This window comes from Cyrtonyx montezumae, unplaced genomic scaffold, assembly GCF_038088225.1.
Source record: "Cyrtonyx montezumae isolate F1298 unplaced genomic scaffold, pur_monq_1.0 scaffold_25, whole genome shotgun sequence".
NCBI classification, from domain to species: domain Eukaryota; kingdom Metazoa; phylum Chordata; class Aves; order Galliformes; family Odontophoridae; genus Cyrtonyx; species Cyrtonyx montezumae.
The window spans coordinates 9,925,365-9,997,453 of NW_027071992.1; the positions used below are offsets into that span (position 1 = coordinate 9,925,365).

Consider the following 72,089-nt stretch of genomic DNA (forward strand, 5'->3'; position numbering starts at 1 on the left):
TCCAAATGCCACATGTAATTGCATAGGCGGTTTTCCATTGCATCCCACTGATCTGCATTATTAAGCTGCCTCTATTTCACAAAAGTTCTGGTTTAATGTATCAAGCAACTCACTGTGTTTCCCCAGCAGTTCACTTCTCCACCGCCCTGTGCCCTTAGTTCCACCTACTTGCATTCCAAAACCGTTATTTTACAGTACTAAATATTGAACCAACACTCAACGTCTAGCAATGCTTGCCCATATCCTGTCAGACCTCTATCCCGCACTATGGTGTTAAAAGATAGTACATCATATGGATGATGCCTGTTAATTACTTGGAAGGCTGACAGATTGGTGAAATAGAAATATGAATCTGTCATAACATCCAGTATGTGAAATGACAAATCCATTAGGAGGGACAGAATCAAAGGAGAAAAACAACAACATATGCCTCTCCAGGAAAATAATATCTTGAAAAATTGCTTTAAAATAGCCTTGGAAGTGGAATATTCGTTTCTTTCTGGCAAAGGAAACTGCTTTAATAATAATATTAAAAAGAGAGAGCAAAACATTCAGACAGATTTTATGGGGGAAACCTTTGCCATCCCAATAAAGCCCCTTTTGCTTTGAAGTCATACGCGTGATTCAGTAAATGACTCATGTTAGTAATTAGAAAATGGCCATTTAGGGCCCCAATTTCTTTTGAGACAAGGAGGGTGAGGGTGGGGAAAGAGACACAATAAATCTTGAGAGGCTTAAAAGGAAGAGCAGGCTAAAGTGTGAACTTTTTATTTCAGCAACGGAAGTGAGAAATCAGTGATTCATTAAAGGAGGGAGAAAGACCTCCATGGAAGCTGGCAAAGAAGAAGGAAAAGGAGCTAATTATGTCTCTTCCCCTTTCTACTCTCTCCGACCAGCATATAATCTGCTCTCGCAGGGTCTGCCTGCAGCATGTACTTCTTCCCAACCTTTCCACCCAACCCCTCCTCCAGCAGGGGGGAGGGGGAGGTCTACCAGGCAACAAGCTCCAGGTGGCTTTCTGAACTGCTCCGCTGCCAAAGAAATAAAATAAAATCCCCCGCTAGAAAACAAGTTTCTTTTTTTTTTCTTTCTTTTTTTTTTTTTTTTTTTTTTTTTTTTTTTTTGCTGGCTGGTGCGGGGGGAGCCTCCCTGGAGGGGATTGGTTCAGCCTGCAAGACAGGGAAATTAGTAAGGCTTGAGTCTCCAAGCCATGCTGGTGGCCAGCACTCCGAGGAGCGGAGCGCTTTAGGAGCAATTAGCAGCGAGCCGAAAGCGGCGGCGGCTGCTGCCGCTGCAGCCTGGGAGGAAGCGAGGGCAGCTCCTGGGGCTCCCTCCGCAGCAGGCACTGCTCGCTCCAACTGCAAAAGGGTTTCAGATGTCCCACTGCTGCTTGACCTCCTGCAAATAAGGGTTGACCACCAGAGGCACATCCCACCTCTGATTTGTAATCGCTGACATTTAGGCTACAGCTTCCAACCTGTTTACAACCAAAGGGGAGGGAAAGGACGGGAAGGGAAAGGAAGAGAAGAGGGGGGTTGGGGGAAAGACAAGTGGGGATTTTCTTCCCCCTCTCTCTCTCTTTCTCTCTCTCTGGATTTTTTTTTTATTTTTATTTCTTTACTTTTTTAAATACTGTTCTGGAGAATTCAAAGCAAAACAAAGAAACTGCCTCCTCTGGGGTTGTCAGTGAGAAAGGACGAGTTGTGCAACTGGTTTGGGATTTGCAAGAGGGCGAGGGGGTGGGGATCAGAAGAAGGTGCAAAGCCACAAAGTGTGAGTGCGAGTGTGTGTGTAAAGGGGCGCCTGTGAAAAATCCCTTCGAGCACCCCTTTCTGCTGGTTGTTATTAATTGTTGTTGTTGTTCATTCTGCTGTCATCTATTTTTCAGACCTTTCTGCATCTAAGATGGTGAAGAAAGGAGTGAGGAAGAGAGCAAAATAACTACTGGGAAGTCTCAAACCAGGTTGGGGAGTGTGTGTGTATGTGGGGGGGGTGCGGGGGGGTGGGGAGGGGAAGAGAAAAAGGAAAGAGGATTAACCACAGCAACCCCCCCAAAACACCAACAGCTCTTTTTTCTGAGGGAGGACTCGAAGGATTAAAAGGCAGCAACTTCTGAGGCGATCTGTCCCCTGAGTTATGGATGTTGGTGCACTTACTTCAGGCCAGATCAGAGCTCAGAGGGATCTAACCAGAAGCAGCAACCACCGGCTCTCCACTTGCCTTTTACCAGGTTTTACCCATCCAGTATGTTTCTTTTGATAAGACATTTTCCAGCGCCCAGAGTTTCAGTACAATGTGCAAATGGATACTGACAAATGGTGCCTCAGCCTTTTCCCACCTGCCTTGTTGCTGCTTGCTGCTGCTCTTCTTGGTGTCTTCTGTGCCTGTCACCTGCCATGACCTCGGCCAGGACATGCTGTCCCCGGAGGCCACCAACTCTTCTTCTTCATCATCCTCCTCCTTCCCCTCGTCCTTCTCCTCTCCTTCCAGTGCGGGGAGACACGTGCGGAGCTACAATCACCTCCAAGGAGACGTGCGCAAGAGGAAGCTCTACTCTTACAACAAATACTTTCTCAAGATCGAGAAGAACGGCAAGGTCAGCGGCACCAAGAAGGAGAACTGCCCCTTCAGTAAGTACGGCTCCGCCGCGCTGCGGCTCCAGCGCCGTGCCCCCACCGCGGCAGCCCCGGCCCCAGCGGAGCGGGAGGGAACGGGGCAGGGGGCACGGGTGGGTGTCCGGGGTGGGCTCCTCGGGGAGCTCCCGCCGGCCCGGACCCGCAGATCTCCCCGCCTGCGTTTGTTTTGCAAACGGCTTCGCCGAGCACAGTTTGTTTCTTTGCCTGGCAGAAGAGCAAATTAGAAAGATTTGTGAGGATGTGGCGCGGAGCGTGTGCTGGGGGGGGGCATTGTCTCCCGAATATGAAAATCATTATCCCCTGTCGTTAAAGCGCCTTGACGAGAACGCTCTATTAAAACAATACACCGATTTCCCCCCACGCACGCACTCCTCCCCGCGCCGCACCGGGGCCGTCCGCCCCGCGCTCCCCCCCCGGGCAGGGGCTCCTCGGGCGGCAGCGCCGGAGCGCTGCATGGCGAGCGGCTGCGGCGGGACCGCGCGGACCTCACACGCATCTCATTGTGGGTCTCTGCTCAGAGAGAAACGGTTTCAAAGTAAAAGTCGTGCTGCTGTTCCCATGGCTGTGCTCTCGAGATTTTCTGTGGGGCTAATTAGGCTTTTAGCCATAGCGTGCTTTTGGTAATGTGTTTCTGGCTGTCAGTGCTGGAAATGTAACCTTTATTCGGTTTTCTTGCCTGTGCAGTCTCAAACTGAAGCAACTGTAGTAAATCACAATATATTGCATTGTAACTCTTTAAGTGACTGCACCCCGCTACAGGAGCGTGCTGGAGAAGTCAGCTCTCTTATGCAAGCGTTGGGCTCTGGTGGTGGAGCACCGCTCCTCGGTTCTGGGGTTGTTCTTCATAAATCCGGAGAAACCGGGGGATAAATCTCCTGTTAAATTAAAACAACCTGAAGAGGCTTAAGTAGCTCTCTTGCTAACTAATGTGTCAAGTACAGTGTAATTCAGCAGGTTGCCCTTCTGAGTGACAGACTTTACAGTCAATTCTGCTGTTTCTATTAAATACCCATAATGTAGGCATAGAAGTAAGGAAAGGGCTGATGTATCATATGTCACTGCTTCATTTGCTCCACCTTGCAACTTTCTGTTTCATCGTGTGCTTAATGTTTTTGAATGCTTTAGATGTCAAGGCAGCTGCGTCTTGCCAACTCCCTTTTGTATTTCATAGAAAGCCGAGTTCTTTAAAAACTGCTGCGTTGAGGGCTTTGACAAATTTATTTAGAATCATTTTTTTTTTACCACTGTGTTTCTTAGATCAGTTGCTTTTTAGAGGACAGTGCGATTCTTTCCAGTTTGGGATTCTGAAAGCTTTGTGTGCATCTCTCTGCAAACACAAAGCCATGCTGTGTAGAACACTGCTGCAGCACAGTCTGTGAGGAGCCCAGCCTGACAACAGTGTGTTCAGAGAGGAAAATGTTCGTCTGAGCAGGCACACTGAACCAGCAGAGCTGTTCAGTGCGTAAAGCTGCATTCATGCATGAGTTTCTGTGAGATCTCACCAGTAGGTGAGAGGGGAAACGAGGGAGAATAAACTAAAATGCACGTGTACATCTTTCTGTTTTCAGTCTACATGCAAGAATGGCTCTGTGTAACTGTGAGGTATGGCTGGATTTCCTAGTTTCCAGTCAATGCATCAGAAAGAGAATTGACTGTCTTGGAGCTTCATGGTTATTTTTTCCACATTGCTGACAGAGAGAAGAATGTATTCCATATAAATGCAAATGAATCGCTGTGTTATATGTAGTTGTATTCCATTGCTCAAGTTTATATGCAGTGAAGAAAGGACTCCTATCATCCTGAAGGATTGGTCTTTGATCAACCCATTCTATGATTCTAAAGCATGCAACTAGCTAACCCTACTTGTACCAAATTGTGTATTGATATACTTGAGCACAGAACAATTAGGTTCTTGCTAGCAGAAGACAGGTCAGTGGTATCTTACTCTTTTATTACTTACATAATTTCAAACTGCAAATTATTGTTTTCTGTAAAAGCACACAGACTGAGGCCCCTACTGTGCCTAAATTTCAAGGATGTCTGTGCAGCAAAATGTTGCAAGTGACTCAAAATCTCTACCTTTCATCGCTTCCTGTAACTGACTGAGAAAGGAGGCCGTGTAATCAGAATGCTGCCACAACTGCCAGCTGGTCTGATTCCATGCAAATATGTGGTATCATTAAAGTAGCCTAAAATGTGGGATTACATGTGAACAAACTTCTGCCATGCATAAAGGGTTGGCCAGGCAGCTCCCTGAGCTGGAGCCTACTTGGTGTCAAAGGCTATATAATCCCAAATAGGCGCTCCTCCTTCAGTACCACACTTTCCTAGGCTCATAATAGTGACTACTGGAACACAAGCCCATGTTTGAAATTTAATTTGGGGGCTGATTTTCTCATACGCTAATGCTTAGAATCCATTTATGCTGACATGAAACCTTATCTGCAGTGCTCTAAGATCATGATATGTTGTGTAATTAGACAACAGCTTTCATGGCTGCCTGCCAGTTAAGCACTGTCAAGTAAGAACAGTTGGAGAAAATCAGAATAAACACAGAATTTAGTCCTCAGTCTTTAAAATGGGTCAAGAAGCATCCATAGCTTAGCTGTGCTAGTACTGTGTAGAGTACACTAAATAAAAGTTTACTTTGGCAGATGCTTTGCAACTTGATTGCCTGGAACTCTTCCATCAGCCTTTCTCTACCTATAGGGCAGTGGGAACAGAGGTGTCTGCTGACAGTGCTGTCAGGAGGCTGAAGTCCCTCACCCATTTTTGTTGGGGACATCTGCATGACTGAACAGGGGCAGCTGTACTGCTTTCTGGAGATTAAAGTAATATGCTCTAGTGAGTAATCAAAATGCTTTTGCTGCAACTTGACATCTGGGATGACCAACAGTATCTTTATCCTTACTTAAAAATAGAGAGAGAACTCTGTGTGTGCAGATTCAGATCTTCCCTGCACCGAGAAAAAGGGAGGAAGTCTTTGGGGTTGAAGGCCAGCAGGCATTGGGGCTGCATGACATAAACCAGCACAGGAAAACTTGAACATATTTTTGAGTAATATGCTATTTTTAAATGACGTTCAAGGCAACTATAAGCAGTGCTACGAAGCTGATGACCTTCCCATTTACAGCTCAGACCTTAGTCGAAGAATGGTAACGCAGTATGTGATGCTTAATTAACAGCAGCTGACCTGCAGTCTGTAGCGGGAGTTGTGCCGGAGCAAGGACTGCAGGACGAGGCCGTTAGGGTGGTGTGTGTAGGGAGCAGAGGCTGTGTCACCGAGGCTGCATCTTTATGGGAAGGATTGCCGGAGCGGTTCCTGTGGACCAAGCGGTGCTATGCAAAGTCTACGGTAGGTGGCGGCACAGCCACTGCCTGGTGTCGCCTCTGCTGGACGAGGTGGGAGAGAAGGGTTTGGGTCCTCAGCTCCGTGTGCTGATTTAGCTCAAGCAAAGCTAGAAGGGCTTACGCCACCTGACAGCTTTTTAATTGGCGCTCAGAGCTTCCAAAATGGATTAATCCAAACAGTGCAAAGACACTGCAAGTGCAGAGTAAGAGCGTTCCCAGGGAGAGATAGCATGAAATAATTAAGTTCTGCTCACAGACTAATCCGTTCCAGGCTTTTTCTCTGAATACGCAATTATCTTTTATATATGGCTTTAGGATCTCCTGACATTCCTGATAGTCTTTGGTTTTGCTTTAGTCATTGTGTTTGGGTCAGCAACATAATGAATAATGGCTAAAAATAGCAGAGCCATGCTCTGCACCCCCAAAAATCATAGATAGACATTCTAAATACTAAAAATGCTGATCACTGTTGGAGGCTTTAAGGGTGCATGATGTATAAAAACACAAAAGAACACACTTGTGCAAATAATGGATTACATACAGATAGCTTTAAAAGTGTTCTGATTAAACATACCCAACTTGATGGTCAGGTTTTATTTTGGTATACCTTAAACTTTTGTAGGTACATTAACCTTGGATGTGCAGCTCGAAGCAGATTAGATTACTCAGTAAAATATGTTATTTTCCTACCGCAGTTGATCAAGTTGTATGGTGTTATTACTGTTTCCAAATTGATGTGAGAACTTCTCTTCATTTTTTTTCTAAAGAAGGGTTAGTAGATATATGTATTGTTACTTTACTTTATTTAGAGATACTTCATTTTGCTATGAATTAAAAGTAGGAAATAGTACTGTCTCACTGAAGTAGATTAAATCCTGGTGATTTTAGTGCTATTTTTTTTTTTTGTTTGTTTCTAAATGTGAAATCTAAATTCTTATGGAGCCAATTTCTCAATTTAAGTCTCTTTCTTTTTTTCCCCCACAGAACTCAGTTACAAAATTTATGACTGGCAGTGTGCAACCTTAGACACTTACGATTTATGAATGTGGAAAGAACTGTACTATTTAATGTCTACATGACACTCTCCTGTTACCCTTGCTGCATTCCTACCTTGTGGACCCTCCATGCTGATGCTGTAGCCCTATCATAAATCTGTTCAAAATACACAGGTGTAAGAAGGCTTTTTATCTTCATAAATCTAACCTGTAGCCACGTGGCAAAAAATAAAAGAGTTAGGGGCAGTGGAAATTTGTTCTTAAAACTGTGGAAGAGTTAGAGCAAGAGGCGTGGCTCAGAGATACAGTGCTGCTGTTCTGGTGGAGGCATTCTCAGGTATGGCACAGTCAGAACATCCCTTGAAGGTGGCATTAGCTCAGTGAGCTCCCTAGAATGTGCTCATGCTTTTGAAACATCTTGGATGCATTCACTCATAGGATAAGATACTCTGTTTTGAAATAAAGTATTTTAAGATGACTTTCAGATGTTTTTGAGCTGTGAGTTTCAATAGAGGCCTTTTCCCTTCACATGGGAGTTCAGTCAGATTCTGCAATAGGGAAGTTTTCATTTCATCCGCAGAAACTTTCATTTTGGAAAAGAAAATAACCTCCTATTAGAAAGTCTTGTTTGCCTATGTCTTAAGTTAAGGGTAGCAGGTCCTTGGGTGAACACAAAGCAGTATCTTCTCTCACAGACGTTGCTTCATATTTTCTCTGAGTGATTAACATAATCCCATATGGAAGGTTCTTAATAGGAGAAAAACAAACTTTTATAATGAATATTATACATTTATTCATAAATCTGAAATTCAGAATGATAGCAATAGTGTCAGCAGAGCAGAGAAACATTTCAGTAAACTTTGGGTTCATTACAATACTTTTTTTCATGGCTTGTTTTTATTTTTCTCGTTTTTCAGAAAAGTTTTCTGAATCAAACTCTTGGGGTTCTTTCTTCACCAAATATTTCAGTTTGCACATCTCAAACAGTTGCTGAAATTGCTTGCAGTTGCTGTAAAATACTGAACCTTATATTCTGGGCTTTCTCATCTAGAAACTTCTGACGCTTTCTGCAGCAGAAGTGGTTTGAACATTCTTCAGCATTAACAGACAACATCAGATAGATTAGACTATTTGGAGAAGTAAGCATTGCTTGCTTTGGAGCCTGAAAAATAAATTAGCAGATCAGAAGTGAAGGATGCATGTAGTAATGTGGGCACATGTATTATCTTGATAGGTATAGTAGTACTGGTACTCTAAAGGCATATACTTTCAGATTTTCCTTCTTCTGCTTCAGTAACTTATTCTCAATAACTTATATTCGTGCAATACTTACATCTCACATCCTTCATTGTTCACATATTTTGAATACGAAGAAGTACTTATTGATAATTGCAACCACTGGTCTTCTGAACTGAAAAGATTCTTTTCTAGCAGTATTATTGGCCTTTGTTGCTAGAGCCAATTTGTTGTAGAACGTCTCTGTTGGTTACAACACAGTAAAAATGAGACAGGAAACTGTTACATGAAGTTTTGAAAAGTTAGCCTGGGAAAGCTCTCTGTTTTTATGAAGAAAATGAAAAGCTTTAGGGAGAGGAGTGAGGAGGAAGTGGCTTACTTTTTAATCACTGGATGGATATTAAAACTGAATTCATTAGCTGAATGGATTATTAAAACTGATTGTGCTACTTTGTGAGTACAGTGCAACAAAGGAAAGTTGCAAGAGAAAGAAAGGTTTGCGAGTGAGCCAGGTCACACACTAAATAATGGCTTTAAAGGCACTCTTTGCTTTTAAATTAGGTCACTTATGTTCTTTCTTTGAACATTCAGTTCTAATTGCAACAGTAAATCAATGAATACACTCAAAGTAGATTCCCATGTAAGGTGGACAACTGGACAGTGCCTTTTTACTGCTACCAACACGTGCATCCAATTACTGGGTTGATATACTCACAGTGTCAGCTGTAAAGCATTCCCCTATTTTATAGTCAGCCTGAAGAATTATTAGCCTGTCCCCTTTCACATTTACCTCTAAATAATCTGTCAGTAGTGTATATCTTCTACAGTTAAAAAGGAATTTTCACACGCACTGAGGCTGACTTTCCAGAAAAAGGAAATGTTGAAATTACCAAAAAGTTTAATCCTTTTCCTGCTCTCCCTATGATATCTGATGTTGTGCAAGAGAGGAAAATGCTACAGATACTAGGAAAATTGAATTTTATACAAAAACAAAGATGGATCTTTCGTAAAAGTTGATTTAATAAATCAGCATGATGCCTATTTCTTCAGTGGTTGAAAGTGTGAAGGACAAAGCTGGTTGTTTTTCAGGGTCAGTAATTCACCCTACAAAGGGAACAGGGGTGAAAACAGAATTCAAAGGGTCTTCCTTTTTCCATCACTGATACTAGAGGTCCGACATGTAGCATAGAAATAAATAAAATGTATGTTTTCTGTCAGGTCTCTAATGCACATCTGTGGAAGCTGCAGACTGACTGCAGTATGTAGGAACTGAGAAAGGGACACCGAAGAATTTTAGAAGCATTTAGGATGTTCTTTAACTTTAGTTAAAGGATGGTGTCAAGTGGAAGCTGGGTATAAATCAGTGATACCATGCCTACGCTAGAGTACATTAGAGCAACTCTGGAAAGGTTGACAAGAAAGAAATAAGGTCAGCACATGTCAGAAATGGAAGAAGGGAATGTCGCCTCCTATTCTGGTAGCAGTCAATTCACTGCCACTGAATCACAGAATCATAGGGTCTAAAGGGACCTCTGGAGATCATCTAGTCCAATCCCCTGCTAAAGCAGGTTCCCTACAATAGGTGAATCACACATCTCATCTCATTGCATCATCAGTTTGCTCACAGCTTGAATCTACAAAGCCACAAAATCATTAACGTGCAGGTTGACTTTGCTTACGAGTGTGTGATCAGCACTGGAGTATAAATTCTCCCCACCCTTACTTCCATTCTCTCTTCTCTAACTCTGTTCTATAGATGCTGTATGTGCTCTGGCATTGTCTTACTCAGATTATTCTCTTCCTGGGGATTAGTAACATGCTTTGCTCCTAATGTTGAAGTTATTTGCAAGTAGAAAGAGTCATCCTTGTCCTTGGAAGTATTGAAAGCAGCCACAAAAATATTTTCTTGTTAAAGAAGAAAATGCTATTTTGATCTGTTTGTTTGTTTTCTTCAGCTTTTCACTATCCTAGTACTATTTACTATGTTTATTGTGAGAAATGCAGACCTGATGGACATCAAAATATCCATAGATTTCTTAAGTGGTTTAATCTTTGGAGGTGGAATGCAGTATTTTTATGACTGATAGGTTTAATGTTATCAAGTAGGTCATATTTTTTAAGCTTATCTTTCAGTTTTGAAGTAGTTACGTAGCTACAAGCTCATATATTCACTGTTACTACAGTGACCATGAGATTGTATGCTCTAGGAGAGAATACAGAATTACAGTATTTGAAATGAAAAGCAGTTTATGAGAGTATAATTCTAATGCTGTTTTTTCAAGCATTTTTAAATTGTAGGAAATGCTGAGCTTCTTGACATTCACTGAAACAGTCTTTGACATCAGAACACATTTCATTCACTTTATATTTCCCAGATACACACTTTTCCCTGTGGATTTCTGGACGTAAAAATTGAAAGTGTTAACCATGATGACTTGGAAATACCTCTCTCATCCACAGGAAGAATCCAGTAATCTGTGGCAACTTTAACCTTAGCTGACGTCACTGTATCCTTTTCCCCTGCCTCAGGGGAAGCTGTGCAGTGCAGACAGCCCTTGTCCTGACAGCAGGACACCTTTCTTTGTCAAAACTCTAGTGATAGCATTTGAAATACAGAGATTAATAGAGTACTCACTGAGAACACATAGCTGCAGAACTAACAGTAACATGAAAAGAAGCAGCCAGAAAGAAACTGGAGCTAACCTTGTGAGCTGAGCAGTGTCTGCTTGCTGTGAGTCTACTTCAGGGTATCCGGATGCTCAGCTCTTCGTATGCTGAAAAGATAACTTCCACCCATAAGAGATACATCTAAGGTTTTGCTGCTACCATTATGAGGTATTCGATGAAGAATCTGGGAACAGCCATGTATTAACTGGAGAAGAAAGACTGCAGAAACATTGCACTGCCTGAGTGTCACCAAGTGCTCTGAGGTACAACCAGACATCCAAAACATTGCAAGCTCTTTTATCACTTTACCTTGTTCTTCCAGAAATAGCTTGGAAAGAGATTAGCATGTAAATAATGGAACAGAATTATCATGTCAGCTTTTCTACACACAGGTTAAGATACTGGGGAAGGCACATGTGCAAGTATGGCAGTAGTTATGAACATGTTCTTCTTCACAGCACAGGTGATGGAGCACTGGCACAGGCTGCACAGAGAGGTGGTGGAATCTCCTTCTCTGGAGACGTTCCAGACCCGCCTGGATGTCTACCTGTGTAGCCTGGGCTAGGGAGATGCTTTGGCAGGGGTTGGATATGATGATCTCTAGAGGTCTTTTCCAACCTCCATAATTCTGTGATGTCATGTATGTTATCTTTTATTGACAGGAGAGCATCACCTCTGCTTCCAAAGACTCATGAGCCCACCCAGGCAATGACTAACACTGTAGGGCAATTCATAGTTTAAACTGCTTAATGGGCCCAAACAAGATTTACTAAAGTTAGTAGTGCTACCTTCAGATTATACCCTTTCTGAAAGCCAGTGTTTGATTCAGGTAAAGGAATTTTGCTGCTTCTATTGGATTTTGTTTTGTGGGCAGCCGTAGTCAAGGAAGATTGGATGAGATGCTAAGATTACGCAGTCTGGCAGTTCCATCAATGGCAATGTTTCCTATGGCAAACATGCTGTGGGAAATACTGCAGGACAGGGGAAGGAAGACAATGCCAACACAAAATTCTGTGCTCCAGGAACTCTGCAGAGAAGTTGATCATTTGTCTCACATCTTCAAATGTCCAAATAGCCTAAGTATGGGAATTAAAACCCAACTCTGTTATATCCCATGGCATTTAGAAGTAACATTTTGGCACTTTCTTTTCTTATGTAGCACAAGCCAGTCAAGAACAGTAATTGAAAATTGATTCAAAGCTGAGGATTGTTGTATATTAAAGAGCTGCAAATCTGAACCCACTGACATTACTAAAAACAGTTTAGGATCACTGTGTGGAAGACATAAAAATTTCTACCAGTAAATGCAGTGTGTGCAATAGCTTGCTATGGGGGTTTGAATGAGGAAATGCACTTCCGTTGGGCTACATATCTTATAGAACAACTACTCATTCAAGGTTGCAACTGAAACTGTGTAAGAAAAGATCCAGCACCAGCAGTCTTTGAAGAAGCAATTACTTATACAAACTTCAGAAATTTTTGTTTAAAACAAGGCTGAAATGTATAAGGGCCAGAAAAATGACCCATGAATGTTGGAACTGAAGGTTCATATCCTTCAACACAATAGCCTAGGTATAAAGGAAGCTGTGGAATCACAAGAATCATGCTGATGGTTAAGCAACACAGAGAAGATATGTGTTTGTTTCCAAGGGAAGAAGAAGAAGAGTGAAGAATTTGGCACAATAATAGCCTGCGGGTAGTAGATCTTGAGAATGTGTAGAGACATAGAGTGTTAGTTATTGTGTAATATCAGGTCCTATATAAGATTTTTCTCCTTTGTACATAAAATTTGTACATACATTTGATTCTAATATCTCTTTGTCTCCTTGTTGCTTATAAAATCAGAATAGTAATGTTTCCTATATGGGCAAAACTGTTATGAAAACAAATTATTTGCAAAACACACCAGTTACACTGTGATAAGTGCCAGAAAGAAAGCCCACCAGGAAGTTAATAGTTCTTTTTCTTGAGAAAACTTTGCATGTAAGGAATACGAAGGGTAGTTTTGTTCTCTTCATAGAAGAGGAAACTAACTGACTTCTTAACTCCAGTAAATTTAAGTGTTTGGTTTTGCTCAGCAAAAACATAGTATTTCCCTGAAAAAGAAGTATTCTGTAGTTTCTCTTGCAAGCACTTTCAAGATTACTCAATGTATTTGTTGCATAGCAAAAAAATAAAAATAAATAATAGTAATAATAATAATGGCAAAACCTCCTAACAAACATTCTGGATGTAGGCAGAAATTGGATCTACCCTTCTGCCAAGCTGAGTTGAGACCTGGCTGTGCTGTGTGACTATTAGAATCATAAGGGGTATCAAATTTGAGTTTACTTTAAAGGTGCAAACATAAGTATATTTCAGCTCAAAGGTCTATATAATTTCCATGATTATACTTAAAGTAGCAATTTCATTTCCTTCTCCTTAACTAGGCCTAACACGTCTTGAACATGAATTTTGCCTAATAATTTTAGTATTTGGTCCTATTACATATTTCTGAGACTGCCTCAATTTCTCACAAATGTTGCCTATCCCTTGGAGTTAAGCTACTGGAATTATCTGTTTGGTTTTTTTTATTATTATAATTATTTATTTTCTTAACATTTTTATTATTGATATCTTCCCTTTGGTGTCACAGGCATTATTCTTTCAGTTTAATTTATTACAGTTACTTTTATATGTCACAAATTCTCTTTGAAATGACAGCCATCCAAGTTAAAGTCTTTTCAACTTGAGTGAAAACACATATAATGAGGCTGACACTTGGCTCATGTGGTATTAATCTGGTCTCTTGGTCATTTCTTCTGTGTCTCCTGCTGCAGTCTGCTCTGAAAAAGACATATCTGCAGCTGGGGAGTACATAAGATTAACTTCCGCCTCTCTGTGGCTTCTTGCCTCAGACCACACACCAAATAATTCCTCAAAGCATTATCCAGATTTGCTCAGAATTCACCATGCTTGCTTTATTCCTTCAGTTCTGCCACACATGTACTTGTGGACTGTGCTTGCAGCTGATTCTGCTTATGAAACAGGAAGCATTTTGCAAAGATGAGGATTTAGAGAAAAACACGATTGTAAAATATCTATAATAATTTTTCTGTGGAACTCTTTCCCATTTGGTTTTCCTGAGTTTATGAACGTACACAGTAGATCAGAAAGGTCAGCAAAAAGTAACCTTTTAGTTTTTCAACTGCACTCAGTGCATAACAAACTCCATCTAGCTTGCCAGCACAGACTGAAATCTCGTAGCTGCTGTGCCCAAAATGAAATAAATAAATAAAAAGAAACAATACTGCTTAGGTTGAAAAGGACCTTTAGTGCTGTCTGAACTATTATTTAAAGTAACGCTACAAAAAAAGTTGCTGCTCTGTTGATGGGATTGCTCTCAGCCATGGATCTCCAAGCCTTAATCACAGTGTAAAATCCTTCAAGGAGGAATCACAGATGTAAAGGGTATGAGTACACGTGCTCACACACCAGCGCAGACTCAGGAAGTGTCTGTAAGGATGAACAGGAAAAGCAGTGCATGAAAACATCTCACTACTTTCTGTTACCTTGTGGTTGGTATGATATTTTATGGCTGGGGATACCAGACACTTCTCATTGAGTCCATGTGGGGATGGGAACATATTGTTGGTGTTGGAATAAATAGCAGTCTTGCATGTTCTAACATTCACATTGTTGACTATTCAACTAAATATCTTCTAATGGTAGTTTTGGAATCTTTTTTTCTCTCAGTACTAATCATTTTCTGAGAGCCATTTTACTCTCAGATCTAATCATTTTCAGAAACAGTTCACTGTAAGACCACTAGTCACGTCACACTTCCTGCTTAGTAGTCAGTCATAAATATGTATAACCTCTTTGTTCACAGATATCTGTTATGTCCCAAGCTACGACTTTTCTGCATGAAAAACTCCTGTTGCACACTCCATGACATACTGATATTGCAAAAGTCAATTTCATGATGATGCATATAATGTAGTTCTTAAGATTAAGTTTCCTAAGAATCTCTGAAGGCTCTAATAACAGATAAGCACACTTATATTTTCAGATCTAATCCTTGGATAGCTACTGCCATGAGAACCTCCAAGGCCTGACTCTACCTGTTTTATGATATAAAACCATGATATACAACATGTAAATAAGTAGAAATCTGTATTATTGTATTATTTGAAGTCATGGGATTAATCTCTCCAGGAGCACCATAGCATATGCCTTACCCAACAGAGTATGATAAACATTTAGAGACTTGTAGGTATCTTACAGTAATCTCAAAGTTTAGTCATTTAAAGAACTTATCTATTCCTCTAGTTCCAATAAATACCTTGCTAATGAATTCTAGTTAAGATGACCTTGTAGCAGAGTATCTTGTTGGTTGGCTTGTTTTTTCTTTTTCTTTTTTTTTCTTTTTCTTTTTCTTTTTCTTTTTCTTTTTCTTTTTCTTTTTCTTTTTCTTTTTCTTTTTCTTTTTCTTTTTCTTTTTCTTTTTCTTTTTCTTTTTCTTTTTCTTTTTCTTTTTCTTTTCCTTTTCCTTTTCCTTTTCCTTTTCCTTTTCCTTTTCCTTTTCCTTTTCCTTTTCCTTTTTCTTTTTCTTTTTCTTTTTCTTTTTCTTTTTCTTTTTCTTTTTCTTTTCCTTTTCCTTTTCCTTTTCCTTTTCCTTTTCCTTTTTCTTTTTCTTTTTCTTTTTCTTTTTCTTTTTCTTTCCTTTTCCTTTTTTTTTTTTTTTTTTGCATTCCTCATCCAAACGGCAGATTTGTTTTCTGATTTTGAAGGAGAGCTTATAATCACAAGTCATATGTCACAAGCCACTAAAAGTGTCAAAATCTTACAGCAGGCCTTTGGTGGCTTGTTAATCTCTCTTCCCCCACCCACCCCCCTCCTTTTTTTTATTTTTTTTAAAGGAAACAGACTAATTCACTTAAACATAATGAGAGCCATGCCTGCTACAGCCTACTTTTTAAACAGTGTCAGTTCAAGTAAGATCTGTCTTATTTCTTCACCTCCTTTTCTTGACTCCACCAATTAAACAGAAAGATGAAAAATACAAGTTTTTATGGCAGTGCTATTTCAAATGTCAAACAACAAATGGAAGATTCCACTTTCCTATCAGAAGAATATGCAAGTATCAGGGTGCGGAAGTTTTTCTTTTACTTGGGCCCCCTCCTTCCAAATTACCATCAGCAACATGTAAAAGACAAACCTCTATGCTAAATAGAGAGACCAGATGTATGTCTAACCTCTTGCCCCCATTTTTCTAATTGGCTTCCATTAGGGACCAAAAATGAAAATAACCTCTAAACAAAAATAAGTGGGACGGTAAGGTAAACTTTTCAACTGCATTATAATTCTCTATAGAGTGACAATCTTACAAAGTCCTGTATTAGCCCAATGGGCAGTTTTACTGAAGGGATGCTTCAAAACTTGGAGCAGCAGCAGCTCGAGGTGGTTTATTTTTTGTTTTTTGTTTGTTTGTTTGTGGAAATGTAGTAGAAGAAGTTTCCTTGAGTTGCAGCAAAAATGAAAGTAACAAGTAGTAAAATACTTGTAAAAGCAAATCTATAAATACTATGCTACAGAGCTTAGGTTTGCTGTTCAATGTTAGATTTCTTCATCTCTGTAGGGATTAGCTAACCAAACCTTGAAATACAGCTGTATTATTTCCTCCTTTTCAGAAATGGAGACGGAGTCTGAGGCAGAGTATTTTAAAGACCTGGATTTTTCCTCTTTTATCTTTAGTCAAGTTTATTCCACACTAAATCCCTGGATTGATTATTCTACTCTGTTCCTAATTTTATGTTCACAATACAAAGGGTGATGTTAATGTTCTTTTTAGAAATGGGAATTAAAGAGTAACACTTAATTGTTTTGTTTTTATAGTAGATTATATCTCCAACATAATTGTATATATATGATAGAATAAATGGTGACTTTAACACTAAGTAAATATAAAGAAAGTAAAAAAGTTTACAGAAGTGATTGAAAACAGGTGATAAAAATGTCTGTGTAGAGACAGAGATCTTAGAAGTTAACTTGTCTTGATAAGAATGCTTTCAACCATTGGCTATGAGAAAATTAAAGATGTTTGAAAGCAAATTCTTCTTAATGAGCAAAGCTAGTCATTACCAATAATCCATAAACTATTCTTTGGAAGACACATTGCTGGTATCAGCTGAAGAGGGTCTGTCCATCCAAGGGCACAGTGTCTGAAAACCAACAGATTTTGTATATGGATTCTAAATTCATAATTATAATTGCTTCCTATTCACATTGTTAAGATTCTGCTGAGGAGGTAGCACTGAAGAGATGTAACTAAAGAAGCATCCAGTAACAAAAGAAAATTGCCTACAGAGAGACAGGAAAATTAGGTCTGACATTTAAAAAAAATGAAAACAACTAATAGCTGAGGCACTTAGACAACCAAGACACTGGGAAGCCTTTACCAGAAGTAGAGAAGAAGCCCTCCAGTAATTTATGATAACTCCTCTACTGGAGTTTACTAAATCTCAACAGCTATTGTGAGCAGTGCAGAATTTCCCTTATGCAAAACCACTCAGTTTAACAATTGGTTTAAATGCAAGATACTGTCTAAAGCCAAGTGTATACTGAAGCATATGGAGAGCAGCTAAGCTACATCTGGGGATGCTGGTGGACAGCTGGAGACAGAAGGCTTTTCCACCAGGGCAGGGAAGATTGTTTTCGTTCCTGCTTAAATCAGACGCAATGAAATTTCTAGGCTTCTCAGCAGCTGAGACTGAAAAGTGAGGAGAGACTCATTATGTTGTATCTAGGAAGAATTTTACAGTTGAAATTTTCAGTCCTTTGAAATGTCTGGTGTTGCCTTTGACAGAGGTGGGACACGAAAGCACATCTAGACTGGCTGCTATATGAAGTTTTTTATTCTTTAGTCACGACTCATAACAGAGTCTCTAGATTTTTTAGAAAGAAAAACTAAAGGGAGTGCTAACAGAGGTGTCATTTGTTATAAAATCACCAGAATTATTTATATTTTCAACAGAGAGGGCTAGAGTTTTGACCCTGTATCTGCGTGCACCAGTCCAGAATCTCAGTTATGCATTCCTCATATTTCTTTGAAATCAGCAAGGAAAAATAGCTTTTAAAAGTAGTAATACCACCTTAGAACCTAGTCCAGGAAAAAATATCAGTTGATTTTATGGGTTGTGCCAATCCTGGAAGAGGTTACAGATGTCAGCTTTGCACAAGGCAGAAATAGCCAAAGGAAAAGGTCAGTTGTGGGATAAAGAGGAAAAGGAAATTAAAATAGAGTTCTTTGTACTGCAGGCTGCAGAGTAACTGATGGGGAAGCAGGAGCACACTGAATTCACACGATAAACTCATCATCTTTTTTTGTCCAGCAACTACCTTGGAAATTGTCTTCTCTTTATCTGCATGAACTTCAAAGCCAAAACAGTTATATTGGAACCATTCCTACTGGATAGCTTCAGCAGACAACTTCTATGAAGCTGCAGTCTATGTACGGTATCAGCAACATCTTTAATACACCTCAAGAGCACTCCCGCATCCATCTGTTGGGCACTTCCAGATGTCCTCTCCCACCTGCAGACATCCAGTTTTCAGCAGTTCAAGAGCTGTAGGTTTGGGAGGAGTAGTTTTGTGGTTCTTGGCCTAGAGGAGGCAACTTCTGCAAAGCCATGTAACATGCAAGTAGTGAATTTATGGTAACAAAAATTTATCTGCACATCTTTCTCTGGCAGTTTTCTTGTTTTTTTGTTTCATCATCTGTTGGTAGATCTCTTTAAAAGTGTCCACAAATCAGGAAGCAGCCAGCAGTGCTGCATGGCATACTGCAGCTGAGGTGTTCTGCAGTGTGCACGGCTCCACCATGGGTAATTGGTTACACTTGGTCAGTGTGTGCATCCATTAAATAAAAATGAGTCAAGGCATCAGAATACAGGACTGGAGTGAACCTTTGAGAATCCTAGTGGAGCCCCACTTTTATCACCAGTATTTGTCATATAAATTTGTTCAGAATTTTAACAAGTTTCATTAATAACAGATAGGTTCTGCTCATGGTATGCCTTAGCTGGCTGTTACATGATCTCGTTCCTCTACATGTTACAAATAATTCTCAAAGTACATTTGTGCTATTCCTTCCACTCTTTTGCCAGCAATGTACACTGCCCCACAGCTTTCTAGAGTTTCCTACCACAATGTATACACAGAGAACTGTTATATTCTCATGCTGTTTTTCTTCTGCTAAACTTACAATGTGAGGTTCACTGCTGAAGAGACATTGCTGAATAGGTTCAGGGCTGGACATACCCTCACCACCTTTCTGCTGCTTTTGGACACAAAGGAACAAAGATACATCCATGTGGTATGCCACACTACGCATCTTGATGGATCAATATTAATCCATGTGTTGCATTCTGAAAGCAAAGCCATCTTGCTTTCCAAATATTTTTAATGTCAGTATAATAAATATCTTTTCTAGGGTTTAATTTGAAATTTTGGGGGGAGAGTGAGGTGAGGTAGTCAGTGTGTGTAGGGGGAATTCTAGCTCTGGATGGTTCGGTGTAGACACGCCTTTTTAAGATTTTATTTCCATTCTCCTAGAACTGCTACTAGAAGCCTGGTCTTAAATCTGCACACCCATACTCTAGGCCAGGTTCTGCACTCAGCGCTCAGAACATACATAAAAAATTTCTCACTGCTGCAGGAAATGAATTCTAAGAAGAAATCTAATATTGCCAAAATTAGCAAACCCCCTAGACATTTACATTTGTCATGTTGCAAATACTGCTCTCTGCCCAACAAATGAAAGAAATGTGGGCAAAAAAATTGATCTGGCTTACATTATGTTTAGCAGGGCAAAGAGTTGAAAATGTTGAAGTCCACTGTTAAGAGTGATGGTCAGGATACAACTAACGTAGGCAAAGGCAAACCATCTATTTATTACTCAGCATTTTATTCCTCTTGATTTGGCATGTGAGATTTCATTTTTAAATTCAAAAGGGGAGTATTGGCTTATGGGTGATCTGGGGGAGGAAGTAATTTTTCCTGCTTTCTGAAAGATGTTGAAATGACAAAGCATTTTCCACTCACATAATAAGCGTTATCTTAATTTTTAGAAAGTTAAATTGAAAATCAGATTGAAATCCATTATTTCTGTGAGAAAATGAAATGAACAGTCACACTTTTAAATGAAACAATGTCATAAAAATTCTATATTTAGCCTATTTCAAAATAAGGAAGAAACTGGAGAATAAGCAGATAAAAATTCAGAAGAAATTATTTGCCAGAAGTAACCAGTCTCTTCACTAAAGACAGAAAACATCTATATTATGTTTTGTACAGGGCTGTGATCATGTCCTTGGTCCAGACAGGCAGTTTGATTATGTGTAAAATTTTTAAGCTAATAGCGTTTGAGGCTTAAGGCACCAGTGTCTGTACAATTGAAAGAAGAGAGAGTTCCAGATACTCCTTAGGTGTCCTTGATTCTTAAGAATTAAGGAATAACTGAATTATAAATACCAGAAAAGTGGGGTGAATGCCACTAATGGCCCAATGCTGTCCACAAAACTCTTGGTTTCTGTGCAGAAAATTGTCTACAGGTCACTATCTCTTTGTCACACATGTAGAAGGGAAGAGACCAATCTTTTATTCCCTGACTATGCTTATTTCCTGCTCCTGACATTTTTCAGTAGTAAGACAGCAGCCATTTGTTCTGGATATAGTAAAAGCTGAGAAACCAGGACATTTTTTCAGGAAGATCTATCTCTTTTATGGTAAATTTGGTAAATTCCAAATCTTTTATGGTAAATATGGTAAATTCCAGACACATATTTGTGTCTGGAAAAGCACTTAAAAAAACCCAACAACCTTTTGTTGTTGTTGTTGTTTGTTTGTTTGTTTTTGTTTTGTTTTGTTTTGTTTTTTTCCTGGCTATGAATTTACATTTGATATAATCCATACTTGTCTCCTGCTTCTGTGTCGAGGATGGATGAGAGCAATGTGCTGGGTTTTGTTTTCTTCCAGTATTGCAGCAGACCTTTTCATGACAGTATTTCCCAATGCCTTTAGGTATAATTTCACTTGTTCCTAACATTTTAAGATAGATATATCAACCAGAGCTATTCTTAGCACTTCCCTGATGCATCAAGATGTCACAGAAGACATTTGGACTGATATATAAGACATATGGCATCTGATATATGAAGATAATGGGCACCACATGACAATTTTGTTTCTGTTTTCCTTTTCTTTTACTGTCTGCATGTCTGGCTTTAATCAGTGACTTTTCTGTGAAATGTTGCAATTGGGCCTGAGCAAGCTCTGTGCTTTTCTCAGATACAGAATTGTAGATTATAGGTGAAACAGCATTAAGAGGCTTCAGAGGTTAGTTGTGTCTGAAAGTTTCCCCATTCACATCGATTGACACTCTCAGTACACTGCATAAACAATTTAGGAGAAGCTATCATTAGCAAAGCAGCAGAGCTGCTGTTGCCCATCCCCTGCTCTATCTGCTTGAGTCTTGAAGTCTTCACACATGAATGTGTATTTTGGATTGATTAATTTATGTATTCAAATAAGAAGGTTGGTCAGCTGCACATACTGTGTGCAGATATATACAAGGACAAAGATTCCTACATACATTCAAAGTATGTAGTACCTAAACAGTCTTTTCCACCTATAAGTTCTTTTTAGCATTTTACTTCTTGAAGTACCCATTTTTTTATTTTTTTATTTTTAATACTAGCTTGAAATAATTTAGGTAGAATACAAGCTTTCTGGTAGTTGCTGGACTCATGCTTTCCAGTAATTTCTGACATTCTGTAATCACATTTTGCTAGTTTAAAACTAGTTGTTGTCTGCTCACCCATGAAAATATGTACATCCAGAAGCTAACTTTCATTGGTAAAATTGTAAAACTGATTTAACAAGAAGTGTTTTCAGGAGTGTGGTGTAAACATACTGATAAACATTGTTCTTTTAAGCATAATCCTTGTGAGTTTTCAGATAAAAACAGAAAGTAAAAGCTTTTCAAACAAGCGTTCCTGGTAACAATCATGTCCCCTTTCATGCTGTTTCATTTCAACTCGAACTTGTTGAAATCAATGATCTCCTATGTAAAATGGAGAAAGGAATGTGTAAGAGCCTACTTCCCTCCATCTCTTTTTACGATGTTTTCTTACATTCTAACAGCAATTTCCTTAATCTTTGTGAAGAGAAGAGGCAGTTTTATGCTTTGGAGTATGCAGAAACAAGTAGAGGAAGGGTTGGAAGGTCAGCCAGTGAGCTTAAAGCGTGGCAATTCACTTCTGTCTCACCTCATTCCTGCTTCTTCCGAGCAGCAATGCAATAATCTTTTACATCTGTTTGATATGGCTCATATGCTTTAAGCAACTTGGACATTGCTTGCATAGGAGCTGTCTTGAATTTGCCTATATGAGATCACTAAAAAAAAAAACCAGGACACTCAAGGAATTCTCCAGGTTGCTAGATTTAATTACCAGAATTTCTAAGGAATTCTTTTGTACTAAAAATAATTGGATCATCTTTTTATCTTATTTTTTATTTTTTAAGTGGATTAGATATAAAAAATATAATATAAAACAGCCATTACTTTGAGATATGACGTGGGACATTTTTAGCTGTCAAAATGTGCTTAGAAATGTATAACAAATGCCAGCATGATACTGTGAATTGTGAAAAGGAAAAGACACAAGTTTTGCTGTTTGCTGTTGCCAGTAAATGTCTACTTTTGTTTAGACATTATTACTACAAAAGCCAAGATAAGACTGATTTGCCAAATGTTGCATCCAACTTGGGTTTTGAATTAAAATACACATTTGCCAAAAATTATGTTTATATCATCTAGTGTGTTGTGTAATAAGAGTGTTAGGTAGTCCAGTTAATGAAATTACTGAAATTTTGCAGTAGTGTCAAATCAAATTTTGTTTTTCTAAAGAATCAGTTTGAAAATGGTTTGCTTTAGAATACAATAGTCTAAAGTGACTTTTATATTCCTTGCAAGCAATAATATGTGTTGCCAACTTCCTTTATGCACAGGTGAGATATTTCTGGTCCTAGAAGTATGCCATAGGAATATAACCTTTTAGCCTGTTGTGCATATCAAAATAAAAGCAGTTGAAGACAGACCACGGGAATTAGTGTATCTAATTATCTTCTGTCACATTAGACTGAACCTCATAATGAAAGCAGCCTTTTTCATTTTAAATCAAAACTCTATTCTAGCCAGTTTTCTTGAGGGTAAGTATCACTTAGAAGGAGAAGTTTGCAGGATCAGCTTTGGTCTCAATGAACATTGCCAAGACAATTTTAGTCTGACAAAATCTGCACACTCCAGCTTTTATGAGTTATGTTTTTTGTTTATTTTTCCATTATCAAGATGACCAGTCAGATGTTTCATAAGTAGTATTTTGATGAAGAGTGTGGCAAACAAGCTCCATTCGTCCCTTGTTTGGTTTGACACCATTCATGGATGTTAACACTAAATTAGTCATTGCCCGATCTGAGGAATTTGGGCAACTTGCTGTTTTTGTTTGTTTATTCCATTCCATCAGTAAGTAGGGTAGTGTAAGATGTATCCTGAAACAGAACGTGATATGAAATATCCATGTTGAAAAATTGCTTGTTATGTGTAACAGAAGTTAACCACTGCACCATTCTGAAATTCATGTTGATTGTGCAATGATAGACAACATATTTCTAAATTACATATCAGAAAAAAACCAGATTGAAACAAGCTAGGAATATCAAAAATTTGAAACCAGCGTTCAGCTGTCATCTAGGAAAATAGAAACAAGGTCAGTATTTGAAAACAAAGTGTATTTAAGCCAGTTTCAAATAAAGCTGCTTGAAAATCAACTGTAGTTGTAAAGGACTCATGCAATTGTTCTGATGTCAGTCTAGGTGTACACCATCTGTTCTTTCAAGTATTAGATTTCCTCTTGGGTTTCACTGAATGAAATTGTCAAGAGAAAATTCAAGTTTTGGAAAGATTTCCACATACAAATAATTACCAACCCCTTATCTTTTGAAAGATTTATATAAACACTTGCAACAAGTTGATCCTAAAATGGTCCTTACAGTCAAGATTTACTGTGCATCAGTTTCTGGCTTTACCATTAATATTATAGTTGTTACATGATAGGTGATGTTTTACTTTCCCTCTTCCTTCATATTTTGAGTCAGCAAAAAGCAAGGAGGCAGGCAAAGGTGTTTTAAGGTAGTACTTGCATTAAAACCCAAGCCAAATCTTGACTGCTGATATTTGTAAGAAATCTTTACCTTTGTATGCATTTTACATTAAAAGAAATTTAATAACCTTATGCTGTAATCTATGCCTTTGGTCATACACTGATAGTGCCCAAATGTGCATAGTTTTTCAAACATTCAACCATTTATAGCTGCTGTCCGGAAAGATAATAATTTCACTTATCTCACATATGTTGCAAGAAAATAGTTAGGAATAGATAAAAAAAGGTGAGACAAAGCCTAGAACAATAAGAAATGCAACAAATTTGATTATTTAAAATTGTTTTTAAAATGTTGACATGCTTGACATGAGTATTTTTCTACCAGATATTTATATAAATAAGATAGTCAGGTCTGACTGCCCAGGTGTTGGAAAGTATTAGGTGTCTTGTGGTGTTATGAGTGCAGTTGTTAAGCCATGGGAATCAAAGGGTGTGTGTGTACAAACAAGATTAAATAATGGATGTTATCCTACTCAAGGCGGTTTCCTGAAAATAATTATTTGGGTTTGTTTTCTGTTCTTACTAATTAATCATTTAGCCTGTTATCTAGCTGCATGGTTTTGCTCTTATGGATGCAGTTGTTTTGCCTAGATAGTGCGTGAACACAGTGCAGGGGATTTAGAGGAAGGACTTACACTAATTTGCAGAAGTTAGCCACATGAAATAAAAGCAAGGGCACTCCTGTTAGAAACCTGGCTTCAACTAGTGCCTGTCTAACCACTGCTCAGTCTAATGAATAGCAATGGAGACTAGTATTACGAAGTGCAGGGGATCATCAAAGGTAATAAAATTGAGATCAGACCAAAGCAGCATCTGGGAGTGAAGTTTTAAGTAGCAGACAGGAATGTGTACTAATTATTGGATTGTTAATATATTGCATATGTTGGTTGAATGAAGATGGTGTGACTAAGGGTAGGCAGTAGCAGCGCCAGTAGCCCTGGATTTTATCCATCACAGATTCTGTATTAAACCTCCAGCTGTTTTATAACTTTCCTAGTACGACATATTCCCATGCAAAACCTGTCTGTCTAACTGAGCACTCCACTTCTTTCAGATGTCACCAAATTTATGTTACAGCCGAGGACCATTTGGCTTCCTGCTAGACTGGATTGAAAGCTTAGAAAAGACAGCTGGACAGTGTTTCACTGCTACTAAAATATTTGCATTGTATACATCAGATACTAAGTTCATCAGTGTGCTTTGATGGATTCTTTGCTACATACACAGCAGGAATATTTAGTTGAGATGATTTTGCAGCGTTGTCTTCAAATGCATCGTTCTAAGGTGTCATTTATCTCTTCAGAAGGCGGCCCTTGGGTATGTTCTTACTTTATAAGATGAGAATACTGTGGAAAAAGTATTATTTTATGTTTTCTACAAGTCATGACAAGGAAATTCAGAGCAAGAACACTTCACCAGCCTGAATTTTACATGTATATTATTTGAAGTACCAAAGCTATGAAACAAAGAAGTAATATTAAACAACTTGTTGAGCTGAAATACATTTCCTATTCATATTTCCAATTTTCAAAGCTATAGCGACATAAGTTAATTAATGTACTGGAGGCACAGGAAGCACTGAAAGTCCTGTAGTGATCTGCATGTGATGGAGTAGGATAATATAATTAGCTTCAGATTGCAGGATAAATATTGCTGTATATTAGCTGGAGTAATAATGTAGTCAGTGAAGCCACCATTTTTTCTCCGTGAAGTCTTCCAAAGTTTAAGCTTGTGACATCAGTAACTGTTTGAAGTGCAGAAAATTCACCTGATATCATCACTGCTGTTTGCATCACTCTCAGTTTCTGACTCCAAACTTCCTCTGGCAATCCACTAGCAATGGAAAATGACAAAGGGATCTGGTCCCTTCACACCTTGTGAAGTCCTTATGGAAAAGGTATCTCTCATGACAGCTTAAATGTTGTCATCGTGTTACAGAAATACTTCAATTATTTTTCAGTTTTAAGGAATGGAATTTGTCAAGGGCTTTTCTAGGCTGCCGGATCAAATACTTAATGGACAGTCTGCTAATGTAGTTTTCATGTGAAGTTGTTATCAGACCATGCTAAAACTTTTTCCTTCAAGTGAGTGAGTGAGAGAGGCACTGAAGGACCTCAGATCACTATCTCTTTGACGTGGAAATGTAATTCAATTTGTGAAATGATCAGTAATGTTTGGCCAAGAACAGCTACATTTTGTTGTACCTCGGTCTCAGGGCCATGAAGAAAGAAGACAACAGACCAAGGGCTTCCAGCTTGGATATGGTGACCTGGATCAGGCTCATGGTATTTGGGATTCCCTCAATTCAGTCTTAAGCAATCTAATGACCAGATGCTGTCACACTACAGAATTTATTTTTAAAAGCTATCTGTTTTATTTTATAATATGTTTTACTTTGGACATAAATACCCTCTGAATTGATTCCACTGGTAGCTGTGGCTTGCTAAGACTTCTTGGTGCAGAGTGGGAACACTTTTAAAATCTTGAAGTGTTTCCTGGGTAGAGAAATTGTTTCCCACCCAGCTCTTGCTAGCAGTCACATATTTATCCCTAGAATCCCCATATGGCTTTGTGGGTGGTAATGTGTAGAGGGCAGCTTTCCCACCACAGCAGTTTTCCTCAGTACAGATTTATTTCTTTTCTGCTCTGCAGAGTTTTCAATCTTAATCACTGCTAAACTTAGGCCTGGTGTTTGCAGACCAATATTAGCTGTATGAGGAAATAGACTATGTTGAACCTTGCAGCTCCTTGGATACCCATTTGTTACTTTTTGTCTTTAAAATTGGATAATTATTTTGCAAGTTTCCTCATCCTGACTTGGGGCAGAATAGCATGGACAAAATACTGGCACCAAGACCTTCATTGCAAACTCCAGCCTGGAGGCAAATTGGTTACTCTCTGAGGGTTGAAAACCTCAGCCATGCAAAAATCAGAGAAGACCCAACAAAAGCAGAGTCCTCTGGCTGACTCCTGTACATGAGAACACTGCAGTGCTCTGCACACATAGCAAGGGGCAGGCAACAGTCAAATTCTGTCATCTTTGATAGGTCTGAAGTCTGCACTTCAGATTAATTCACAGCACAAATGTACGAGAGCAGCACGGTCACTTGGAAATTGATAAACACTGGTTTGAAAATGCCTTCCATTACATATAAATTGGCCAGAACCAAATAGAGTGTCACATATCTTGCTATATTAACTTGTGAGCTGAAAACAGGAATTTGAGATACGTGTCTGTCTTTTGTTTTTATTAAGCTATAAGGGGCTGAAAAGCCTTTTAGTCCTAATTCAGTATTACAGACCTAAGCTTAGGAGATACCCCTCTGAAAAATACCACTTGTTCTCTTGGAGGAAATACTGTTCTTGTTTTGTGGGAGAAAAGGGAAAGAGTAAGGTATCATTACTTACTGTCCCCACTTATGACCTAGGGTGTGAGAGGCATTTAACACACACTGTTGTCCTTTCTTGCAAACTGATATCCATTGCAGTCACAAATTCTGTGACTGAAGAGAGCGGAGAACCTCCTTTGCTTCTCTTGAAATTTGCACTGAGTTCCTTTCTCCCTAAAGAGGACTAAGTGAACTGTAGACAACAATGTGTTAATAGTTTTTCTTCATTCTGTGGAATTCATTGGAGGTTTCACCTCCTATGTTTTCCTAAAGGAAAAGAGAAGAGGGAAGAAGCCACGTTGGTAAAATTAGAAATTTGCTACCATTTTAGGAACAACAGAAGTTCACCTGGTGTAATTGTAAATTAACTTTAAAAAGATTTGGTAACTGCAATCTGCTCTGGAGAAAGGATGCAAGTTAGGTGAAAAGGATGGTAAGGTTTTTTCTGGTGCAAACTGAGAATTAGACTGAACTTAGGAGGCTGAGCACTGAGAATCATGAAAAAGGGCCCCTGCCTATAGATTTGCTTGAACCATGTAGTGGTGGTATATTAGAAAACACATTTTAATAACAAAGGAAACAGCCATTAATACTTGTGTATGAGTTAGTACCTGCTCTATAGAAGAAAAATCCTTAAAATAATGACTCAACAACTTATTCCGTTGTTTTTGTTTGTTTGTTTGTTTGTTTTAGTTCAAACAGTTTTTATTTACCCTCCTGTTTCCAGCACTAAAGAGCACTTGATTAAACCCAAGCCTACCCTTTTCTCTATCATGTAAATCAAAATTATCTTGTGACATTCTGGTGCAATATCAGTAATAGATATATAGTAACAAAGTATACTGCTTTTGTTTCCTTTCTTAAGTTGGTCAAAGTTGATTTTCTGACAGAAACAAAGTCAGTATCACATCCTCAGGGGACTTTTTACATCTCTTCTTTGTATTACACTATACTAAGAAAGTAGCAGCTGGAATTGTTCTTCCCCTTCAAATCAGCAACAGTTTTGTTATTGAATGCATTGACAGAATGGATAGTCTACATTTCACCAGAGTAGAAACCACTGATTTCTGAAAGAGAGTGGCATTTCTAAATCAGCTCTTGAACTACCTGTCACAATCTTCAAGTGCTTGGTGTCATATTAATTTTATTTAATGCAGAGTAATTTTTTAACAAAATACTATCTGGGATAAAACTCACTAATAGAGGTATTTCCAAGGTTCTTCTTGGTGTGTAGCACATCCTAACTGAAAGAATATCTCATTACCAGTGTGGAAACTAATAATTTAAGACACATCCTGGGTGCTATATATCCAGGCTTCTTTATCATTGTTGAAATTGCTGAGCTTTCTTTTTATTTTTATTTTTATGTGTGTGTGTATGTTTGTTTCTTTAATTTAAATAGCCTCTTAATTTTAATTAAGTAATAAGTAATAAGGAAGTTACATAGTAATAAGGAAGAAAAATATTTTGGGGCATTAGTTCTTTTTGGACTACTAGCACTGTTCAGTGGGTGACAGAAGCTCTAGGCACTTGCATTTGAAAGTCACTAAATCACCAAAACTCCAAAATTAAACTTAATTATATTGTTAAGTAACACCAGTGCCTTTACATATCATACCACTCACAAAATTGAAAAAAACAATGTCCACTAAATTTATTAGAAGTTTATATTCTAACCTCCCGCCCCCCCCCAAAAAAAAAAAAATCAAGGCCTCAGGTACAAAAGAAGTCACTCTGCTGATTTTTGTGAAACAATTATATATCAAGTAGATAAACATTTAATCATCTTATTCTTCTCAGTTACACAAGTTCTTGCTAGTTTTTCTAAGTGGGAAAGTCCAGAGAGTATTTATGTGGGTTTTTCGGTATTCAAATATCTCCTCTTAAATAGACAAATAAAGAAATGACTCTTCGCTTATATTTGCTGATAATTGTTGATTGAGCAATTATTGTTCTTGTCTCCTTGAATAAAAAACTATCCTTCCTTACATACTGACAAAAAACAACTACGACTGGCACAAATATAGCTGATCAGCAACATAAATTCCTATGTAGTTTTGTTGGGTTTTATTTTACAGAAGTATTCTCTGTTGTTTTTATATTTTCAGTTTGTGTTAGAGTTGTATTTATCCTGATTGAGAGTTGAGTTTGAGTTGCAAGGAAATGGACTTCATTGTGATATGTGCAAATAAGGGAGCTGGAAGGATCATTAAAGTGTTTCCACCAACTCCAGTGAACTTCAAATGCGGACATTATTGAATGTCAAATTAAAGATGCCTTTCTCCTTAGATTACTCAAACACACTGTGCTGCACTTTTGGTTCACAGCTGGAGGATAACAGCAGTTGATTTCAATGCAAGAGTTTCAGTTCTCTTGTATAAACCAGAATTTTATAAGATAAGGGTTGTTCCTTTCTCTATTAAAATGCAGTGTTAAAAGGAGATACTTCTTCGTGCTGAGCTGTAAGCTTTGTAAGAATGAAAATCTTCCAAATATAAAGCTAACTTTAGCTTCTCATCATCAAATCTTAGTCCCTGCCTTAAATTTTAAAAGGAAGTTTTCAAATCAGTTTTAAATGTAATTACAGATAAGTTAACTTTTAACATGGTTGTTCTGGCAGAATATTTATTTTAAGTAGAGCTAATGATTAAAATGTGTTTTAGCTTACATAAAAGCTTAGAAAGGCCAGAGATTGTTATATTCCTTTCTCCCAGAGTATCCCAGAAGATTCCCATTCTATGTTCCAAAATTCAATAATCCATTAAAATTACTGCATGCTTAGGATGGATGACAAAGTATCCAGTTTCTTACTTTGCCTCAGAGACAAGCATGCACCCTCCTGAAAAATAGCAATTTCAACATGACTTTGAACTTATCCTTGACAGCATCTTAGTCTGAATGCAGTTTTGTCTCAAACGGCCCTACTGGACACATGGTTGCCCTCGCAGATTTAGGTCTCATTGACATCTGGAGATGATCTCACTTGATTGCTCTCTCTCATCGTCCACTGATCTTCCCTCATAGAATTTCCAACTCATTTTTCTCACGCAGGCATTATTATGCCCAGTATTCATCTATGCAGTATTTTTATCTGCTCAAAGATATGGTAATACTATGAAGTTATGACTCACTGTACAAAGTCTGTTAGCACAAATTCTGAAAACTATTTCATAAAGCTTTGTCTGAGCTCTGCTAGCCATGTTAGCCTTTATTGACCATTATTTCTTCATCTTTCAAAAGTGCCCTTGCTATTTTTTTCTACTCCTTCTCACCTTTCTCAGACTTTCAGAAATCAGTCAAAGCTATTATTCCATTCTTTCAAATCTCTGCTTTTCATTTGTAGAAAGTAATGCTCACAAAAAGCCATTGCAAGTTAATCACACAATCACAATGCATAATGTTAACTTGCGCTTGCTTGTCCTATTCATTACATCTTCGCAGTATGTGTGTAGAATGTAAACTCTGACAATGAGAGTCAATTGAAGAACAAGTATAAATAGAGAACTCTTCAAAATGGGACAACAGATCCTGAATGAGATCTTGAGGCACCATTGCAGATAAACAGAAATTCTCTATCTCTGTATATTATAACTGTATATTACACACATTTAATCTGTGTATATTGACTAGCTTAAGTGGATTTAGAATTAAAGAGGAATTGTTTTTTTCTTTTTTTCTTCCTAGTGTTCATTCTAAGAATAGGATAAATACGCTTTACATATGTATGGCTCAATTTCATGAAGAGACCAAGGTTGCAATTTCACTTACACAGCTGACAAACAAGGACAGATTGTGGTTCTTCACATTGTCTTCCTGTTTGCATAGCATGTCAACTATTGTCTTCCAAAAATGAGATTACCTAAATATTACATGTTGTATCTAAATATTACATAACTGTTCTCCTATTCAACATTTGCTTAAATGCATGGAAATAAATGGAAATAATGGAATAAAACTATCGGAATTTTTCAAAAGGTATGTTAGGGTAATGTTTCAAAAGGTACCATGTTAGGGTAATCTGTTGCCTTTGATGGACAAAGAAAATGAAAGACATCTCACTACTTGGCTGTCCATCAGCAGGTTTAACATATTTGCAATGCATTCTGTATTAACTTGAAAAAGTAAAATCAAATTCAGCGCTGTGACATTAGAGAATATTGAAAATATAAAGTAGTATAATGTGAGAATTATTTGTTGAGACTGAAGAGTGGAAAGGTGGGAAGGAATTCAGTAGTTTTGAGAGTAAGTTGTACTGTTAGGAAATAACAAGAACATACAGGCAACAATTACTTAATCTGAAAACAGGACTTCAGCGTACAACTTCTTCACACACTTCGTAAGAATTTATAGTGTGATACAGTGTTCAAAAATTAAATGCAAGCTTCTTTGTTTTGCAGTATGTATTTCTTATAGAGGTGGAAAAATAGTGATTCTATTCTACAAAGCACTGTTAAACCTCATGTGAAAGAAAATGCGTTATTCTAGTCAAGAAGAAAATTGATATGGGAGTTGGGGTAAACAAGGATCAGTGGACAGGAGAGTCACAGTTTTTCCAGGGATTATGAAGGAAAAAAAAAAAAAGGCTGACTTGTTTATTGGGGAAAAACTAAGGATAAAAGAATACATTACAGTTTGCTCTTAATATATCCAAGCAGGAAGACAAGAGTAACCCCAGAATTATGTTAAGAGACAAGATGAATAATGATATAGAAGCAGAGAGGTAAAAACTGATCCTCTAGAAAATTTTGATGGAATTTTATTTTTAAACTATTATATAGGAGACTTTTGATATGCACTTTCAACAAAAATATAAGCAAGAATTATCAGCTTATGAGCTGCATACATGATGCAGTTCCTTCATGTAGCAATTAACTCAGCTATACTTTTCCACTTTGTATTATCCTGATTTAAGGCAACCAACAGAAATATTTCATTTGAAAACAATCATTTGGTATTCGTTGCTTTCAGTTATTTTGTTGATTCTTACTGCTTGGTATTGTTTAACGCTGTCCTTTGCAAACCACAAAGTATATGCAGACATTTCTATGTGTAGTTATATGGCTTAATGAACAATTATTCCTTTTTTTTTTTCTTTTTTGTTTTACTAGAAAATTATGGATGATAAGTTAGTTATTTACAAGATAATTATTTACATATGGCTTTTGTAAAGCAATGTTTGGAAAGAAATTATCATGTAACTAAAATTTCAAAAAACAATTTAACATTGTTTTGTTAGTTAAATTACATTAAATGACATTATGTTGGAAGCATAAGGGGTAATTTGTCAAAACATGCTTTGCATTTGTATGAACTGATTTATTAAGCCAAGGAGTTTATGCAGTTAGTATACTGAACTGATTGTTTCTAGTTACTATGTCCTTTAGTTTTTAAAAGTAGTAGAGCTCATCTTCTGACACCTTGTTTTTAATTATCAGTTTCTTTCCTGTTAGAAATTTTACTTTTTTTCAAAATCCCAACCAGTTCCTAACTTGTAATGGAGGGATTACTCATCTGAGTAAGCTGAATGATTCATAAAAAGTTTCGATGTTAAAACTCTGATGCAAAATGTTTCATGCAGGTGGCTGACATCTAACTTTATTAGCAAATATACTACTTCACTTATTATCATGATTTTAAGTGTCAGCTTCACTATGTTGTTATAAAGCCGAACTTTCTCATTAAATAATCTTTATTAAATAAAAACCAAATCAAATATACAAGATTTGATTTAATCAAAAATATTCAAAGCAAATCTAATGCTACAGATTCATGTTTTATACAGTATAAAGTCACGGTTGACACTTTTAAGACAGGGAATGCTGCCACATTGCCTATTATAATTACTTAAGCAACTTCAAATGTATTCAGATTTGTGTGCAATCCCATTGCAGTAGAAATATCTGTTTATTCTTCATAGATATCTTAAGTGTATGATATTGATGTTTACGCAACTTGCAGGCATTTGAATCTCTAATACCTCCTTCTTGACAGAGTCATATCTGAGAAGCAACTGCTCCCATCTTAGCTCAGCAATCTGAACTTGAGGGGGACCTGGCATATGGTGAGCTGGGGCTCAGAGTCCCTGACTTACACCAGTGCAAAACAGCATTTGCTTGTTATTACTGATGTCTGGCTTAACTCCAAATCTGGCAGAGCAAAATAGGCTGCCTGAAAACCAACTTTGAAAAGTTACTCAGCAAATTCAGTGAGTATTTCGATCAGTATGTTCAATCAGTAGATACGGAGGAAACTCTTATAAGGAAAGGAGAAAGTAGGCTGAAAGAAGCTTAGCATCAAATTTAATGGAAGTAATGTTAGCACAAGTATAAACTTACTAGATTTAGGCAAGTCTTAAATGTCACTATGTGTTTATGTCATTTGCCCAGTCTACAGGCAAAAACAAAATATTTCTGCAATAAATGAAGTGAAATAATATTGACTTGGAAGCTGTACAATGAACTGTAAGTGCTCTTGTGTAGTGTAATATCTCCTAATTCTTCAACATTCACTAATTGTTATTATTCATTTTATTTTTCTTATTCATAATGTTGTCAGGGACCTGAGCAGTAGATTATTTCCAGCACTGGCAAGACTTCCAGGTTGTAAAGTGAAAGCATTTTATGTGGAGAAATCAAAAAGCAAACATATGACTTAACTGTAGCTGACACATCTCTACTAAAATTGCTGTCACCACTTACATTTGCCAGCCCTGAATTTGGCTTACAGGAAGAAAAACAATATACCCCAGCCATTTTGTACGCTGACTTTCAGACACTGCATTTCATAATTATGTTTCACAATTACTTTTCAGCATCATGAGCCAAATGTTTCATTGTGATCTCTTCTGCATTAACTGCATCCCTTTACAGGCCAATTTTTTTATGATGCATTTGTGATATATCTGCAGTCAGTGTGTACAAGCTGCACAAATGCACTTCAGTCTTGTGCTGAAGTGCTCAGCGCATTGTTGTTCATCAGTTTTCTTTTTCATCATTTATTCTCTTTTATGAGGATTATGGAAATTCCAGAGGACATCTGGCAGAAAATGCTAATGTCCACATTAATAAGTTTCGTCTTGATTAATTTGATAATTAGTAGTAGATATTAGTATCTGTAGGAATATGTGGATTAAACACTTGTTACCTTATAGCAACAAAAACAAAATGCATTTTTTGTGGACATTTGCTAAACACCGACTAAACACAGATAAATTGAAAAGATACTCATAATTACTGGAAAGCTTCATATAATTTCTAAATGAGATCCTTCTCTGGCTGTAACTGTTATTTCTTTTGTTTGGCCTTCCTCCAGATGGGAAATAGCTTAGACCAGATCTATCCATTATACAACATTGACATCTGTCTTGTGGGTAGAAATATGAGAAGGGAGGATGACTGTTGTCTCATGCGTGTGCTGAAAAATGCGAAATTTTAAGAGAAGCAAATTCACCCTATGCCCTTGGATTACATGAATTATTTACAAGAGGTCACTATAATTTTGTCTGTATGTATGAGCCCGTAACAGTTCCTTTTCTACATCATTTTTTGTATAAGAAATATCTGTACTAGCTAGTGCACTTTACGAACGTTCACAGTAATTTGAAAGTACTTAGTAGTTGCGCAGTAATTTGGTTTCCAGTGATACCAGGGATTTCCCATCCAGTTAGGTGTATTTCAGAGTTTAAGAATACATCTATAAAGTACACATTAATTATTCAATATATATAAGAAATCTTTGTAAACAGCATTTCAGAAGCTAAACATTCACATGGCTCATCCCAGGCATAATTAGGTACATACCTCGTATCTATAGCAATATGTACGTTACTTAGTACATCACTAGTTACTATAGATACAAATTTAAAAACAAACAAACAAACCTACTTTAATGTAATGAGTAAGATGGATGTAGATATATTCAGGTGCAAAGTTAGAGATTTGGCTTCTGCCGATTCAGTTTTGTCAGTGAACCTAGAAGTCATTTCTTTTTCCGGTTGCATTTAAATCACAGGTGTGTAAAACTGCTCATGCATAATGAGTCTTTACAGACAAATACCAGTTTATAAGTAACATCTGAAGGTTCAATAACATGGGAACAAAAGTGGAAAGACAACACAATGGCTAAGCACACCAAATCAGAAAAATTGTAAAGGTGAGACTTATTCTGAGAATGTACAATATATTTCTTCACCATTCTGCTACAGGGGTGTTCAAGTTAGCTTTCACCTATCTGGTGGCCTCAGGACTAGTAGCAGTCAAGCAGCTGGTGAGAATCAACCTGCTGATCTATGTATCAACTGTTGGGTACTTAAAAATGTGTGTCACTAGTTCAGTTACATTCAGCGCTGTGGAAATATGAAATGAGACAGTTTCTCAGAACAGTGCAATGATATTAAAGGTATTATTTACTTTGTTTGCTTGTTTGATCAGATATATAGTAAATAGAACACTCTAAATGTGCTATAGTCATATCAAATGATTTGGATGTATTAGAGAGTTTGTCGCACGTAATATTGTTGCTTCCTTCCTAAACAGCATGCAAACTCTACTGCCAGTATCTTCACATGCAATTTTACATGTTGTTTCCACACATCACACACATGTATTACTTTGAAATTTTTTGTCATGGACGTTCAAAAATCTGCATATTAATCCGATGCTTGTTTGAAGGAAACAAATGTGAGTTACTCAAAGTGCAAGACAGTGTTCACTGTTTTAGCTTTGCGTAAGAAGTAGAAGTAGAAGTAATGGTAGATACACTGCTTTGTCAGTTTTCAGTACTGATTCATTCTGTAGTTTCAGGAAAAGCAACACGTGGAGAACAGAGAAGGCTCTTAATGGGTAAAGATGGCAAGATTAGGTGCTTATCTCTTTTGCAAGGAGCAAGAATATTTAAATGCAGCTGAAGATAATATATATATATATTTATCTTGAAACAAATTCTTGTGTGTTTAGGGTCTTCTGCTCAAATTGCTACATTTTATGTATAGAATTGAATTTTTCACAGTAAATCCTATAGCTAGCTTACATCCTGTATACTCCTGATGCCCCCATCTATATTTTATTTCCACCACATGTAATTATTTTTTCTGTTGTAGATAAATGATCAACAACTAACAAAAATTATTTATGTTAGCTCAAGTATTATAGCATTTCATATAAATTTTTAGAAAACTTTATGTGACAGTTCAAAGCTGCTAGGAATCGTTTGTTACAATTCAGCCTTTTCATAATCTATTTTTCTTTGAACTTGCACTGCAGTGGGAAGATGAGGAGAAGGCTTTACTGATGTTTGAAACACATCAAAGGCTCAAAGAACTAAACATGCAAGACAGATGCTTTTGTTAACCTGTGCTGTATCTCAATTCACCATCTTTAGCAGCATATACAGCTTCAGAATTTAAGAGTATAACTGTTTTTCTACTTATTAGTGTGAAAATTTGATACAGTAGGAAGTACTTGTTTCTGGAAGGACATTTTGTTTCCTACAACTTTAATCTGAAATATAATGTTGGAGAGGGGAAGGAAGAACAGATAAATAGATAATAAATTGCTAATATGCAATATTTTTTAGGGTTCTTATTTTTATGGAGATCTTGACAGCATCTCTTCTGACTGCTTTTGTAACAGCTGTTGCATTTTCTCCTGCAGAGAGAACAGTAACTCTGACTTTGAGTATAACTTACATCTGGCTAATCATATGTCCAAGAAAGGGAATAGTCTTGATTTAGACATATCAATATATGGAGAATATTACCTACTATCTTTGATAGCTAGTACCAAAAAAAAAAGAAAAAAAGAATAAGAAAAGAAAAAGAAAACAGCAGAAATCTCAAAATAGAAGATAGAAGCAATCCTAGAAATGAAAAAGGTCTGCCAGTATGACTAACAACAAAACCTTCATAATGTAAGTCCAACTTTAGATTTGGGTTTTAACTATGGAGTTGGAAACAGAAGTAAAAAGGGAGTTTAGATCTCCTCATTCCATATGTGGAGTGCCCCAGCTGCTCTCCCCCTCAAACTCCTGTATGTACCAGTATTTGACTTCCAGTATCTTTTCTTGAAGCAAAACAATAAGAATGGTGATGATAATATTGTAAATTGGCTAATGAATGTGAAATAAATTGGCTAATAAATGCTATCCTTTACTGCATAGTCTGCAGGGTATCCACAGGTCCAGTAGCCTCCTTACTGGTAAAGACAACTTTTCCTAAGTTCAAGAGACAGACCTGTTAGTTAGAAGATCTGGATCCTATCCCCAGTTCTGCTTTGTAATCACAAATTTGTTACAGTACTTTACACATACTGTTTTTCATTTGTATACCTCATTGAAAATACTCATTTCTAAATATTCCCAGCTTTCAGAATATTATATACCACTGGGATTTTCTTATCTCGTTTTAACTGAAAATGGGCATGGACTAGGACTGTCAGTTTTGGTTTATTCCATTATAGTTAAAGTAGCAGACTTTAATCATTACCAGCAATATTAGTGCCACTACATTGTTTACATCTTAAATATGCTTCTAATTTTCCCATTCAAAGGCAAATTGTTGGTGATATCTTAATGTTTTGGGTTGTTTTTTGTTGTTGTTGTTGTTTTTTAGGTAGCTAATGCTAAAATGTAAGGTTATGATCTCGATCTGAATATTTCCCAGATGTGTGGTAAGGTGAAAGGTGGAACAGCTAACAGAACCTGACTTCGTATGTATGTTAGTCTAAGTTAAGTGAATTCTAAATCAGGCGTAATTAGAGAATGAGACCCCCAGAAGCATCCGCCTTCACAACTCTTCGAGATGAAAGCTTAGCGCTTGGGTGAATGTAACATAATCCACATGTTGGAAGAGAAATAAGAATCAGCTGCCACTGTCTTCTTGCATGTGTTTTACAGTGTCCCATTAGCCACTTTCTTGTCAAAAGTCAGTGATCTTCTCAAAGCTTAAGGTTTCTAACTCATTTACAGTGGAATTAGGACCAGGTTCTGAATCTAATGCTGTTCCTACCCCAGTGACTTCCACTGAGGTTTCACTTTGTATATGGCAGACCCAGTTTTGGAAGAGAACTTTGATAGAGACGGAAGCTAAAGATCCTCAGTTGTACAAGTTACATGAGAGGTGATAAACATGCCAGAGAGGAGGAATAGAGCAACTTTATGAATCTTGGAACATGGCCCTGTTCTGAGCAGGGGGGTGGACTTCCAGAGATCTTTCCACCTTAAATTGTTGTATGAATCAAAAAAGCATCTAGAAATCTTTTCTATTAAACACAGCACTGGAATCACCTGACACTTAAAACAGTTAAGAGAATTAGAGAAGTTTATCCTGTGTAAACATTGTGGTCTCACTGGACAAAACTCTGAAATGGAACTCCTAATGCAAGTCCTAATTCAGTCCTTGCTGTTATTCTAAGTTCGTACTGCAAAACAGTCTCCTGAGTCGATATAAGTTACTGGATTCTAAACCTGATCTCCAGTACTTAATGATATTGGAATGAGCATCACACATTTTCAGGAATATTGTATATTTACACTAGTATGTGCACAATGGGAACATGCTATTTAACAGTATGTCTGTTAACAGTTAAAAAGAAGCAGAAGCATTTTTTAATGCACAAAGAATTACTTTATGAAGCCTGAGTAAGAAGATGTCACTGAGTGATACTATAATAAATCCATCAGTGATTTGCATTAGTCTATCTGTTGCTAAAAGTTAACTCAGATTTCTTGAAGGAGTCTATGATGACCGAATAGGAAGACACAAAGCTGTACCACGCGAAGTTAAGACTCATTAGTAAAAGTTTCATTACTATGGGGGTGGTCAAACAGTGAACAAGGTTTTTGCAGAGATGATTAATGTCCCATGCATGTCAGTGCTCATGACATATTTGGGTGATGCCATCTGTAACATACTTTAACTTTTGGTTAGCCGTGAAGTGATTAGACAGTAACATTTCAAAGTAACTTCCAATTGAGCAAGGCTGAGTATTCTTTCTTTTTCTCTTTCCTCCCCTCCGCTCCCATCCTTTTCCCTTTCTTTCCACTCCATTTAATTCCATTAGGACGACATAAGTGATGGCTGACATCAATGGGTCTTGCCATCTGACATCTGCAGCGGTGGCATTAATAGCTTTGAGATTCTTCCAGAAACTTGACAGGACTTGTACCAGATAATGGAGAACCAAGAAGGTGTATTGCTAAACACGGACTTCTTAATCTCTGATTTATTCAAGATTTTATGGGATACTAGCTGTAGCTCAGTGTATACATGAGACATATGGGATATGGAAATTACAGGTCACTTAGAAATAGTATTTCAGTGAAGTTTCTCTACTGTCATCAAGAAGGAAATATTTTTAAGGTAATTGCAAATCATATTAATATAACAAAATATGCAATATAGTTTACATTCTGATACAAAGAATTATTTTGTCTTTTTCTACCTAATTTTGTTATCTTCTGCTTTTCCTGTGAGCTTCCACTTTTTTCTAGGCAGCTGACAATGCCACTGGAGGCACTGAGTGGGGCCAGACAGATCAATTGCTTTGTAGCAACATGGTAGTGAATTGGGTTTTTGCATATGGATGACAATGGATTTAGTATTGTCTTGTAACTGGTGATTGTTCTGTTATTTTATACACAGCAAGGATCTCCCGGAGCATGGGCTTGGCACATACAGATTTCAGGCAGCACAATAAAGTAAATAAATAGACTGATAGTTTAAAGGCAGCAACTGTGCTTCTCAGACAAATGTTTCAGCTTACTCTTTTTCTGTGAAGCTGAATTTGTGGGTTTTTTTGTTTTGTTTATTTTTGGGGGGGGAGGGGGTGGGAGGGGCATGGGAGGTATGGGGAGATAGGGGATTGTCATAAGGAGAAAAGAGATTATAATTTGGCTTTAGGAGAAAAAGAGGCCCTAGAAATGGTGAATAAAGAGAAAATAATTTATCAGAGGTAGGCAGGGAAACATACACATTGAAAATAATATTTTCAGAAGCGTTTCTGGGATCTTTGTGCCTTACTTGCTAGAGCACTTACTGTCTGAGAGCCTGGTTTTTCAAAGAAGTTCCATGAATGTCTAACTATTGTAGCTGGGAGTCCAGCTTTCAGATTTTGAACTCCAAGTTCTGTAGGATTTACCATTTCTGACTGACTTCTCAACAACCAAAAATTCTGAATATTTCAGGAGATCACATACACATCATGAATGCTATAATTCTGTGCATTTCTGAAAGTGCTGGACAGGCTTTGCAAATACTATACAGAATGCTGTGTAACAAGTGAAACATTTCATTGACTACTTGCAGGTGGAAACATCTGTTCTGGAAGACTACAGGCACTCCAAAGCATCTGCAAAGAATATAGAGAAATTTCACCACCTTTATTAAAATCTTTTCTTAATACCAACTCTTACTTTTCTGTATTGTTGAGCCCATTGTTTCTGATCCCCTTCAATGGAGTATTCTTCTCCTCTTTTAGGTATTTGGAATTCTCTTATAAATTTCCTCTTCTTGAGATAGACTACATTAATTAATTTCCCTTTCCATTACAAATTGTTTTTCCTACTCGTGTCACAGTTCTAGCTGTTCATCTTGGACACATCTTGAAATGCGTACGGAGCCCAGTGTATGCTTTCCAAGTACTGGAAGGTTCAGTGTCTTCTTTTGTTTTACTCTCTAGATCCATATTTAGATGTTTTAGGGAGATGCTTGTTTTGTCTGTTGTTCACTGAAGCCCAGGTTGTGGACAAGTAGGCACACAGAGGTTTTTCTACAAAATGGATATCTTATTTTTTTTCCTATCCTGCATTTGTAATTCCTCATTGTCTCATTCCATTCTGACAGTGAATCACTAACAGTGATTCTCTTAATATACTTTTCTAGCCTGTTTTTCATCATGCTTAAAATACAGTTTTATGTGTACTTAATGTATTTAAGATAATGTAATGTGATAGAGTAAAAAAAAAAAAAAAAAACTAATTAGCTCTTGTCCAGATACGAACAGTTAGTTGTCATAAAATGAAATTAATTTGACAGAATTTGCTCTTGACAAATTCACATTGGCTGCTTTTCCACTTTCTTCCTATTCTGTACATGACAGGATGTATATGTAAGAACTAAAGGGCAAATCCAGTGCTTCAGAAGTCAGTTTGATTTTCTGCTCTTGACAGTAGCAGTAGCAGAAGTCTGAAAAGCACATACAGTGATAACTGCCTATTATGCTTTCCTAGTATCTATTAGTATTCAGTTCAGAGACTAATGTTGGTATTCATGTTCTAGAACTATATTTCTTTAATTGTTTGGATTGCTTTTCATGTAAATTTTGATCCTACCAGTGTCTGCTGTTATCTAGCAAGAAGAGTGGAAAAAAAGAAATTAGTTTGTATTCAGTATCTAGCCTATAATTTCATTTGAGAGACATAATAGTTTTCCTTTCTTCATCTTCTTAAGGTTACCCTCAATTTCACAGCTTCCATCTCGTCAAACTATTTCTGCTACACCCTGAAAAGCCCTAAATTTCAGTCATTTCTCTGGCTTATCTTTATTTTTGGCCAGGCATGTCTCCCTTTTGTGTAGATTTTCTACTCCCTCTTTCATGAGATGAGAGACTAGGGTGGCCTGCACGTTCAAAATGGAAGCACATTGCTGCTGTATTTTCCATTTACTAAACAGTCCCTATTCCTTTCCTGTATTTCCCTAAATTTTTGTTTCCATTATTTGTTATATGACTGAGAAGTGGTAGTTGAGCCATAAGCAATTCTACGGCAAATTCTATTTATATGAAATTAACATCACTCATCCCTATGTGCATCACTTTACAACACCTATCTATGTTTAATTTTATCTGTTATTTTACTGCCCTGTCAGCTGAAATCCTGTGATATCTCTGCTTTTACTCCCATTTTCTTTTCAGATTTACTACCCTGATTAATTTATATAATCAGCAGAGTTCACTATGTAAGCATTCCCCCATTAATGTGGATCACTAAGGAATATGTTGAGCACAATGCCAAGACTTTCCTGAGAAAAGTGATTTCTTTTGTTCTCTATTTTTAAACCATTACTTCTTTGTGAAAAAAAAAAAAAAACAGATGATGCCTCCTAGGGAGTACAATTGCCGCAGTAATTAGACAGTGTGAGTAGAAAGTTTTCTATTTGTTATCTATGCATAGTTTGTATGAGCAGCACATGCACAATAACTCTGATATGTCTCAGAATCATCTATCTCTACATGCAAAATCTCCAACAGAAATATAGCAGCGCTGTTCTTTGACTGCTCATCTCCATAGCTGTCTAAAGTTAGGTCAAATAATTTAGCTCCATATTTGGCTTTTGGAACCAGTGCTCTTGATCCTTCACACTGCACAATTTTTAGTTTGTTCTTTGCTTTCTTTTATAGAAACTATTTATTCCTGAGACGAACCTCCTCAAACTTTTCATGCTAGTTCACTGCAGAGAAAATTTCTGGGAAGGATTATGGACAATACAAACTCTGGTTTGGTTTCTTTGGATTTATATATTCTTATACCAGGATCTGCCAGAGAAGGTGTCCACCACCTTGTCATCATAAACAGCACACTCCTGGGATTTGACATAGTCTTCACATGTCAGACACTCAGAACTGAGGAAACAAACTAATATCTGAGGGTGTGCCTGAAGTCTTTAGAGATAATGATCAGTGGAAATGTGTCCCAGTCACTCTCATGGATACACCAGTCCACTCTAGAAGGCGTAAATATGACTGTCAGACAGCTTTCAACAAATGACCAAGGATCCAGGTGCTTTTTGCAGTGTTAGGTAGTAGCATTATTGAAAGTATCCCTGAACCTGGCATACAAGTGTGGAAGTGGAGAGGGCCAGCAGTTGGTATGCCTTAACTCCGCATACTCCCTAGCAAGGATTCTGCTGGGATCACAGGAGAAATCCCAGTCACTGTCAGCAGAGTCTTTTATTGGCATCAGTGAGTTTTGTGCTGTTAGAATCCAAAAAGCAAAAAGATTCAGGTTAAAGACTGAAGGCTGAGTAGAAAACGTGGAAGGAGTGTACCAGACCTTCTGTATCCTATTGTCCATTAACTGTTCCAACCATAGTTTTGTGAGTATTTGCACAGAAGTCATGTGTGTCAAGAAAAGAGGGAAATAAAAAGATTTCAGCAACCCAGGCCACATGTGCAATTAGATCAGATAATCCTGCATGGAAAACATGCTTGTTAGCTGTTATCTGAAGATGTCAGCAGGCAAGATGGGAAACAAAATAGGAGACTTGAAGATAATGAAAGCAGAAGGGTGTGAAGTGATTGTGCTCTGCAGATCAGCCTTTTAAGTTTCTGTGTAAGATTGACGATTTTGTTGTTCTGCTTTTTGATGAGGTGTTGAATGAATGTTTAGGAAGACAGCACTTATCAGTACTCATCAGAAGTTAAAAAAATTGTTTGTACTAGAAGACTGAAGATACCAGGTCCAGCCAGGTTAGGAGACAGTCAAGCATTAAAGATGAAAACACTGTGAAAGACATACATCAGGTGCTTGCACTGTAGCAGGCAATAGTTTATATCTGTGTGCAAGAGTACAGACCTTATTACTTGTTTTAGTGTTTCAGCATACCTTTGATGGTTAAATGGAAGTATACAGGATAAGTAAGACAAAGTACTAACCTAACATTAAAAATAAGAAGCTGACAACATATCATTATAACAAGAATAATACTTGCAGTTATTGAAGGATGCCTTTTTGACTGTTTATAATTTAGAATATAATAAGAATTACTTATGTCAAAGAAAACAAAAGGCAAATAGGAAAAGCAATGAACTCATGATCCAAGGTCATCTATCCAAGTAGTTCTTTTTAAGTTGATATACGGTTGGCCTTAGCATCTTCTTCTGCATTAAGAACTTGCAATAAATTTCTCAGTCCTTTCACGTTGACTCTTTATTTACACCTAAATAATCCAGTAACATGTGCTGACACTGTCTTTTTCAGTAAATATCTCATCGGAAGAAGACGGTAGCTTATTGGCAAAGCATCATTCAGAGTTATGAGCTACTCACAGTCTATGACGATGTTAAATTACAGACAACATAGACCCAAACTGTGTGAGTAAGAGTATTAGGATCAAAAACCTCTCTTTCATTTTGTCACATCCAGAGCAGACAATAAAATAATTTGGAGAAGCAAAAAGCTATAAGGGACAAACAATCGTTAGGAATTTTAAGATAGAATGAAATGCTGTTTGCAGTCATTTATTGATAACAGATTCTAGTAACACTTTCTGTACTGCTGCTACAACGTATACTTCCAAAATCATAATTCTGTCTCCTCAAATCATTGCTTCTTTTTCTTTTCTTTTTTTAATTACTATTGTGACCAGGAAATATTGGGGATATTTGTGCCATTGTAGGTGAAAACTGCTGAAAATGTTTATGAGTAACTGCCATCTAACATAATTATGTGAAAAAGAGTGATCATTATCGTTGTGCAGGGGTTGTCTTACATTATAAACATACGGATCCCATACTTAAAGTACCTTTTTCCTCTGAGAAGCAAAAATAGATATAAAGCATTAGAAACTACAACAAAATGATGTTATGAATTAGTGTATTTATTTGGCAAGATTTTTACATAGAAACACAGTAGTAGCAGGACAGTGCTAGAATAAGTTCATAAGTTCATAAGTTCATAAGGTTGGAAAGGACCTATAAGATCATCTAGTCCAACCATCCTCCTATCACTATCCCTACCCAACTAAATCAAATCCCTTAGCACCTCATCTAAACGCTTCTTGAACAGCGCTAGGGATGGTGCCTCAACCACCTCCCTAGGCAGGCCATTCCAGTGCCTGACCACTCTTTCAGAAAAAAAATGTTTCCTCAAGTCTAATCTAAATCTTCCCCGGCGCAACTTGTGGCCATTCCCTCTCGTCCTGTCGTTATTTATCAGGGAGAAGAGGCCCACCCCCTCCTCACCACAACCCCCCTTCAGGAAGTGGTAGAGTGCAATAAGGTCTCCTCTGAGCCTCCTCTTCTCCAGACTAAACAATCCCAGCTCCCTCAGCCGCTCCTCATAAGACTTGTGCTCCAGACCCCTCACCAGTTTTGTTGCCCTTCTCTGAACACGCTCCAGGGCCTCAATGTCCTTCTTGTAGTGAGGGGCCCAAAACTGAGCACAGTACTCGAGGTGCGGCCGTACCAGAGCTGAGTACAGGGGGATGATCACCTCTCTACATTCTTCAAGCCATTCTGCCCCAAGCCTATAGCATTGCATGGGGTTATTGTGGCCAAAGTGCAGGACCCAGCACTTGGTCTTATTGAACCTCATCCCATTGAGCTCAGCCCAGCTGTTCAGCCTATCCAAATCCCTCTGTACCTAGCCATAGTCCCCTGAGCAGGAGCCGGTAGAATTTCATGATTTTCCATTTATCTCCAAATCTAGGTCATTTTATCCATACAGGTTTAGAAGAGGATCCTACTTTCTGGCAGTGCAATGTAAATTCCCAAGTTTTGTGCTACAATTATGCAGTGTTTCCCTTTGTCTCCCACCTTATGCAAGAAGATAAGTATTTGAGAGTAGCAAGTGAGAGATATTTTTCCAATTCCATTGTCCTGTATATCAAGGAGTTCAGTTGAGATCTATCATACAGATTAAAAATAATTGTTGAATTAAACTGTTCTAGCATTTCAGTGTGCACCTCAGGCCCCTTAACTAGAATAGCTAAAGCATGTGTGAAACAATCTCAGCAGGAGGCAACAGTCCTGTTTCTTGAATAAAGACTGTTGAGAGACAAGCATCAGAGGCCACCTGCATCACACTGTTTCACACATCATACAGAACAGACACATCTCATAGGAATACCTTTCATTTATCTGACTTCTTTAGCACCCATCTGCTCTTATCTGCTAGTCTTTGGCTGCCCCATTACATATATAATTTGTGCCTCATGTTTTAATATACTGTATCTGCTAAGAGCTTGTGACTGAGCATTAGCTGACTGCCTGAACAGTGAAGACCTGCCTTTTCTGAGACTGTAGATGAAGGACAACTATTTCTGCTAGCAGTCGCCATTCATTTTGACTGTTTCTTCCACAGTGCCATTGGCTGTATATTATCCTTTCCTTGTGTTACACAGGGCAAAAGATGAAAAATTTCTTCCAGTTTGCTATCTTACTCAAGTTAAAATTAGTACAAATGGTAAAATGCAGGAGGTGAATACAGTGATCAGGAATGTGAAAGGTAACATGGAATGCCACACAGGTTATAAATAGGCAGCTCCATGCACCTTTGAGGAAATTTACTGAGCTATATTGCTATGTTAGAAGCTTTTCACCATGCTATTTATTTCTGTGGAGATTTAGTAATTTAAGTTTAGTCAGAACTCCTCAGTGCCTGTTCCTGTCTACTAAATGGAAATGTATATGGTCTGCCAAGTTTCAATTAGGATTTGGATTGTTACCCAAGTTTCCTTATAAACACATGAAGTAATCTTTCTGCTCTTTTCAGTACCCATAAGACCTTAGTAAGAATATTCGTCCAGTCTTGGGCACCTCACTTGAAAAAAAAATAGCTGTTGGAAAGAGACCAGAAAGAAAGTAAAAGGAGGTCTACTCCCAGGAATGACTGCAAAAACTTGGATTGTTTATTCCTTAGGATTTTTGGTTGGTTTGTTTCATTTTGAGAGCTTATTTCCAAGCCAGATCATTTCAATGATTTTGTTTACAGTGCTTCTCCACAAACAGTTATATTTGAAGGGTTGGTGAACCCTTTGCGCAGAGGCAGAGAAAAGTATCAGGGGGAAGGGAGGGCTGGAATTCCTTAAGCCATCTTTGTCAACAGAGCTAACAAACCAGGTAAGAACAACCATGCATCTAACCATATATACCAATTTGAGGTGTACTCTTTCTCTCTTTTATTCTCCTGTTCTGTGAATTGCTATGACAACTTGGTCAGTCTGAGTTATCTGTTGTAACTCCTCTATCCCAGAAACATTTCAGATAATTAATTCTGATTCTCTGTGTTTAATCTACAAGTTGTCAAATCTTGCCATGCTGGGGCCAGGCATGCTAAGATCTTCAGGCCCTTACATTTTGCATCAACATTCATAGTTAGTAGTACCTTTTCTTTTCTTGGCTCAAAGCATGTGGCTCAAGAAATCTGAACTCTGACTGATAGAGCTACATACAGTTGGTTTTACCTGTAGGTATTCCATCTCCATTGCATAAATTAAATTTATATGAGAGAAGATTATTATCTTCCCTCCTTTTAAATAGCATCAGCAGCACTCTGGAGAAATCTGATGACATGATTGCATGTAAGTGATTAAAGTGAAGGACAAGGTGACCCTAAAAACCAGTCTGACCTCAAATGACAACATAAAGTGTCCTCTTGCATTCACTTTGGTTAAGTTTCACTTGTCTGACTTTAGACATTTAGCAGAGAAAGTGCTTATGTTCAGAAGTTTGTCCACTAACTAGAGGGTATAATTCATTTTCAGTTACATGTCAGAATGTATCTCAGATACATGTCAGGATTGCTTCCTGGTGATTAACTGCAAAGCAGCTAAACTTAAGCTCCTCTTTTGCTAATTAGCATCTCTTACTATTGCATCAATTATAAGATTTTCTCTTCCTGTGTACCATAATGCTTCCATCTTTCCATTCAGTTAGCATACAGAGGAGTGTTGGTTGAGTGGTCCTTGTTATACTCTGAAATAAAAATTACAAAAGAGCAGATAAGGAAAGAAGGAGAAGACTGTTTTCCTTTAATCCCTCTGTGGATCTGATAAAGATCTCTAATAATTAGTCTTTTTTTATGGTCTTTGTGAACAATGGATTTTTCGTGACTTATGCCAGTACTGTTCTCATGCAGGAGGGCTCTGCAGTCCTGTTCCCACAGTCTCTCAGAATTCTGGACATTTATCTCAGGCTTATCCAAATGCATTAGATGTCAGAAAGTTCATGGGACATTCACATTTTGGCTTCAGTTGATCTAACTATGACATATTAAAAACTTTCTTCATGGTATTTCAATATTTGAACATCTGATTTAGAGCAGGAAAGGTTGAGGTCTCAGCAAATATTGAATACTAATAAGAAGCACCAAAGTGATTTTAACTTTGAATAAATTTTGGTTTTAAGTCAAAGCCTAGGTCATGGTTTAGGTTGTTGCTTGTTTCAGATTTCCATCTGTAACTCTTTTGGGTTGCAAGATTTATACCTGTAGCTATATTTCACATATAGCCACAAAATCCAGAAGGTTACATTTTAGTGGAACTACTTTGCTTGGTCGAAACTGCATACAAAGGCAGCTCTTGCATATCCCATTTTATTTTTCATAGGTTTATTTTCTGCTCCATTATATTCCTCTTACTGAAGTCAACAATTCTTTAGCAAAACAAACAGAAGATAGGAATGTGCTATGTTTTGGAGATGTTTTCAACATGCTCTCCACAGATGTAAGTGGTGGATGAGGGAAGAAACAGACTCAGCAGCCTCTCATTCCCTAGCACATTTCTCATTCTCTTCTCTTGCATGACCACATCCAACAGATCTTCTCACTTCTTTAAACAACCTACTTTCAAATTACCTATTAAGAGCACCTTTTTGAACAGTCAAATCTTTAACATCATGCTTTATCACCTATTTTGTTTGATCCAAGCCACTGCCAGTCAAAGGAAAACTTCCAGAAACACTCCATGGATGCTGTCCATACCAAAGTTCTAAAATCTCAGATTACAGGTGGGTTACCAAGTTTCCCTCTCTCCAGTTACCCAACTATAGCAGCAGCTGCCCTCACAGGCCCAGCAGCTTCTTGCCATCACTTAGGAAACTGTAAAGTTTCATAAACTCTTGGTTATCATCACATTATATCCAACTGAAATCATTCTTCATCTGCAATATTTATTCAGACGTAAGAAAAATCAAAAGATGGAGAGACTGCCTTTGGATCGTCACATATGTGGCATCTTACCTGAGATGGCAAAACTGTGAACAGGGGAGGATGCAAGGTGTCCCATTTGCTCTACATTAAAACTAGCATGGCAAACGTATAGTGCATTTTAAGAATTTAATTTACATATGAAAAAGTGGTCGCTGCCTCACATTGCAAAGTTGAATTTGGCCCCAGAATCATGTAGTTCTTATTGCATGATGTGACTGGATCACTGTATTTTGACAATTTATCTTGTACTATGGTAAGTTTTCTTTTTTCCTAAGATGAGGAGACCCCATCGCGGACTTCAATACCTAGGAGGCCTACAGAAAAGCTGGGGAGTAACTTTTTATAAGGGCAGATAGTGACAGGATGAAGGGAAATTGTTTTAAACTGGAAGAGGGTAGATTTAGGCTAGTGATTAGGAACAAAATCTTTACTGTGAGAGTAGTGAGACAGTGGAACAGGTTGCCCAGTGAGGTTGTGGTTGCCCCTCCCCAGAATCAGTCAAGGCCAGGCTGGATGAGACTTCAAACAACTGGTCTAGGGGGAGGTGTCCCTGCCTATAGCAGGGGGTAGAAATTTGATGATCTTAAAGGTCCCTTCCAAGCAAAGCCATTCTGTAATTCTGTGATGAAATTGCCTGACATAATTTCACACAAGTTCTAGGATGTTCTGTAATTTTTTTGTTTCTTATCACCAACATTTTTATAAGAGCATCAGACATTTTGAATTGGGGTATAGAATTATGTAATTTTTTTTTCTTTTCATTTTAAACTGTCCCTCTGTGTGCAGCAAGACAGCTTTCTATTACTTTCTCATTTATATAATGATCACTTTTACAAACCATAAAAATACAGTTTATTTAAGTTAAATATATTTGGGTTCTATTGGGAGTATGTTTCTAGCCCTTGGGACCTGTAAAGACAGCACATGCATGGCTACAGGGCACATCTCTTGATATTCAAAATGTTTCTAATTATACTGAGTTGGAAATGGTTTGGATATTGAGAGCCATGCTTTTACTGTGTATGTGGTCAGAGGATTAGTAATAATTGTTAAAGTTTACAGAGTAATGGCTGTAAAATAATAGCATAGTATCTGTTTTAAAACCATAATGGAATCCACAATGGTGTTTTTGTCCTGTTTTTTTTCTTAAATAATTTTATTTTTCTTTCCACATTCCTAAAGTACATGGAACTAGAAATGAGTTAATACTGACTAGATTCTTCCCCTGAAAATACTATTATTTTTGTATTGCTCATTATCAAACCTCATTACAAATAAAATTATGCCATAGAAATTATTTACTTTATTAATTTTGTATCTGATGATGCTGAATGAAAAATCAATACAATAAATATATTAGACAGTATTTGAATATTTTTAATTCGATCTTCACAGAAAATTAACATGAATTCCAAACAGAAATTGACATAGGCTAGAATATAAAAATGGCAAGATGAAGTTCAGTTGGGTGATTTATCTGGTTTTTGTTTAGGAAAAAAAAAACAAAAAACAAAAACAAAAAACCTCTATTCAATGGGTTGGCAAAGCCTCTAAATATTGATTCTGAAAATGTGAAGAGGAAAATGACTTCCAAGTTGACTGAAGATGTACTAAATATAAAATACCTGTCTTTATAATGGAGAAAAGACTTGAAGACAAGACCTATGCTGAGAAAAAGAATGGGAAAAGTAGTTGTTAAATCATTAAGTACCTAAGAAATTATTAACGAAATGAATTAATAGTAATGCCATACCTACCCAGTTTTCACCAGTAATAGGCTAAAATCTTCATGTGATGGAGGGAAGTGTCAGATGTGATACATTTGGGAAATATTTTTTAAAATGAATGTATCTAAGGCTATTCTTTCCAATAAGATCAGCCAGCAAAATCTAAGAGAAAGTCTTATATAGAAAACCAGTCAAGGAATTTACAGTTTTTCAGTGTTGGTCTGAACAGGGGCATTGGGTTCTTCAGAATTCTTTTCAAAGTATCTAAAATTTAAAAACAACTTAAATGAAAGAATTGAAAATACAGCCATGAAAGTTCCAGAACTATGAAATATGGAATAGTTCAAGTATTTTGGAGGTCTGAATCAGCACTCAAAAAACATAATATATTAGAGAAGTGATAGAATAAAGAAGAGGCCACTAAATTGAAACAAATTCAGAGTATAAAATTTAATTAGGATCAAATTAACGATTATATAAGGACTATTTGCATTCCTTTCAAATATTAAGAATGGTGAATTACAAATATTACAAATGGTGAATTCATGAATGAATGAAAATGCATATTTAAATTCCAGGAGATGTGGAATGTTTCTTCCTGTTTCAACACCGGTAAGATAATAGTAAGAGCACTGCAGCTGTGTTTTGGGGATATTCACCGGAATGTTGAAAGACCTAGGAAATCTGAAAGCCTTAAGGAAAGCACTGGAAAACTGGACTTGCTTAGAATGCTTAAGATGGCAGATAGAAAAGTAGATGGGGTAATTTCTGAATTTGTGAAAGGTTTATGTAAAAAAAAATCTTTTTTTCCTGTCAGTTTACAGTTTGAACAAGAAATAATTGACCCAAATTGAAACAAGATCATGTCAGATACCAGAAAAACATTCTAATGTAAATACTGTAGATAAATCACCTCTCATTTTATGAAAGAGTCTGAGAACAATTCATCTGCCAACAATAGTTATTCTATTTAAGGCCATGGAATACCCTCACTATGACATCCTTTCAGCCATATTGTCTATGTCTATATACAGGTTCTTACTTCCAAACCTATAGTAAGTGAAGAATATTAAACTTTAAAGTGTTTATTCTTGAAAGATAATAGAAATAATCTATATTTTTTTATTTAAGTACTGTAGAAGCTTAGTCATGATGCATGACTAAGAAACCACGAAGAAAATACAGAAAACTGTGTGCCCTCAGAGAAGTCAGTTTCATTAGACAATGAAAACACTACAGTTTTATGCTTCATATTGTATGTCTCAATTGCTTTTCTTTACACATTCCTGCTGAATTTAATAATGACTCAAGAATAATCAAATACATATTTTCACCCTTACATCAAAGAGGCTTGATTTAAATCCAGTCTGTTTTAAAGTTCTGGAAATTCCTTATCACTTCTGCTTGGAGATCTGTGTCTGATGAGTTGATGCTCTCATGTTGACCTCTGGAATCTGTGTCTATATCACTGACACCTATGAAAAGATTTCCATTGCCTTGAGTGAAATTCACTAGAGAAATTCCTCCAAGAAAATCTGTAAATGTTGCTGAATAACTTTCAATTTAGAAAACAGCTAATTGAGTGCTTATAATGAGCATGTAGCTCCATAAATTCTCCAGGGTGTGCAGATAGCAACAAGATAGATACATACCAAACTGAATCCCTGTTGCCTAAGAGACAATAAATCAAGAGCAGAAAATTACATAACATTTTTTAACTTCCAAATACAAAAAACATAGTGAGAATATATCCAGGATCAGTGGTCATGAGAACAAACTGATAACAGTTTAGAAGAATTCAGCCACATTTAGCTGCAGTTAACAGTATAATGGGGTGGAAACAAGTTAGTTACTGTGGTCTGTAATATAAATGTAATAAGATTGCTCCTCATTACATTCTTTTGGCTGCTTCATTAAAGATGTAATTCTATACAAGATTGTGACCAAACTTTACCAGAAACATATTATGTTTTCAAAGTTCTGTGAGTATTTCTGTTACTTTATACTGGGTGTTGTACTGAAGAGCCATGAATCATCGTTATTCAATTTCAGAACTGTTAAAACTGATTAATTCAATACATGTCATATTTAAACACTCTTTTTCTTCATCTGTTCTCCGAAGATTCACATTTGTAATAGTCTGTTAATCCAGTATGATGTTATTGTTACAAGGACAATGAAACAAACTATAATTCAGTTTAATCCATTACAACATATAACAAATAACAGTGGCGTGTTTTTCCACTATCAGATTTTCTTTCTATTGTTGCTAGTGTTAGAGATGGAACTAGCCTGGTTTTACTGATTAGACAATTTGGGTGTACGGATATTAATTTCTGCACTAACATTCTTCTAACTAAATTGTCATCTTTTTTTGCCATGGAAAAGTCCTAAAAACATGTTACGTAAGCAAAAAGAAGACTTTATCAGTATTATTATATATGTTATATATTATATGCTATATATTATATATTAATCAGTATATGTATCAGTATTCACAACCAGCTGCATAACCTAAAGCACTCTACTTAACTCTGCTTGATTTTATAGTACAATTACTTTTGAGGATAACCAGTAGGAGAGAAACAGTGAGGTTTGCTGCTATGTATTAATTCTCCTGCAAAAAAAAAAAAAATCAAGAAAGAACTTTGTTTTTCTTCATTGCTGTAAAAATGCATAACATTATTAAGTAACAAAATCATAACAGCACTTGGCTGGTATGGGCTCACTGATCTGCTAGCTATCTAGACCTAGTTAAGGAGCCCTCACAAATTTTCTTGAGATCAGAAAGCATAACTTTCTTCATTTTACACATGAAAAATGACACTGAGCTTCTTTGCAACAATAAAGTCAGCTTTAAAAGTGGGACATGGATCATAAATGACTCTACCACACATTTTCTGGATCTTTCCAGATTATTTCACTAATTTAAAGTTCATCTTAATTCCATCTAAGGACCTTAGCTAATTCCAGGTTAATGTAACACAGAAGTAACCTATGGAAGTTCTGTTTAGAGTTTTCATTTATCTAACTGACTATATCTTTTTCCACTTGGCAATAGCAAGGCAGCTCCAGATATCAGAGAGGTCTTTACTGCTACTGAATTGGATACCTCAGAGTTTGGAAACTTTTTCCTACTCCCTCACAGGTAGCAGAATTACAGTGCCATGTGTAACTGTGTCTTCACTGTTGGTTCAAATCCACTGAATTTCAATCTTGAGAGGGGATTCATTCAGAATTGTACTCATATAGCTGTAAGGTCAGTGAATATTCAGCACTATCACAGCATAGATGAAGATTTTTTAGTGTGTATGTCATCTTCATCCTTAGAGCTGATTTTTCATGCTGATTTCTCATTTTAAACAAAATGCAGAGAAAAAGCTTCTGCTGCATACTAAAGTCCACATGCTTTCACAGTCTGAGCAGTCTGCATACAGTTTGCAGGGCATTTCCAGATAAAACCCTGAATAGCAAGCTATACTGTTGATGTGTGGTTGCCATAAGGAATTTTAAGTAAATGAAAAAACACATTAATTTTCTAGTTCTCTGCTCAGCCAAAAAGCACTGAACATAGCTAGATGGAAATTGTTGCAGATGCGTTGTTTAAAGTGAGCTAGCTCATCAATGTTGTTCCAGGTGACCTATTGGTCTTAATATTTGTTGGCTCCGTCTAGAATATTTTCTTCTAAGATTTCTCATTACTTTGCACTTCCTGTAATTTCCATAGTGGTAGCCCTTTTGTGACCACTGAGTTAAATGAGCTTTTATTTTGATTACCATTACTTCAATATAAGTACAAATTCTGAAGTAAATTCCGAATAAACCATTTATAAGTTATTTGGTTGGAACTGTATTTGTTCTATGTGAAGGCATATGTATTAAAACAATATAGCTATCCAGTTGCTCTAATAATAGCTGAAAATAGACCTCTGATGTCACTCACTTTTTAAGTGGTACTAACTTCTATCAGTCCCCAGTCAGTATGTTCTTGGGCAGAAAATACAGAGATGAAAAGCTCTGTCTCCCATTGCTGGCCCCTTGAGCCATCCAGTATCCCAGAAATAGTTTGTTTTAAAGAAACAAAGCTTAATCATATTTATTACAAACAGAGTAAAATGTTTCTGATATCTGAAAGGCAAAGAAGATAATGTGGCCATTAGGGTTAGTCTTACTATATCCCAAGATGTCAACACTCTTGCCAAAAAATGAATTTATCAGCTCAGTGCAGCCAAGAGATTTAGTTTATCTAAATGTCCTACAAGGAATAAATAGTTTACCACTGGTTTTGTAGATTGGGATAAATCTAACATTCTATTGACATATGCTATAGATTTAATTTAATTCTGTGGTTCAGATGTCTCTTCTGATAAATCTTAGTAAAATCTGTGCTAAGAGGAATGGAGCTGTTTCAGTATTTATGGGATTTAAAATGCAGGGTTAGCAAAGGAAACACGTTAATTGAAACAGTATTTGTGTATGTTTTTGCAATGGTTTGGAAAAGAGCATTGCTGAAGTCTACTGGTCAGATGGTGCTGAATATTAGAAGAGGAATATTGTTCAAGTTTATTGCTATTTTTCTGTAGTGAGAAAAGCCTCTAATGAAGTGATTAAATATTTCAATTTCTATTTTTAGGCATATTGGAGATAACATCTGTAGAAATTGGAGTTGTGGCAGTTAAGTCCATCAAAAGCAACTATTACTTAGCTATGAACAAGAAAGGAAAAGTCTACGGCTCTGTAAGTACTTTTTTTACCTTTCCAACAGATGACAGTAGTCTTTATTCTTTCCCACTTACCTACTGAAGACTCTACTACTAGTATTACTACTAACTAGTAGTTAGTTAATCAAAATTTCATGGCAGTCCAGCAGTCACAAGCTCCCTGTTCCAGGCATTTATCATGCACAATGCTTCAGTCGCATTTTGTACTAACTAGTGGCTGATGGAGGAAGATCTACAAAATGTAATCCTTTGTTTTTCTGCAGTACAACCAAGTTTATTACTCTGCATTAATAAAAATCTTGTAAAACTTCAGGTGATGGAGCAGGCACACCAAACTGTCTATATGAATGCTGAGAAGATTTCTAGAGCAACCAGCTATAGACTGAGTACATCTGTTGATAACCAAGTTTATAGACAGAGGAGACAGATTTTGAATGAGAAGAATTTGGGTATTATTTGTAAATTTTCCATATATCTGCATACTTGTATTTCTGTGTAAAGTGATCTTTCCATTAGAAAAAAAATATGTCTAGAAGGAAGCAATAAGATCTCTATAAATCTCACTAGTAAGCTCTAGTTTATACTCACACATCCACACAATGACATAGACACCAGGTTGTTCTGTTATTACATATTGTTGTTTGTCATATACAAGTCATGTACAAAGGTGATAAGACAGTTTTAAGAATGATCAGAATTCAAAAGGGGTTTTAAAGAGAGCAAGTCTAGGTAGCTAAGTCTACCTCTGCAGAAAATAGTGAACTAACGCTAGCCTGAGACTAACGGGCATCAACTGAGGCTCAGGGGGGCCTGAACATTTGTCCACTGTGTAAAGAAGCAATTTTTTGGGGTGGGTTTAGTTCATACAAGCTATGCAAACCATCTTCCTTCATCCATACTGTTTATAGTCACTCCTGGTTGATAAGGTTACCTCTGACCGCCTCACCTCCTGGTCAGAGTTGAAGAATTGCATTAAGGACAGAAAGGCCTGAATGGAGAAATTATTATTAATCTCCTATAAATGTGGATTTTAATGTGAAAAATTATACTAGTTAGAAATGCTAGATGATCAGTGTTAAGTCCTGCATGATTGGTAGATGTAAGGGTAAACTGAGCAGCTGGCAAAGTTACTTTTGTCAGTTTTTTTACTTTTGTCACTCCATTGCTACACTAATCACAGGTACACTTCTGGATGTACAAAAAGGTACTAGTTTAAATCACCATCATAAACTCACACATCTCAGTTAACTTTGTTTAACTTAGTCATCTGTGATATCTATCCCAAAACCTCCAATAAACCTTCCTATTCTACACTGCTGGTGTGTTGAGAATTTGTGCCAACTGTATAGACACACAAAAAGAAGACAGAGAATCTTTCATGGACCATAGGTGGAAACTGCTGCCAAAAGATTCAGTAATTCACAGTGTATTAAAAATAGTGCTGACAGGAGGATACGAATGTGGAAAGACTTTTTTTTTAAATTCCAACTGAGATAATTTTTCAATATTCACATCATAAGATCACAACATAATGACTTATCAGTATGTATTCCATAATACTTCAGAGATTTCAAGAATGCTTCTGTTATTATTTTTCCCATCCTCCCACAACTTGCAGCTAGACTCATATTACTACAGCGTGGCGGCTTGCAGATGGATATGAAAAGCAGAACCAATAAAATTTTAAAAACACTCTTAAGCATGTGCACAATAGACAGTGCAGGGCTATACTGAAATTTGTTTGAAATGAGCAAAGCAATTTCAGTCTAACACTCAGACCCCTGCCAGTAATACTTCTTAGCCACTTCTCAACATCATCTGTTTTCTCTTTATTGTCTAAGAATGGAAATAAAAGTTTGGATTCCAGAGTAGTTCTGCATCTGGGAAAACAAGTCAAGACTCTGTTTCTCTGTTTATCAGTTTTCTCTGTTTATCAGATACATTGGCGTCTGACTGACTGGTTAGAAAAAGAGAGGCAAGGAAGATGCATTATTTGATTTATTTAACAAAATAACAGTCTGACAGATAGAAGAAATTATTGTGGCTTTCAAATGTGATTGATAGTCACCTGCTTTCTTAATACTTTGACGCAGGAGGTGGCACATCATTACTGCAAGTAAAAGTTAAACAATCTGTATGTAGGTTTATGAGTACAAACAGTATTAATGGTTGTTCAACTATCTATAAATACAAAAATTGAAAAGCATTTTGGGAGACAAATTGAATTTGAGTGTACTCAGTTCTGTTAACAAAATATATGTGCTCCATGAGCTGAACGGCAACTAAGAAAAACACTAATGATAGACCAGAAAATTCTTACTATATCAAAGTACTGAACATTAAATTTAAATTAATAGGAAAGAAAATATGTATTTTAATTATTCTTATTTCTTTCCCTATTTCACTTTAAACAATGCAATTCAGACAAACTATGTCAATTTTGTTAATGCAGATACTTTCTATATTTTTAGCTGAATATCTAAGGATTTTCATCGTTGTTAATAAATTCCTGAAATGCTTATCTGTACCATAATATAATATGGCTATGAATATTCTGCTTTCAAAAGATTTCTATAGAGAATATGACTATGTTATCTAAATTATATGTAGTAACTAATTATTTGTGGAAACAAAGTATTCTTCTATTTTCTATGGAGAAGCAGACAAAAGTGCATTTAACATTCTTGAAAAAAAAATCAGTTTCCCTCTACATGTTTTCTTGTGCTTGTGTTTTTTTTATCTTTTCTAGTTAAATGGCAACTAGATGTCCTTCAAAAATAGAAAACATTAATTCCTACTACTCTACTCCAAATTACACTCAAATTTACTTGAATATCTTTTCAATAGGACACAGGGTTGTAAATGAATCATGAAGGATAGTAAATGAATCTTTTTTTTTTGACTAAGCCAATCCTCAATTCAGCAAAGTAAATCGGCCTCACATCCATTGTAACAACAGTGTAACACTGATTCATACTCATCAAAAAAGCCCTTTTTCATCGCCAGTGTGGTGTAAACAATCTTACTTTCAATAAAAAGTAGGCCTATGCCATGCATGTTTGTTTAACACATGGTATCAATAATCTGGTTCAAGATATTTAAGGGTTCTATTTATTAGAACTAGAGTATGATGAATAATTCCAAGATTGCTACCTGATACTTTGAGTTTATGATTGAGAATTTGATTTAGTATTGTTGTATTCCACTACAGAGAAGTTGCATTTCAACTTCAGGTGAATTATGTCATTTTATTGCTATAATTATGCACAGCTGATCTTTTTTTTCTCTCTCTTTTTGCAGTCTAAGTGCTGTTGATGTCAGTGTACACAGTGAATTATGTCTGTTCTGAAATGGTGTGTTTGCTTTATTCTTTCAACAGAAGGAGTTTAATAGTGATTGCAAATTGAAGGAAAGAATAGAAGAAAATGGATACAATACATATGCATCCTTAAATTGGAAGCACAATGGAAGGCAAATGTTTGTTGCTCTGAATGGAAGGGGAGCCACAAAGAGGGGACAGAAAACAAGAAGGAAAAACACTTCAGCTCACTTTCTTCCAATGGTAGTAATGTCATAGATGAAGGAAATATTTTATCAATGCAGTCAAACCAAAGGCTGTTATGTCACTAATAGTTGGTAATCTTCTTGAAGAATAATTGCAAAGAAATAGTGCAGACATCTGCTTGTTTGAAAAGAGCAGGGGAAGCCTCTGAAGTTTTTGTACTCATTGCTGGCAAATGAAATACTTTTATTTAGTTCAGTGTTCTGTCTTAAGAGCAAGACAGAAGCTGAATCAAAGGGGATATAAGTCATTGCCAGTGTGAACAGTTTTTTTTCTCTCTGCAACAGAACTTAAGGAATGTGAGACAATCTAATGAATGATCTTCGTGGGGAAAGTTATTTATGGAATACTAACTCATATCAAAGACCTTAATTGCTCGTTCAAGCCTATGAACAGTTAGACATGCAAGCATTTACTGGAAGCACTTGGGTCATATGCACAAATAAAGATGCTTCTGGAGAAGCCTTGTGGAAAAATGGATAGGATTAAGGAATATAAGCAAAGTAGTATCAAACTGTTCTAACAAAATGAATAGTATGGTTTGCTTGTGTGTTCTAACTTCATTCCTTTTTATTTCTCTCTAAGTTATTTATTTAATAGGATGTTAAATATCTTTTTTGATTTGAAATGTTTTTCTCATTTGCTTCTTTATTGTTTTCCCTTTTTCTCAGTACTTCACACAGGGTTGATAAGTTAAAATATCAGAACCTCGTAAGTACTGTGAGAATAAGTAATGAACAAGGCTTTAAAGGCAGAATTTAATGTGTATAATCCGTGGGTTTTTTTCCTAACTCTCTTGCACTTAAACAGTAGACCAAACATGCAGTGCTTGGATTAATGGTATTGTGTCTTCATGTTTGAGAGGTTTTCTTACTTATTAGCACTCAAGAACAAATTTCAAGAAATGCTTGTTTGAAAGGGACTTTCTGCTATTTTTAAGTTGAGAAAAGGGTCCACCTCTGTATCTTGGTGTCAGTGCATCTGTGTGTACATTCATCTGACTTTGATTTCAATGTGGAATTAAGATTAAATGCATTGCAATCAGTAAGAAATTTTGCAGCAAGCATTGGACTGGAACCTATGGGTGGACAGTCCTGTTAAAATCACTGATAATGCTACTGTTAAATTTAAACAGTATGAAATTTTCAAGTATTAAATTTGGTCTCTGAAAGGTGAGAAGGCAACATGGTCCTGCTCTCCTTATTCAATTAATATGTCCATTCAGCACATTTGTCCTTGTTAACAGTGTGTAGAGTCAAAGAAACATAGTGGAAGCAATGCCTAAATAAGGACTGAGGGATAGGGAATCCAAATCATGCTCATGCATTTATCAGAGATTATTATTCACATGTATATTATATATGAGAGCCAACCAAAAAGCTGTGCTGGTATCCAGCTTTAGCATGCCTTTCATATCCACCATAGTCACTGAAGGCTCCAAATGCATAATATCCAGCACATTTTTATCAAGTGTTACTAGTCCCATGGCTTAACTTGAGCAACTGCAGTATAACAAAATTAAGCATAATATGAAGTCTGTTCAATTAAAGGTACATAATGTTTGTTTTATGTTTTGCTTTACTCTGTAATTTTATAGAGCTCTGGATAGCTCACCAATGTAACCATATTGAGATTCATTTTGTTAGAGCAGATAAATAGAAAACAGTACATCAAATAATTTGTACCACTGTCTTCGCATTGTATTCCACTAAATAAATAATTAAGCCTTTGCAGTGTCTGTAGTAAGAAACAGAAGTAGTATAATATTATTTTGTTCTAAATACTTTTAACTGATAACTATGAGATTATATTGATGATGCAGTTTTATCTTCAATATTTCTTGTTGTGAAAAAGTCATTTTTATTTTTATTGTTTGGAAACTGTATTTTGGTACAAAGGAGAGCCTTGCTTAATGTTTCTTTTTGAGAATGTTAGACCTCTATAAAGGCTGTTGTTGTTGGAATCTTCTCTAAGTTATTTAAGTCAATGTTTAACCAGCACTTCGATCTTAATCTGTTATTTAAATATCAGCTGTTAAAAAAAAAAAATAGCTTTCCCATAAAATACAAAGTGGTCAGACTGTGTTCCCTGTCTTTAAATAAAGTCAACTCTTTTAAAACCGGAAAGAAATTTGAGACACAACATTTGAACTGATAACTAACTTTACATTTCATGGTATTTTAGCTTGCTTCTTCACAAATGAGGTTTTCCAGAAAGAGAAATAAGAATTTCAGATTTTAAATGCATTTGCAGGTAATCAGCAAAACTTAATGACCATAGTAAAAGTGAGGTTTTTTTGCTACAAATTTCTAATCAATAATTAAAACTAACATGACATAGTGGACCACCTACAGTGAACATTCAGTGTTAGTCTGGGCAAATGCAGTATTGGATGACTTCTTAAAGAACATTTAGGGTACAAATGAGGTTCTCTTGACAGAATTACATAGTTTATATGATCAGGGGAGGGTTTTTGCATAAATGTTATCATAGTACTCAAAACACTATACTGCTCAGAGGCCAATATCAGGAAAAAGACCACTTTTCCAATGTGAGTCGGGAGCCATTTCTGACATGAATTTCTGATAATTAACCAAAACAAAATGTCCTTGAAGGAAACAATGATTCCTGAACCATATCCTCTCTTCTCTGTCAGACAGATGCTTGAGGTAAAAACAGAGGAGAGATTTAAAAAAGAAAATAAAAACAAAAACCACTGAGCAACAATGTATAGCATGTTATATTTAAATAAAAATAATAAAATATGGGGAATGGAGAATAAGACTATTGTCTTTGTTTTATTAACCTGAATTGATACTGCACTGTACAAATAAAAAAGGAAAAGATATGTTGTACTACAGGATGTGGTTTGGTGGTATATAGCTCTGAAACAAAACAAAAATCACTAGGACATTTATAAAGTTTCTTTAATTTTTTGCATGTGTAAGTCGCCTATCTCCACACTAATAACTACCAAATGCTTTAGATTCTTTCTGTAAGTATTCAGATTCACCTAGTTCATAGAGTGGAAAAAAAAACAGTGAATTTAAAGCAAGAACTTTTGATGAAAGAACATCAGAAGGTTTTAGGAAGAAGTAGGACTTTCACATTTATAATAAACTTCTGAGATGGAGAAGTAGTTGCATTTCATGTCACATTTCAGGTTATAAAGTTCTCTAGAGGTTTACTTAACTAATACAAGCTGAAGAGTCAACATTTGTAATCCATGCCCCTGATGAAACTAGTTATCTCTGTTCACACAGTTGTAACTACTCCAAGGACTGACCTTGAAACTAATGCAGGAAGACACTGTCTATTGTCTAAGTATAATTTTTTTAATCTCTTAAATTAGATTGCATGGCAAGATTCGTCCTAATTTCCTATTCAGCTGGAGTGAGAATATATTAATACACAAACATGTTCTACTACAGTTAGTCCGTGTAGGATTATTGACTGTTTTCAGCAAAATCTAATTAGAATAACATAATCATAGAATTACAGAACAATTAAGGTTGGAAAAGGTGTCAGAAATCATCTAGTTCATCCATCAACCAATCAGCACCAATATTGTGCAATAAACCTTGTCCCTAAGTGGCACATCTGTGCATGTCTTGAACACCTCCAGCATCAGCGTCTTCACCACCTCCCTGGGCAGCCCATTCCAATGCTTCACCACTCTTGCAGAGAATAAATTTCTCGTGATATCAAACCTGAATCTCCACTGATGCAACTTAAGGCCATCCCCTCTCATCCTGTCACTAGTTAACTGGTATAAGAGTCTGACTCCCATCTCACTATCACAGCCTCCTATCAGATCACTGTAGAGACCATAAGGTCTTCCCTGAGCCTCCTCTTCTTCAGACTAAGCAATTGCAGTTCCCTCAGCCGCTCCTCATAAAACTTGTGCTCCAGACCCTTCACCAGCTTTGTTGCCCTAATTGACTGAAACCATTTCAGTGTAACCACAAATAACAGAAAAACACATGCAAAGTTATTTTCCCATCACAGTATGAGCAAGAAATAGAATATGAAAAATAATTTTGTTTTGTACCTATCAGATTAAGATTTACAGTTATGTCTACCCACTCAAAATATTTTAACCTCATTTTTAACTATATGGGAGCTTTCTCACACTATGTTTTGGGACTGACTATCTGGTACTAGCATTTTCCAATGAAGCACAGTGAATCTCACATATCTGGTTGATGTCTTTTCCCTCACTAACCCATGAAAAAACACATGCTGTGTTCTTTGCTCAAACCAGAAATGTAAAGAAAATATGCTGCTGTGAAATGAAAAATGAAGAAAACATTACTAAGCTTCAAATAAGTGATAAGTGACCAGTGATCTTTAGCAGATCACTTTTATAGCAGGTATAGCAGTTATAGCAGTTATAACACACAGTTATAGCAGTTTAAATGAGGAGAATTTGGATTCTTGAAATTCCCAACCAGAAATTTTAAAGAAATTCCGTATGGTGACAACTCTAAAGCAAAGTGCTGACCCTAGGTTCACCAGGTGGAAGTCGTGCTCAACAAATCTGGTGGCATTCTATGATGTAATTACTGGCTGAGTGGATGAAGTCTACCTTGATTTTAGCAAGGCACTTGACACTGTCTCCCATAGCATCATTATAACAAAGTTGAGGAAGTGTGGAATAGATGAGTGGACAGTGAGGTGGGTTGAGAACTGGCTGACTGGCAGAGCTCAGAGGGTTGTGATCAGTGACACAGAGTCCAGTTGGAGGCCTGTACTTAACAGTGTTCCTCAGTGGTCAGTGCTGGGTCCAGTCCTGTTCAACATCTTCATCAACAACTTTGATGAGGGGATAGAGTCCACCCTCTGCAAGTTTGCTGATGATACAAAGCTGGGAGAAGTAGCTGACACCTTCAAAGGCTTTGTTGCCATTCAGAAAGACCTGGACAGGCTGGAGAGTTGGGCAGAAAGAAACAGATGAGATTTAACACAAGCAGGTGTAGTCTTGCACCTATGGAGAAATAACAGCATGCACCATAACAGCTTAGGGGATGATCTGCTGGAGAGCTCTGAGGAGAGAGACTTAGGCATCCAGTTGGATGACAGGCTGGCCTTGAACCAGCAGTGTGCCCGGGTGACCAAGAATGACAATAGTATCCTGTGGTGCATTAAAAAGAGCGTGGTCAGCAGGTCAAGGCAGGTGATCCTCACTTGGAGTAGTGTGTCCAGTTCTTGGCTCCTCGGTACAAAAAAGACCAGGATCTCCCCGAAAGAGTCCAGCAGGGGCTATAAAGCTGAATACCTCTCTTATGAGGAAAGGCTGAGAGACCTGTGTCTGTTCAGGCTTGAAAAAAGACTCAGATGGGATCTGATCCACATCTAAAAATATCTAAGGAGCAGGAGGCAAAGGGATGAGGCTGGACTCTTTTCTTCAATGTGTGGTGGTAGGATGAGGGGAAAGGGCCACAAACTGAAGCATAGGAAGTTCCACACAAACGTGCGTGGGAACTTCTTCATAGTGCAGTGACAGAGCACTGGCACAGGCTGCACAGAGAGCTGGTGGAGTCTCCTTCCCTGGAGATGTTCAAGACCTTCCTGGACACCTACCTGTGCAACCTGGCCTGCTTTGGCAGGATGTTGGACTTGGTGATCTCTGGAGGTCCCTTTCAATCCCTGCAATTCTATGATATACTTCAATAAATAGGTATGCTAATGGAAATGTCGTGCTAGCACACTGTCAAAGTATGAAGCTATGGGCATCACAATACAAGAAAGAAAAAAAAAAAGTATAGGAAGCATCCTAGTATATATTTCTGTATGAAATATGAAATATTTAAGACACTGATAGACAATCTGGTGTAGGGGAAAAACAGAGTCTATGATTTCATCAAAGCTTAGACTCTACATCTTGAGATAACACAGTAAAAGAAGAATCAGAATACTACAGCTTATTTATTAATGCTGCAGTGAAATGTGTATGTGGCTTCAGTGGGCTTCAGTGTAGCCATTCATTCAAGATCAAAAAGATCTTCCCCATCCAGATTACTCTGGCTCAGTTTAAATAATGTTATATTACTTATTTTGGATTAGAAGTCCGTTTTACTAATTGATAAAAGATCTTTAACTCATTCCTCTAATAAAAGTCTTCAGAGAAATCTAAGAAAAGGACAAACACTGGTCTACACCTGAATCTGCAGTTTTGTCAAGATATAAGCAACTGAACAGATTTGTGTTCAGTGTACAATATACTGGAATTTACACTATTTAGTAAGGTGTGTCTGAGTGGGAAAAAAAACATAAAACTCAGAATGTTCTCTCATTCATTTACCCATATACTTCCCAGTGCCCAGCTTTCAAGAGTCTACACACAATTTTCCATTCTTTCAAAACTGTACTGGAAGAGTCCATTCATCACAATCAAAATGTTTTTAGCTTCTAGTATCTGTATCAGTATGCTTCAGATACATTACGAGACTGAAAATGACTAACTTATTTATACTTAAATACAGAAAGATCAGTCTAGAAACAGTAAAACCTTGCAAAAAAAGTCAATAAATACTTTCTAGATGTTGCAGCCAACACTCTGAGATCTTCCAAGTGATACTTCTAACAAAATTTTGATTCACTCAAGGAAAAGGAAACAATTAAAAATGATATTGTTATTGTTATTTACAGTCTTCATTGTTTTCTTAACTGGTACTAAATATGTTACCTGTGCTGGTTTTTTTTACTAGAACTTATTTCAAAATATAGAGATTTCATCAGTCTTGTGAAAGAAGGGTCCTGGTTTGGGCACTGAAGTCCTTGAGTTTCTCACTGTTGTAATACAGAAGTGTACTTCAAGGAAATACAAAAACTGTTACTCCATTTCTGTACTCGTTCCTCTTACCACAATTTTATGCTTGCTGTTTGGGACAGAATGTTTTAGATGATAGAATGTTTTTATTCCAACATAATATGGTTCCTACACTTTGCTGTCCCAACCATTCCATCCTGTCTTTCAGACTCTCAGAAATGTCATTCAGACTAACAGTATCTATCTAATCCAATCATGAGATGTAGACATGGTACACATTCCAGGAAACCAGATCTTCACCTGCTACTCTGCATGTAATATTTATGTCCAAGAAAAGCAAAATACAATGGCACTGTATTAGAAATAGTGAAACATTTTTGCACAGAATTATACGTAGGTCACTTCCTATTTATTTCTTTGGAAACTACAATTGGTACAAAAAGCACAATCATAGTATTTTATAGGGCAAAATCTCAGATGAAAAACACTATTTTGCAACAGTCACCACCATTAGCTATGCACTTTTATCAACACCAAGCACTCATAAAAATCCTCACGAGTGGAGGAGATTAACTGTTGCTTTCACTACTGCTGAAATGCACCATCCACTGCCTCACTGTGCTCATATCAAGTATTCAGTTTCCATAAAATTTAAGCAAGAATTGCAGGATGTCTGTGGGTGTTATTGTTCCATCTTGAAGGAATTCAGTGAGGAATTCAGTGCAATTGAAGGCATGAGGCATGCCTTTGCTTAACATGTACTTCCATATCAGATGCTACCATCTGTCACATGGCAACAGAATATAACAGGATACTACTGGTGGGAAAATTCAGCCTGTACTGCCATATCACTAACATCTGCCTCTGGCATTGTTGGCCAATATCATAAAATAGGAGGTATTAGTTGCAACCCTCATAAATTAAACTGCTATGAAAGAGATATGTAGTAACAAATTCTGCAAAATAATCCTGGATTGCTAATCCTAAAGGTTCAGCTCTTCTCAAAACCACAATGCTTAAGACCATCACATGACAATATTGAAATACCTCATAGTATGTATAGACATCACCCGTTTTTGAGATAGAATCCCATTTTGGAGGAAACCCTCCACTTTCCAGAACAATTAGATTTGTTCCTCATGTAGAGACTGTAAAACCTGTAGTGTTGATTTTGATACCAATCAATTGGGTTAATGTCTTATTTTGAGGAATGCTTAATGCTTAATGGATGTCATGGTAACTACCCTACAATACATATGGAAAACAAAACAAAACAAAACAAAACAAAACAAAACACAAAACTTCCTAACACTAATGGCTCTGAAGAAAATTGATTTGGAAGATTTTACAATTTCCTTTCAGAATTTAAAGCATGTAACAGTCATCAGGAGTGGCGTAAGTTGTTGGTTCTGCGACAGGCAGGAGGATGGACTATCTCTATGTCAAGTTCCCTAACAGCAATATTTTCCCTAATTCTGTGAAGCTCATGACTACATCTATATGAAACACTAGACAGTCAGATGTAGCTCAAGTCTACATTCAGTGCCATCAGGCTAAAGCTTAAGCCAGTAATGAAGGTGTAGAGATCCTATTAAAAGTCCCTTGAGCCACCCAGCCCCTCCCACATAATTAATTTCCAGAAATGTGTTTGCAGCACCCAACAGGAAGAAAACATAAATAGTAAAATCTTTTAAAGGAAAGAATTCAGAGTAACTAAAAGCAGCCCAAGAGCAAAGTTTTTCACATAAACACTCCCAGGAAATTATAGTGAGTTGATATTACAGAGCCTTGGTCTGACTCAAGCCTCATTCACACACTGATTGCAGGAAGAACAACTGACCTGTTAAAATATGCAAAGGTCAATGTCCACATCATTTGACATTTGGTAACATGCACAAAAAAACACCACATAATTTTCACAGATGATTATTATATTTTTCCATGGTCATTAAAAGAGTAATGCCACAGTGAATAAATCTCTTAGTTACCCCACTTCTTCTCAAAATATGCTCTGCCCTAATATCTGCTGGGTAGTAGATACTGCCCAAGAACATTTACATATTTCAGCTACCAGTAACACTAATATAAATTAACCAGTTATTAAGTTTGTTCTATCTAATGCAAATCTTTCAGTTGACAGTTTAATAAGTAATGGTATTAATTTCATGTATATTTTCTTATGCTCATTTTAAAGTAAGTGTGGTAGCTGATTAAATGATTGACCCTGCAGTATATGTAACTGCCTATAAACAGTGGGGAAAACTCAGCCAGTCACAGTTTCTTCTCCTTATATTCTTTGTCATCACTTTATATAAACCCTAAAAAGGACTGTGCTACAGAAGAGGAACATATAGAGTTTTCATAACCATTTTGTTACTGCCTAGTCTCTGGAAGTGTTGCAAGGGTTCAGAATAATTCAAATATCAGAAAAAGATGGTAGAAATAGTCTTTTAAGCTAACTGTAGCTCCAGCGAGGCACAGAAGTATCATAAAATACAGCATGCTACACAGCCCAAACTCAATCTTCTTGAATTAATGTTATGTTAATATGTATAAGATATAAAAATATTTTTACCTCAGTGTCATAAATGCCAAACATGCACACAAACATTTATTACTATTTCCTTCCAAACTCACCATGTTATATTCCATTATTCACACCAAAAGAGTATTTGATGTTATCCCTTGCTGTTACTCTCTGCAATGTAAGTATGGAGTTAAATCAATCAACCTTCATAGCAAATCTTCACAGCTCTTTTAAATCTACATTCTGTCTTGTATCTCAAAGTCATTACAGCAGGTGTTACTATTTTTCTGTGTCCTTGGCAGCTATCACAGCAAAATGTATTAGCAAGTCACAGCAAAATGCTAGCTACAGCTACTACTGTTATTGAAACTCTGTTGTTTAGGTATCAAACAAGAAAAGACAAAGGAAGAGACATTTTCTTCTCCACTACTGATTACAACACTCCTGTCTGATATGGTGGAACTGTGGATGCTCCATCCTGGAGGCATACAGTGCCAGGCTGGATGTTACTTTAGGCAACCTGATCTGGTAGAAAGTGATCCTGTCCACAACAGGAAGCTTGGAACTTGGTGATCATTAAGGTTCTTAGCTACCCTAATATTCTGTGTTTCTATGATTCTACAGTGAGTTTCTATGATTCTACAATGATGTGACTCAGCACAGGTGGCACATGAGCCAAACAGCAATAGGATATAATATTAAAGTTTTATATTATATATATTATGATGATCTTCTCAGAATAAACTCCTTTCCCACCTAATATTATCAGGAAGTAATAAATTGACATGTTTGAAATAGTCATACAAATATAGTTGTACTTTAGAAAAAAATGCTATGTATTTCAGAGATTATAACCAGAACCTTGTCAATAGCACTATGATGACCAATGCAAGGATCAGTATAGTTCACAAGCATACCTGTTAACTGAGTCAAATGAGAGATGCGGGAAGGTGAGGATGGGTAGATAGAGTCAGGCATGGATAATTTAATGAACAAGTTTTACTTCTAGTCACCTCTTTGATTAAATAGGTGGATCACGGCTATGACATTACAGAAAAGTTAAAATTGAATCGTATTAATACTGTGGAGTAAAACTACAGTCTTAGTCTTTACTTAGAAGATATGCCCTAAATCTAGCTAAGTAATATAACTGGGGTTTCATCCATAGAGATCACTGAAAGAAACTGCTGGGCAAACACAGGCATCATTTCACAACAGCAGCAATAGGATACTAATGTGGCTAGACCAGACAGCACAGAAATGGAAATAAGAAATATTGAGAAGAATGAGTTAAATTAACATTGCAGAACCTCACAGAAAAGGTTCAGTTTAAATTTTGGGCAATGCCTGAGCCTGAGGGAGTTCAAATTTTCTTCAAACCCAGTCCTAAAAGTAAATTGTTATTTGGTTCTAATTATTAAATTAAATATGATTTTTGTTTGTTTCATTCCCTCCCAGATGGTCTATGTTGTAAATATTTTACTGGTAACTGTATTGTGTTTTATGTAAATAAGGAGAATTTTCTTAACTTGAGCCAAATCACATTTAAAACAAAACCATGTAACAGGGACAGCCCCAATTAAACAGAGTACTATTGCAATACATGGAAATCTTGTGGTTTTTCCTGTCTTTTTTTTTTTTTTTAATTATTATTGAGCATGAAATCCACAAGACATTTCTTGCCACCTAGGTAGAACAGAACAAGATACACTCTCACTTCATTTTGCCTTGCAGATGCGAGTAGCCAGTATTGTACAGAACCACAGCAATGACAGTGGCACTGTGCAGCAGACACATGACAGGGAAGCCATGCCAACACAGGTCCTTCTGCAGTGAATACTGAGACAGCTTGATTTGCATAGTAAACCAGATCTCAGAACAATGCTTTGAAAGCCATTACGAAGAAGCTTTTCACTTTGGCAACTGTTCTCAGCTAACATGTCAGACACTTTTCAGAAGAATGACAGTGTGAACAGGAATGGAAGTAGTTGCATTAAAAAAGGCAAACAGAGCTGATGTAGTTGGTAGTTTATGTGACGTGCCCAAGTGAGGGCTCCATTCTGCTCTAAAAATTGCTTCCTATGAAGACCAATAAAAGAAAAATGTAATGAAGTCATGACACGTAAAGAAGTGGGGAAAAAATCAGGAATGCGGGAAGCAGGGTGTGCAGTGATCTGGAAGATCTGTGTTGGTGTTGTTACCAGTATTTCCACATTCTGCCCGCAGTTAGCAAGCTAACTCTGTCAGTACAAAACTGATATAAATGTTGACTGCCAACCTTCGACACTGTTTAATGAGACATGGCTTCCAGTTTCATCATTTTTGGGTATGTATAAAAATATATAAAAATAATTACTTCATCATACAGCAATGATGAAGTAATTATTTTTATATATTTTTATACATACCCAAAAATACAACTTTTCATTAATTGCTGAGGTAAATAAGACAATCATCTTGTTCATCTTTCTCTCATTAATCCAAAATGCATAAATATAGCAGGGAATGTCAATTCCCCTTCAAAAAGTTCTTAATCTTACTTATGTTTGGCTCAGGGAGGTTCTGACTAAAGCCCGATTCATGTTTCAATAAAGCGTATCTTCTTGAAAGTGATGTTATCTTGACAGGAAAACCTAGAAAGAGAGTGAGTCCAATTTATTCCCATTTATGAATTTTACTTAAAATTTGTCTTCACTACTAATCTTAGGTTCAGCGATACCTTTTCTCAACATAGTGTCAGTCCTTGTCTTGTTCTCTATGAAGAACTGGAATGAAGGTGCTCTCAGTATTTCCAAATAACTAATCAAACACAGTAGTTTTGGTTGCTCAGCTTAAGGCACAATACTCCTCCTTTGATAATGTTTAAGGCTCTGTTTTGCACAGCAGCATCTATAGCAACTACAGTATCCTGATTATGCACAAGAAAATGTCATTTTTAATCCTTTCTAAAACTTTCTTTTTAACCCTAACTTTATTTAAGTTTCAGGATAAGAGGAATCTGTCTTTTGTTATAGAATGCTTTTTTATGAAAATAATTCATATGATTATATAAGAAATGCATGTTATTTGCAGATCACTGGTTAAAACCTTGATTTGCATCATGCTGAATATGCATATTCCTGGAACTTCTGTCTAAACCTCTTGTTAATTAGGTTTCCTTTGAATACTAATTTTTGTCAATTGGTATCTCATTTAATGTATGTTTTACTGGCACTTTCAAGTGTTGTTTTTTGTAAACGAAATACATCGTGATGATAAATTGAATGTTTGTAAAATGTAGTGTATACATATACGTGTATTTATATATGTACAGTTACTTTTAT

At 36.8% G+C, this 72,089-nt stretch overlaps 1 protein-coding gene across 2 annotated transcripts; it reads left to right on the forward strand.

Moving 5' to 3' along the window:
* Positions 1–1,377: 1,377 nt before the first annotated feature.
* Positions 1,378–59,851, forward strand: FGF10 (fibroblast growth factor 10). Of its 2 annotated transcripts, none has more exons than XM_065739959.1 (5): positions 1,378–1,444; positions 1,889–1,963; positions 2,067–2,630; positions 55,818–55,921; positions 59,285–59,851. In XM_065739959.1, exons 3-5 carry the CDS (start codon positions 2,294–2,296, stop codon positions 59,480–59,482), a joined length of 639 nt encoding a protein of 212 aa, XP_065596031.1. In that variant the 5' UTR covers positions 1,378–1,444; positions 1,889–1,963; positions 2,067–2,293; the 3' UTR covers positions 59,483–59,851. The 2 variants fall into 2 exon arrangements, with proteins under 2 accessions (XP_065596031.1, XP_065596030.1); XM_065739958.1 differs by lacking the exon at positions 1,378–1,444 and adding an exon at positions 1,586–1,773.
* Positions 59,852–72,089: the final 12,238 nt, after the last annotated feature.

Bases quoted from the DNA above. Each gene is read 5' to 3' on its own strand.
- FGF10 (XM_065739959.1), top strand. From the start codon at position 2,294: ATGTGCAAATGGATACTGACAAATGGTGCCTCAGCCTTTTCCCACCTG. The intron at 2,631-55,817 runs GTAAGTACGGCT...TTCTATTTTTAG, and splicing joins GAAGGAGAACTGCCCCTTCA to GCATATTGGAGATAACATCT. The intron at 55,922-59,284 runs GTAAGTACTTTT...TTCTTTCAACAG, and splicing joins AAGGAAAAGTCTACGGCTCT to AAGGAGTTTAATAGTGATTG.